This window comes from Terrapene carolina, unplaced genomic scaffold (genome assembly GCF_002925995.2).
Source record: "Terrapene carolina triunguis isolate 2854851 unplaced genomic scaffold, T_m_triunguis-2.0 Scaffold771, whole genome shotgun sequence".
In the NCBI taxonomy this organism is placed as follows: Eukaryota; Metazoa; Chordata; order Testudines; family Emydidae; genus Terrapene; species Terrapene triunguis.
In genome coordinates this window covers 1146382-1218216 of record NW_020665122.1, presented here as the reverse complement: position 1 = coordinate 1218216, position 71835 = coordinate 1146382, and the positions used below count along the sequence as shown (strand labels likewise).

At 48.5% G+C, this 71835-nt stretch overlaps 2 protein-coding genes across 2 annotated transcripts; both read left to right on the top strand.

Moving 5' to 3' along the window:
- The first annotated feature begins 13434 nt into the window (after positions 1-13434).
- Positions 13435-14673, top strand: LOC112125493 (interferon-inducible GTPase 5-like). Its single transcript, XM_024223893.2, has one exon. The coding sequence runs from the start codon at positions 13435-13437 to the stop codon at positions 14671-14673; it is 1239 nt and encodes a 412-aa protein (XP_024079661.1).
- A 12687-nt stretch (positions 14674-27360) lies between these two features.
- On the top strand, positions 27361-57536 carry LOC112125490 (interferon-inducible GTPase 5-like). The gene is made up of 2 exons (XM_024223891.2): positions 27361-28058; positions 56294-57536. The coding sequence occupies exons 1-2, from the start codon at positions 27361-27363 to the stop codon at positions 57534-57536; spliced, it is 1941 nt and encodes a 646-aa protein (XP_024079659.1).
- Positions 57537-71835: the final 14299 nt, after the last annotated feature.

The window sequence follows — 71835 nt, the reverse complement described above, 5'->3', positions numbered from 1 at the left end:
GACCATATCAAAAGCTTTAAGGAAGTCAAGATATACCATGTCATCAAGCACCTCTGCCATTTCCATATTTTCTGTTATTATTTCCCTCCCACCCACCCTCCATTGAGTAACGGGCTTACCCTGTCCTTGGTCTTCCTCCTGCTTCTAATGTATTTGTAGAATGTTTTCTTGGTACCCTTTATGTCTCTAGCTAGTTTGATCTCGTTTTGTGCCTTGGCCTTTCTAATTTTGTCCCTACATACTTGTGTTAGTTGTTTATATTCATCCTTTGTAATTTGACCGAGTTTCCACTTTCTGTAGGACTCTTTTTTGAGTTTTAGATCATTGAAGATCTCCTGGTTAAGCCAGTGTGGTCTCTTGCCAAACTTCCTATCTTTCCTATGCCGTGGGATACTTTGCTCTTGTGCCCTTAATAACGTCTCTTTGAAAAACTGCGAACTCTCTTCTATTGTTTTTCCTCTTAGACTTGCTTCCCATGGGATCTTACCTTCCAACTCCCTGAGTTTGCTAAAGTCTGCCTTCTTGAAATCCATTGTCTTTATTTTGCTCTTTTCCTTCCTACCATTCCCTAGAATCATGAACTATATCATGTTGTCATCACTTTCACCCAAGCTGCCTTCCACTTTCAAATTCTCAACCAGTTCCTCCCTCTTTGTCAAAATCAAATCTAGAACAGCCTCTCCCCTACTAGCTGTCTCCACCTTCTGAAATAAAAAAAATGGTCTCCAATACATTCCAAGAACTTGTTGGATAATCTGTGCCCGGCTGTTTTATTTTCCCAACAGATGTCTGGGTAGTCAAAGTCCCTCATCACCACCAAGTCCTGTGCTTTGGATGATTTTGTTAGTTGTTAAAAAAAGCCTCATCCACCTCTTCTTTCTGGTTAGGTGGCCTGTAGATGACCCCTACCATGGCATCACCTTTGTTTTTTTACGCCTTTTATCCTGATCCAGAGACTTTCAACAAGTCTGTCTCCTATTTCCATCTCATCCTCAGACCAGGTGTATACATTCTTAATATATAAGGCAACACCTTCTCCCTTTTTTCCCTGCCTGCCCTTCCTGAGCAAGCTGTACCCTTCTATACCAATATTCCAGTCATGCGTATTATCCACCAAGTCTCTGTGATGCCAACTATGTCATAGTTGTGTTTATTTACTAGCAGTTTGAGTTCTTCCTGCTTATTCCCCATACTTCTCGCATTAGTATACAGACATCTAAGATACTGATTTGATCCCCCCCCCCCAGTTCTGTCTTGTCTCTCCTTTATCCCTGCTATATCAGCCCATTCTCCCCCTAAATTCTGACTTTTCTCCCAGGTCTCCATGTTTTTCACATTAACATATGTTAAATGTCTGGGATATTTAGATACTGGTCTCCAGCTTACAATGTGCTGGTGGAGCCTGCGTGGGAAACAGGACTAACCATGACCATTTCTTTTCCCAGGGAGATGGCTGATCTCAATCCTACCTGGGATGACCTATATGCAGAATGTAGAAATATTCTTCCTGGTATGTCTGTGGAACAAACTAAACAGATCGAGGCTGCTATCAAAGCAGGAAACTTCTTAGAAGCAGCTTCTGTGGTGCAGACATTTAAGAATTTGTCAGGCATTGAGTTCAATATCGCCGTCACGGGGGAGCCGGGATCTGGCAAATCATCTTTGGTCCATGCCATCCGGGGGTTGGGAGATAAAGACAAAGATGAAGATGCTCCTGAAACGGGTGTGCTGAAAAAGACCAAAAAACCAGTACCATATTGGCATCCTATGTGTCCCATAATGGTTGTCTGGGACCTGCCCTCGATCGGGACCACATATTTTCGGCCCGACGCTTATTTGAGAGAAGTGAAGTTCAGCCGCTACGATGTCTTCATCATCATCGCTTCAGAGAGGAGCAGATTCTGCCTCACTGAGCTGGCCCGGGAGCTCACCGGGATGGGAAAGAAGTCTTACTTTGTGCGCTCCAAAGTGGACTTGGACCTGTTAAATGAGAAACACAAAAAAAGCTTCAACGAGGAGACAACCCTGGATAAAATCAGAAACGACTGCGTCAGCAACCTGTCCAGAATAGGGATGAGCTCCCCACAGGTTTTCCTTGTCTCGAATAGGGAATTTCAGAAATACGATTCTCCACAGCTGCAGAAGACTTTGCTAAAGGAACTCTACAACCACAAGACAGAGACGATCAGGGCCACTGAAGCCCCCAGCAGCAGTGGGTAAGAAATCCCTTTTTGGTCTGTTCTTTGTTCAGTTCTTTAGCGGGTGTTATACATTTATTCCTTGTTTTAAAATAATATCAAGTGGGGGGAAAAAACAGCAAAAATAAAGACCCTGTCCCGTATTGTCTGAGGGGCCAAATCCTGGAACCCGAAGGCAGACAGAATTCCTGTTGGCTGTGAAAGCAGCAGGGCTGAGCCCCTGTGCTCCTTATACAGGCCATCTAATAAACCCTTCTGAAATAACTCCCAGTTTTCATTCACATCCCAGACTCCTTATCCATGGCAGGATTTAGTTTGTAGACAGAGAACATTCACTCGATATTGTTGCCCCTTTCTGACCCAAGCGGATAGTCAGAGTTCAAGGCCCCGGGATGTCCCAGTTTGGCGCAGAAAGTGAGGATGGGGTCTGGTATCTTGTTTCTTTACAAGGAAAGCACAAAGTCCTTCTTCTCCAAATGCAGGAGAAACAGCCCCAATCCTCTTTAGACAACACCAGATGCAAAAACTCTCTCTCAAGACCAGACTGCTGCTCGACTTTATTGCTTTTTGCTGGCTCTGAGACCTTGTCTACACTACAGAGTTATGTCATCACACAAAAAACATTATAATAAAAATTGGTATTGCATGTTCATGCTACGCTCCCTCTGTCGGCAGAGCGCATCCACACTTTGGGCACTATCATCGATAGTGCGAGCAGTGCATTGTGGGGTACCTATCCAACAGTCCAGCTAGACAACTTCTGCTGCTAACTCTTGCAGGAAGGTGGAGCAAATCGTGGCTCATCTCAGGACTGGACTCAATGTCCTATGATGCATTGTTTTCCATCCCAGCATTGCATGGGTTGCTGGCTTTCTTTCACAGCGTTGTTTAATGACCCTTGTTTGCTGTGCACCCCAGTATCTCTGTGTGAAGGGATGGATCCCGCACTACTCTCCTATGCTCTGATAACTGTCATTAATACATCATGAATGGCAGTGCAGTTAATCATGTAGTTCCTAATTGAATAGGACTCCCAGTTGCCTGACCTGTTGTGTGATATGAATAGGAGCCACTTTTGATTTCTTTTGGCATTCATAGAACAGTTGAACATGGTGGACCATTGCTTTTGGGCTTGAGAAACAAGCATTGAGTGGTGGGATCATATTGTCATGCCAGTCTGGGATGATGAGCAGTGGCTACAGCACTTTTGGATGTGGAAAGCCACCTTCCTGGAACTGTTTAAGCTTGCCCCAGACTTGTGGCACAAGGACACAAGAATGAAAGCGGCCCTCTCGGTAGAGAAACATGTAGCAATTGCTGTGTAGAAGCTGGCGACTCCAGACTGCTACTCGTCAGTCACAAATCAATTTGAAGTGGGGAAGTCGACAGTTGGGGCCGCGTTATCACAAGTGTGCAGGACCATTAATTGCATCCTGCTACTAAGGACTGTGACTCTGGGAAATGTGTGTGAAATAGTGGACAGCTTTGCAAAAATGGGTTTCCCTAACTGCAGAGGGGTGATAGATGGCACAAGTATTCCAATTTTGGCAGCAGACTGCCTTGCAACAGAGTATTTCAATAGGAAGGGGTACTTCTCCGTGGTGTTGCAGACACTTGTGGATCTCTGTGGGTGTTTCACTGACATCAACATGGGGTGGTCTAGGAAGGTGCATAATGCACATATCTTCAGGAACACCAGCCTGTACAGAAAACTGCACGCAGGAGACTTTCTTTTCAGACCAGAAGGTTACAGTGGGGTGATGCTGAAATGCCCACAGTGATCCTGGGACACCTGGCATACCCCTTACAGCCATGGCTCATGAAACCTTACACGGGACACCTGGACAGCAGTAAGAAGCAGTTCAACAACAGGCTGAGTAGGTGCTGGATCACAGTGGAATGTGCCTTTGGCAGATTAAAGGCACACTGGTGATGCTTTTATGACAGGTTAGACCTCAATGAGAATGATTTATGAGGGAAGATTAAAAAACGTGGGTTTGTTTAGTCTGGAGAAGAGAAGACTGAGAGGGGACATGATAACAGTTTTCAAGTACATAAAAGGTTGTTACAAGGAGGAGGGAGAAAAATTGTTCTCATTAGCCTCTGACCTGCCTTTCAGTTTCCCTCCACTCCCTGCATTCCCTTTTCTCTGCATTGGAGATCTGCAGTACCTCCCGGAACATGTCGTCTTTGCTCCCTCTTGGTCGCTCTCTTATCTGGCAGAGACACTCCACCGATATGTAGGGAGTGCCCCTGAAGGCCACATCTGCAGAAGCACAAGAAGCAATACACAGAAGCATGATTGTTAAATTCACGCACAGCCCTGAAACGTTTCAGTTAAATACACCTTTGGTAACATAACAATCACTTTCTCACTGGCCCTTGGCAAGCACATATCTCAGAAAACACCTCAACTATTCTGAGTGTTGGCTGGGGGGCGCTCTACAGAGGGAAAAGAGCACTCTGGAAGGGTCGTGGTACAGCTGACTTGGGACAAAATTCTCCCACACTTTTCCACAGGTGGGGGTCTGTAGCGGGGTGGTCACCCCACTCCTGCCCTGAAGGGCTTAAAACAGCCCTGGAAGAGTGATGGGGTGGGGGGAAAAGCTAGGCTGATTGGGGGAAAGCAGCCACAGGTGGGGCCATGCCCCAATCAGGCCATGGCTGGCCCTGTAAGAGGGCTGAGGGCCAGAGACTGAAACAGATTCTCTCTAGCTTTTTTGAGAGCGAAGGACCTGGCTGCCTGGGAGCTGAGGAGGGTACCTAGGGTGGAGCAGTGCTGGGGAAGGGCAGAGGGATCTGGGGAGCTCCAGCCTAGCAAAACCCCAGGCTGAGGCCTAGTTAAAGGCCTACAAAAGGGTACTGGGGCTGCAGAGAGGTAGCCCAGAGATAGGCAAAAGCAGCAGGTCCTAACCCCCTTGCCAATGATGAGTGGTTTCCAGAGTGCAGTCTGCCCCAGTGAGCGGGGGCTAGATGGTGACTGGCAGTAGCCACTGAGGCAAGGTGGGGATAGAGGGTTGCGGGTTCCCCTGGGTGGGGAGACCCAGATTGTGGGTTGCTGCTGGGGACAGAACCCTGAAGTAGAGGGGCAACGGGGTCCGGCAGGGACGCGGGGGCCAGTGGCGGGCAAGCCACCCGCCTGCAGAGGGCGCTCTGGGCTGGAAGAGCTAATTCCTGAGACGACCAGCAGGAGGCACCGTGCCGGTGAGTCGTCACCCTGCCACGGGGTCATTGAAGCCGATATCTCACCCCTTAGGGTAAGCAGAAAAGCAAGGGTTCATCTACTATACGCTTGTGGCTTCCACCCTAGAACCTATATTGCTCGGCTGTGTGCCGCTTCGGTCCCTGCACACGTGATTGCGGATTTCCTACAGTGGAGGAAGGAACAAAGCATCTCTGCCAAGGAACCTTCAGCAGAGGATTACCGAGTACCTCCAAGAAAGTTTCCTAGAGCTCTCTCTGGAGGATTCCCATGAGATCTCAGTGTGCATTGACACCCTGTTCTACTGTACGGATTAGCTGCACAGAGAAATGTCCAGCACATAGAAACACAGCCAGCCTTGTACAAGTCTATGCCCTCAACCCACCTCCACACCTCACAAAGCAAAGCACCAGGCAGCTCCTCTCCTACTTCTTGCTCACTGGAGAGCAAATGCTGAGACTGTCTAGACAGCTCCGGAGTGGTGAACCGTTCCTGGCTGCCTGCCCCACTGGGTGACACCACCAGGAGCTCCACATTGTCATCTAATGCCACTTCTTCATCAACGACTTCGTCCTCCAGGTTAGGCCCTCTTTCCACTGCCTCCAGGCCCGCCGAAGTATCCACAGGGCTCTTGGTGGTGGAGGTGGGGGCACTGCCAAAAATATCCAACTCCCTATAGAACCGACTGGTGTTGGGTGCGTGACTGGAGTGACGGTTTGCCTCCCTGGACTTCTGGTATGCCTTTCCCAGCCTTCTGGTATGCCTTGCCCAGTATCTTTATCTTTGCTGTGCACTGCATTGTGTTCTAGTCATACCCCTTTTCACACAAGCCTCGAGAAATTTTCCCATTAGTGTCAAAATTCCTATGGCTGAAGTGCACCTGGGACTGCCCAGCCTCCTCTCCCCAAATACTGAGCAGATCCAGCAGCTCTGCAATGGTCCGATCTGGACAGCGTTTGGTGCATCCGACTGCCATGGTCACCTGGGAAGATGCAATGAGACCTCTCCATGCGGAGCAAACAGGAAATGGAATTTCAAAAATTCCCGGGACTTTAAAGGGGAAGGAGTGTATGGCTGTTTACCAGGCTGCAGGGCAGTGGAGTTCAAACTGGTGACCAGAATGGTCAGGATGGGCATGGTGGGACACCTCCTGGAAGCCAATTAAAGTAATAAAATGAAGCATCGTGTCTACACTGGCACTTTCTCAACAAAACGTTGGCACAAAAAGCCTTATGTCTCTCATCAGGGTGGTTTCATTTTGTCACCAAAACAGGGCACTTTTGCCACCAAAGTCTCATTGTGGAGTGCATGCATCCACTGTTTTGTCAACAAAAGCTGCCTTTTGTTGATAAAACTCTGTAGCGTAGACAAAGCCTGAGTCTGTCTCCATTCTTGTTTGCAACCCTGCTTGTCTTTTTCACACACCCACCTAGTCACAATACCCAGTGGAACCCTCCACCCACATGGTGTTAGTTTCTAGGCCTTGTGTTAGAGGTGGACTCTTGACTATCTAACAACTATCGTAAGAAAAGAGCACATTCACACATTATTTTTAATGAGGTTTTAACTTAACACATAGCAAGATTTCACCCAGCTCAGAACTTACCCCCTCCCACCTCAGATTTGGCTCATCGTCCTGATGAAGCTTCAAATGGGGACACCCAATAATCTATCCCAGTGGGAATCTCAACCTATGGCTCACCGGCCACTTGCGGCCCAATCAGCACAGAGCTGCAGTCCATGTGACATCCTCAGGGCCATACAGGTAGTATTGGATGCAGCCCACAGTGGTAAATAGGTTGAGATCCACTGCAATCCCAAACAGAAAGAAAAGGAATAATTTAACAACTTACACAGATGATACAAACTTAACCATTTACATACATGCAGGGCCCTTCTGTCAGGACAGTTTCCCATCACCAACACACAGGAATTTTATTTCTACCCTGATCTTTTGGGGCTTTTCTCTCCCTGAATTTCCTTTCAGTCTGCTCCTAATTTAAGGACTATGTATTATTTCTGTGGAACTTGATGGCTGTGACAGTCCCCATCCATTCTGTTGGAAGGGGGGACACATTACTGTAGTAACTTTCTCAGCCTCAACTTTGACAGTTACATTCTCAGTTTTGGGGGCAGCCAACCTGAAATTCTGTCTCCATGGTATCTTCTGAGATGGTGTTTCCTAATATCCAACCTAGACCTCCCCCACTGCAACTTGAGACCATTGCTCCTTGTTCTGTCATCTGCCACCACTGAGAACAGCTGAGCTCCATCCTCTTTGGAACCCCCCCCTTCTTGGAACATTTCCAAGAAGGATGTGGAAATATTGGAAAGAGTCCAGTGGAGGGCAACAAAAATGATTAGGGTTCTGGAGCACATGACTTATGAGGAGAGGCTGAGGGAACTGGGATTGTTTAGTCTCCAGAAGAGAAGAATGAGGGGGGATTTGATAGCTGCTTTCAACTACCTGAAGGGGGGTTCCAAAGAGGATGGAGCTCGGCTGTTCTCAGTGGTGGCAGATGACAGAACAAGGAGCAATGGTCTCAAGTTGCAGTGGGGGAGGTCTAGGTTGGATATTAGGAAACACTATTTCACTAGGAGGGTGGTGAAGCACTGGAATGGGTTACCTAGGGAGGTGGTGGAATCTCCTTCCTTGGAGGTTTTTAAGGCCCGGCTTGACAAAGCCCTGGCTGGGATGATTTAGTTGGGGATTGGTCCTGCTTTGAGCAGGGGGTTGGACTAGATGACCTCCTGAGGTCCCTTCCAACCCTGATATTCTATGATTCTATGGTCCTTTTGGATAACTGGGTTTAGTCCTGGGACCCAACTGTACCCTGTACACCACTTTGTTTATTCTGTGCAGTACTGTACAACAGTGGTTCTCAACCTTTTTCTCATTTGCAGATCCCTAAAAAATTTCAAATGGAGGTTGTAGCGGGGTGGTTACCCCGCTCTTGCCTGAGGGGTTTAAAACAGCCCTGGCAGAGGGCTGGAGCAAAGGGAAAAGCTACTGGGCTGATTGGGGAAGTAGCCACAGCTGGGCCACGCCCCATCAGGCCACAGCTGGCCTGTAGAAAAAGGCTGGGAGCCAGAGGCCAAACAGAGTCTCTCTCTGCCTTCAGAGAGAGAGAGAGAGAGAAGGGCTTGGCTTGGCTTGGCTTGGCTGCAGGGAGCAGAGACAGGGTACTTGAATGGAGCAGGGCTGGGGACAGGCTGGGGAGCTCCAGCCTGGATAGCCCCAGGCTGCGGCCCAGCAGAAGGCCAAGGGGTACCGGGGGTTGCAGAGGGTAGCCCAGGGCTAGGCCAAGGCAGCAGGTCCAAACCCAACCTTACCTGTGATGAGTGGCCTATACTGCAGTCTGCCCCAGGGAGTGGGGGCTAGTTGGTGACTGGCAGTGGCCTTATTCTGAGGTGAGGTAGGGATAGTGGGGGGGTTCCCCAGGGAGGGGAGACCCTAGTACTGAGGGGTGTACTGCCAGGGGGCAGCACCCCAGATAAAAGGGAACCGGGGTCCAGGAGGGACACAGGGGCCAGAGGACAGGTGGATCACCGGCCTGCAGGGGGTGCTCCAGGATGCCTGAAGAGCTCATTCCCTGATGTGACCAGCAGGAGGTGCCGCGGTGGTGAGTCTGCTCCTCTACACAGGTGCAGACCTCTTTGGAAATCTATTGTCAGTACTGTATCTATAGTTGAATTCTGTTCAGTAAGTAAGTTTTTCACGGACCCCCTAGACATAGTCTGCAGACCCACAGGGGTTCACAGGTTGAGAACCACTACTGGATAAGGTCCCTCCCCGGTTTTATCCAGTTTATCCTATTTTTCTTCTAGGACTGTGGTAGCAGACCAGCTCTCCTCTTTTCAAAGATTCCCTATATGAACTTACATTATCAAGGCTTTTCACTTTATCAGATGCTAGCCCCAAATTTTCTATGGCAAAGGTGTGAGCTTTTTTCCCCTCTTGGATTGTAGGGTTTCTACATGGTTCAAATGCTTCAAAGCCCTTCGTCCCTCTTCAGGAGCTCCGCTCAAGAGATTTGCTGGGGTCTTTAGCTTATTCCCAAATATGAGGCGTGCTGGGGATGGTCCAGCTGCAAGTAGAAATTGATGAAGTCTGATATTTACTTTGATGTAATCTTGTTTACTTACAGTGAATGTACAAAGTCCTGCTTCTGAGAACCCAGAGGGAACCCAAACCAAATTTCTATCTTACAGCCCCAAGCTTCTTTTCAGCCAGCACCCTTGGATGCTCTTTCAGGGTTAGTCCTATGCCTCTGCAAGAGAGTCTTAACCTTGCCTTGCAGGTAACCCTCAGTGGACTTCAGCTCCCAAACTCCCCAGAGGCGTCTCTTTGCAATGTCCAGAAACGTCTACAGAAATTGCCAAGAGACAGAACACACCACAGTCTGCTAGCGCAGCTGAGGATACACATTTCCCTTTAGCACCCAACACTTGAGATGATTTATTGTACAACTGAGAATAAGCTGATTAATAGAGAATGTGAATGTAAATGCTATTAAGCAAGAGTAATAGGAACAGAATATAGTTACAACTCAAACAAAACCAGAACCCCAACAGATTCTCCCTTTTCTTGTCTCTGGTTGTTGACGTATGCCTGGTTCCACTCATGATCCAAACCAGAGACCACCATGGGGCACCCTTGACAGAGGCATGTTCCCTGTGGTACTATGTGTCAGTCCTTCAAACCCCTCCTGGGCTTTGCTTTGGAGCAGCAGGCCAAGGAAATCCAGCTTGGCAGCCTCACCCCAGCCATTTACTTGGGCAGCTCACACAGGCAGATTGCTTCAGCCGGCCCAGCCCTGGCCATCCCCAATATGAGCTCCGGGCATGAAGCCGGGCGGCCACATCTCTCCACCTGCACTGCCCTATTTCTGCTCTCGGAGCTCAGGGGAACACTTTGATTGTCAGGATTGGTCATTTCCGCCCACCAAGCAGCCCTCGCACCTGTGGTACCTGCCCCTTAAGCCTTGCCAGCCAAATCTGCCAGCCGGCATCCCACCTTGGACACCAGTGTAATTACTGTGGTTGCCCAAGTACATCAAACCCCTAGGGCGCCTGTCACGTGCCAGGTTACCGTGACTTGGACACAAGCACTGTAGGTGTTTTGCAGCTAGGCCTTGTCGATGCGAGTCCTGGTCGGTCCCAGTAACCACTCAGAAACATGGCTGAGGGAAATGTTTTTCCTAGGGCTGACCGGAAAGGCTGTAGAGACCCTAGGTACAGATGGTGAAACAGTTACAGTGCAGAGTGAGATGTAGTGATTGCAGGCCGATTCCTGTCTGGATCCCTGGGGCAGTCCTGCTGACAGCCAGGGCTCTTCAGGCGCAGAGCCTGGGGTACCCTCACCAGTCCAGTCTCTAGTCCAGCAAACAGGAGCTTACGGGTTTCCAGGCCAGGCTCAGTTAGTGTCTCTCTGCCCAGCTGCTGCTGCTCGCACTCAGACCAGCCCACAGCACGGATGTCTCACACTCAGCCTGTTCCAAATGCAGCTCTGCCCACAGTTCCTGGGGCTTCTCTGCAGCTCCCTCCTGCCCTGCGGCTCCCACTGCCCAGCCAGTCCCTGGGTCAGAACCTTTCCCCTTCCTGGCCCGGGGAAGGGGAAGTGCAGTGGGGAGGAGGCTGATGGGGTGTGCAGTCCCTGCTTTGCAGATCCAGTAAAGAGCTCAACTGAACGGGAGGAAGGAGAGGAGTGAGGCCATAGGTGCCGACTCCATCGGTGCTCTGGGGCTCAAGCACCCACAGAAAAAAACACCAGCCACAGCTGTTAGGTGGGGCTGCCGATGAGCTATTCAGTGGCTGGGGGAGGCACTTGGAGGAGGGTGGTTGATTCAGGGGAGGGGAACGGAGTTGGAACGGGATGGGGCCTCAGGGGAAGGAGCAGAGGGAAGCAGGGACTTGGGGTGGAGTGGGGGTGGAGCACACCCAGGGGAAAATCAAAGTCAGTGCCCATGAGTGAGGGCAAAAGTTTCCTCCATGGTGTTCTCCTAACCCACAGACTACAGGAAATTAACAGTTAAGTGACTTGAAATTAGGGTGACCAGACAGCAAGTGTGAAAAATCGGGATGGGGGTGAGGGGTAATAGGAGCCTATGTAAGAAAAAGCCCCAAATATCAGGACTGTCCCTATAAAATCGGGACATCTGGTCACCCTATTTGACATCACATGGTCAGATCCAATTCAGTTACTTGGAGGAAGGGTTTTGTTACAACTGCATGCAGATGTGGTTGCCCTCCAGCACAGCACCCCCTAGTGGCACATGTACACTGAAATGAAGCTCTCTCCTTTGAGCATTCTAAAAAGTTTATTTAAACTTGTGGCGGGGTGATGACTCACCGGTGCGGCGCCTCCTGATGGTCGTCCTGGAAATTAACCCTTCCAGCCGGGAGCGCCCTATGCAGGCCTGTGTCTCACCCACCGCTGGCCCCCATGTCCCTCCCGGACCCCGGTGCCCCCTACATCAGGGTTCTGTCCCAGCAGTAACCCATAATCTGGGTCTCCCCACCCAGGGGAATCCCCAACCCTCTACCCCCACCTTGCCTCAGTGGCTACTGCCAGTCGTCATCTAGCCCCCATTCACTGGGGCAGACTCAAGTCTGTAAACCACTCATCATCAGCAAGGGGGTTAGGACCAGCTGCCTCTGCCTATCTCTGGGCTGCCCCTCTGCAGCCCCAGTACCCTTTTTGGCCTTTTAGCAAGGCCTCAGCCTGGGGTTTTGCTAGGCTGGAGCTTCCCAGCTCCCTCTGCCCTTCCCCAGCACTGCTCCACCTCAGGTACCCTTCTCAACTCCTAGGCAGTCCGGTCCTTCTCTCTCAGAAGCTAGAGAGAGTCTCCTTTAGCTTCTGGCCCACAGCCCTCTTATAAGAGCCAGCTGGGCCCTGATTAAGCTGGCCACAGCTGTGGTCAGCTACCCAGTTAGCTTCCCCCAGCTGTTGTTCATCCCTTCCCCTGCTGCAACCCTCTCCAGGGCTGCTTTTAACCCCTTTTATGCAGGAGTGGGGCAGCCGCCCCTCTAGAAAACTCTAGATTATTTTATTTACTCGTTGCAAGTTGTAACCAATATCTCCTTTCCTGCCAGCCCTGTGACTCTGTTACATGGATACAAGGACATCTCTTTTTGCTGGGTCTCTCTCACTTAATCAGTTCCTTGCTACTGTAGGGGTCTCGGGCACTGGTCACCTCGGTGCCTCCTGTTCCCTTCCTGTGGTATAATTTGGTCTCCTGAGGGCGGTAATGCTTTGGTCTCATTTTGGTTGTTGGATTTAGTGTGCGGGTGCTGAGAGCTGTTAGTGGCCTGGACATACATTGGGTCAGACTAGGTGATATGGTGCATCTCTTCTGGCCTTAAACACTATGTCTCAATGGAAAATCATGGAAGACAGGAGGGATTGCAGAGGATTAGAAATGGGCAAATATAATGCCAATTTATAAAAAGGGAAATAAGGACAACCCGGGGAATTACAGACCAGTCAGCTTAACTTCAGTACTTGGAAGGATAATGTAGCAAATAATCAAGCAGTCAATTTGCAGACATCTGAAAATAACGAGATAATAATTCAGTCAGCAAAAACAAATTGTATCAAACCAAGCTAATAGCTGTCTTTGACATGGTAACAGTTTTCAAGTACATAAAAGGTTATTACAAGGCGGAGAGAGGTAAATTGTTCTTGAAGCAATGGGCTTAAATTGCAGCAAGGGCGGTTTAGGTTGGACATTGGGAAAAATTTCCTAACTGTCAGAGTGGTGAAGCACTGGAATAAATTGCCTAGGGAGGTGGTGGAATCTCCATCATTGGAGATTTTTAAGAGCAGGTTACACAAAGATCTGTCAGGGATGGTCTTGATGGTGCTGGTCCTGCCATGAGTGCAGGGGACTGGACTAGATGACCTCTTGTGGTCCCTTCCAGTTCTGTGATTCTATGACTCTAACTCTACTGACCGTGATTTAGTAAATAGCCCGAGGGGGGGGGGGGGAGAACCCCCTAACCCTCACTGGAATTTATGTTTCTTTTCCCAGGATGATGGATGATTCAAAAACTCACTGGGCAGATTTGATTTCAAAATGGGGCAGGAAACTGCCCGGTCTGTCTGAGGAGGAAATTAAAGAATTCCAGACCGCTGCCAAAGCCGGAAACCTCTCAAAAGCCATTTCTGTGGTAAAGAAGTCTGATGAGTTGCTGAGAAATACCAAGCTCAACATCGCCATCACAGGGAACTCAGGCTCTGGGAAGTCGTCTTTCATCAATGCCATAAGGAGCTTGAATGATGATGACAGTGGCGCAGCTGAGACTTGGGTGAAAGAAACAACAGACAAGCCAACTGCTTATCCCCATCACATGCACCCAAATGTCACTATGTGGGACCTTCCTGGGATCGGAACAATGAAGTGTCCAGCAGAAAAATACATAAAAGATATGAAATTTGATCGTTATGATTTCTTCATCATCATCTCAGCCGGGCGCTTCACAGAGGCTGATACCAAACTTGCCAAAGAAATCAAGAGGATGGGGAAGAAGTTTTACTTTGTCCGCAGCAAGGTAGATGTGGACTTGGATAATGAACAAAGAAAAAGAGATTTCAATGAGAAGAAAACTCTACACATAATCAGAAGTGACTGCATGGAGCAGCTGGAAGAAGCAGGCATCGTCTTCCCACAGGTTTTCCTGCTGTCGAGATGGCACTTTGACAAGTACGATTCTCCCCAACTGCAGGAGACTTTGGCGAATGAAATCGACACTCACAGGAGACACGTTCTCATCTGTGCCCTGCCCAGTACGTCTGAAAAAATCTTGAAAAAGAAACAGAAGGCCCTTCACGAACAGATCTGGAAACAAGCCCTGAAGTCGTGCGCTGTCGCTGCTGTTCCTCTCCCATTTCTCTCGGTTAAGTGCGATGTCGACATCTTGGTGGAGAACATGAGGGAGTATTGCCAGTGCTTTGGCCTGGATGATGATTCCCTCAAATCACTTGCTAGGCAGGTTGGGAAGTCTGTTGATGAGCTGAAGTCTGTGATAAAGTGCCCTCTGGTCAAAGATATAACAAGAGATGAGGCTTTGAAGCGGCTCAGAGAGGCTACAGGGGAAGGTATGATGACCGCTAAATATTTTATCAGTGTGGTACCACTGATTGGTTCTGGGATAGCGGCAAAGAGATCTTACAGTGTCACCTATGAAATGCTACATAGGTTTGTGGATGAAGTTGCAGAAGATGCTCAACGAGTCCTGAAAAAGGCTTTGGAGGGAGCAGAGTATAACTAATAACAGTGTCGCAAGGCAGAGCTTCTCCCCAGCTTCCCGGGATAAACTGCCACAGCCACGGTCTCGTTTCTTCAATTTTATAGTCCCAAACTTAAACAAAAACCATTCTCAGCTCACCCCTGCATTGCAGACTTTCATGGCTTCCCCTTCCAGGGGTCTCGGACAGTCCTGCTGCTCCTGCTTCCTGCAGCTTCCTGACTCTCTCTCAGCCAGTCCCCCCTCAGCGGTTCTCTCTACGGTCTGTCCACACTGCGCACTAAGCCTAGGCTCTGACTCAGGTTTGAGCCTTAGCCCCACCTACTTCCACAGCCAATCAGCCTGACCTGGGTCAGTGAGCACTCAGGAGCGGGTCCTAGGATGCTGCTGGGGGGGGTGGTCAGAGCCCGAGTCCCAATAAACTCAGGTCCAAGCTCTGTCGTTCTGCAGTGTGGATGCAGCTCATGCTGCAGACCCCAACCAGAAGCTCTGCGTAGTGCAGTGTGGACGTGTTAGCATCAATGGAAAAAAACCTTTTTGTTGACGTAGGAAAGGGCTACAGCTGCAGTACTGGAACACCCGGACGGTGGACATGGCCTACGGGTCTGTCTGCACTACGGAGACTGTATATCAGTGTAGCTACATCACTGTAGCTATGTCGGCATAGAAACCTAGATGCAGCCCAAGCCCAGGGAAAGGGTTTTTCCGTCGCTGTAGGACGCCACTTCCCTGAGTGATGGTTCCTTCCGTCGTCATAGCTGCGTCTACACTGGGGCTCAGTCGGCAGAGCCATGTTGATCAGGGTGTGCTAGATCTGGGACGAGTCTGCCAGTTTCTATCTCTGGGGGCTTGGCTACACTTGCAGATGTAGAGCGCTGGGCGTTAAACCAGCCTTCGGAGACAGCAGCAGGAAAAACACTGCCATGTGTTTACGCTGTCAGCTGCAAGCGCAGTGGTGTGGCCACATTAGCAGCTCTTGCAACACCACAGAGAGCAATGCATTGTGGTAGCTATCCCAGTGTGCAAGTAGCTGCAGCATGCTTTTCAAATGGGGGGGGGGGGGCGGGGAGTGTGGCAGGGAGTGTGTTGTGTGTATGTGGGGGGAGAGACAATGTGTTTTGGGGGGCAGAGAGTGTCAGCATGCTGTCTTGTAAGTTCAGACCCCCCCCCGCCGCTCTCTCTCTCTCACACACACACACACAAATGCCTGCCTCAGCAGGAGCAGCATTCCACAGTAATGGTTTGCTTTGCCCCAGAGCAGATAAGCATGTCGGCTGTCAGAAATGGAGCTTTGAAAGGGGATATCCGCATGCCTGCAGTTGAGTTCAAAACAATGACCAGAGTGGCCACTTGACTTCAGGGGATTATGGGACGTTTCTGGAGGCCAATCACAGCGCAGTAATGCAACATGTTGTCCACACTGACACCCGGGCGTTTCAGCCGGGGTGCAGCAATCTTTATGCGTCTCGTGGAGGTGGATTACCAGGAGCGCTCCAGCTGCAGAGTCCGGGGGCTCTATGTGCCTTGCCAGTGTGGACACCTCAGGAGTTAGGGCACCCAGGGCTGCTTTAATGTGTTCTAACTTGCAAGTGTAGCTAAGCTCTGGGGGCTTCTAAACCACTCCTGGGGCCAGAACTCTTGTTTGGCCACCTTCCTTGGGAGGTGGGACGCTGCTGGCCACCTGCCCTAGACTCCAGAACCAGTGTTGTGATCTCCAGAGCACCCCAAGCAGCTTGGCGGCAACCTCAGAATTACCATTTACCCAGCCTCTCCCCAGGGGTTGGCTAAAGTTTCTGTTCTCTGGCTGTGGTGCTGAAACTCAAGGCTGTTATTAACCCTGTAATGAAGTTGTACCCTGAGCAGGGTTTGGAAGCATCCGGCTGCTAAACCTGCATCAGAGGCTTAATAGTCAATGAGAATCTCACCTCTGCAATTGACAACCCTGAGCTGTGGTTTGAGCTACTGCTGATGCGTTTAATCCCTGATTTGCTTGAGTGATGCTGAGTTTAGATTTGACTGGGTGTCTGGGAACCACCGACCCCGCTCAGACTGAGCTGAGGTGCTGGGTTTGTAATCACAGGGTGTTTCGGGCTCTCATGAGAATTAGTTTGTGTGATGCTACGTATCAACCTGTCGCTGTGTACAGGGAGACTTTGGCAAACCAGTAAAGTGCCTAAAACCACTATGGCTTATTGTTAAAAGCAACCTAGTCAGCAAGCTGTAAATTGGCCATTCAGCAGTCTCAGCTTGACCAAGGCAGGAGTGGAGGGGGTTTTGGGGTGTCACAGAAAGGGCAGCTTGACCCCGCATCCTTCCTGATAAGAATTGTGTTGAAGTTGCTGATACATGCATTTTAAAAGAGCAGGAATGTCTATTGGGGTCTCAGGGCTGCAGGCTCTGGAAAGACCCATACCTGGTTAATCAATAATCAGAAGGAACCTCTTGCTTGAAACTGCTTACTTAACATGGTTTCTTTAAGGGACATGTCATTCTATTACTAATGTATAAATAAGGGGACTCCTTTGGGGGACTCTTCAGGACTGGTCTCTCCCTCTGGATGCATCTTGTGTTCCCCACCGGCAGACAGGCTGCCACTGTGCCACTCGAGAGCCACTCTCAGCTTCGGTAATGATCGAGGGTTGGGAGTGTTTTACTAACCTGTTGCGGACGTGTGTAAGTGCTTGAGACTAGTAAAGTTTAGCTTTAAGTGAAAGCACTCTTGTGTTGTCCTGTTTATGCCAGCTATCTATCGGTTTGATGGCCATGTCTCCCCTGATTTATTTCCTGACACCTCCTCGCACAGAGTAAAGTTACCAAGAGCTTTGGGTTGAAAGAACCCCGGGTAACAGCTGTTGATTTACTCAATGTTCACTACTTGGTAACCAATGTGGATTCAATCTCACCGCTCCATGTACTCCTTGCTTGTGATCTGATCATCATTCCAAACCTTGTAGAAGTGCATTTATCCTTCAATAAACTGATGTAGAATTTAATCTGACACTTTGTGCATCTGAGCTTTATTGCTCTTAGGAAAACAGGAATTAAGGGGCATAAACTGGATCCGTGCTTGGACTCCAGCCCGGCAGGTTGGATATTTGGACTGGATATTTATATCTCGGGAAGGGGGTCGGATGATTGGTTGGATTTCATGAACAGCCAGAGTTGTCATAATGAATCATAATGAAAAATGTTGGTGGGGACACTAAACTTCCAGCTTCAGGGCTTAAGCTGATCTCTAACTACTAGAGACCAAGGCAGGGATGGGTTGAGGGGGACAGGTTGTCCCACATCTGCTACTGTGGGGTTCTTACCCTTCCTCTGGATCATCTGGTCCTGACCATGGTCAGAGACAGGAGACTGTACTCAATGGACCTTGGGTCTGATCCAATCTGGCAATTTCTACATTCAGTGATGAATTTGGATATCCCTGTATTTTATTCATTTATTTGATTCAAAGTGACACAAGAAGCCCCCTCTTCCTGCCTCGGAGCTACCAAATGAAACACAATCCAAATATAAATGCAACAGCATTACCAGCTCTCATGTGTACATCACATGTCTCACAATAGCTGGTGGTTTCCTTAAAACTCAGCTCCAGGAGTCAGGTGATGATGTGAGAATCTCAGGGGAAATTTTTTTCCGAAGTTAATATGAAGACAAGCTGGAAAACATGATCCCTAATGGCTAAGGCTCCCCCCCCCCAATCTTCTCTCTTCCTCTTCCCTGTGTGCCCACTTGCCCTGGAGGAACCCTTCTGGGAGAGAGAAGGGAGTTCAGTCTTTACGGCCTAGTCCGGCCTTGCGCCTCTGTTGATCACATTCCCCTCCTGGAGTTGGGGATAGAACCCAGGAGTCCTGACTCCCAGCCCCCGTCCCACTCTAACCATGGAGACCAGGCCCAGGAGGACTCTAACCACTGAGAGATCCCCACCAAGCAGCACGGCAACCACAGAGACCCTGCCACAGAAGGACTGTAACCATGGAGACACCCACCATCATCACCACAGCAGGGCATTTGCACAGCACCCCCAGCTTTCCAAGCCTGCAGCCTTTCCACGCACAGGCTGCAAACGCAGGCAGCTCCCTGAGCCCCCCACTGCCTTCCTGGTGCCGATCCCACCCTCACTGGGTGCTTCCTCCCGGCCACAAAACCCAGGATCGGTCATTAGGCATCAGGTCATTAGGCGTCTGGCCCAGCTGCTCACACGATTCCTATAGCATTGGAAATGACTGTACATCAGACTACCAAGTGAATGACTAGAGACCGATCTATTTCTATATTAAGACAATGTTTATGTATCCCTAAAACTAAGGAGCCATGATTCATAGTTACATCAAAGTGCTCGATTCTGTTTAGTGGTAGCTGGTAAACATGTCAAATAATTAAAACAAAAAATGAAGGGCAATGAACTAATGAACACAAACAGTGTCTGTGATTTCAAGTACATTCTAATTTAACTATCACTAGTAATCGGTAAATTCAAAAGTCAGAGCTGTACTTACGAAGCCCTCGCCCCCTCCCAAATGCAGAAGTCAAACCCCGCCTATGCCCAGGAGCAGCGTGTGCTGATGCGTTACGTGTGCACTGGGCAGGACCGGCGGTCTGGAGGAAGTTTAGATCCTCAGCTTTGTCCCTGAAAGTGCACCAAATAAAATAATCAGATCCTCATATTCATCACTGGAACGTAGGGATTGCCAGACGGGGTCAGAGCCGAGGTCCGTCTACGTCTGTATCCTGTCTCTGACAGTGGCCAGCACCGGAGATCCAGAGAAAGGTGCAGCAGCAGTTGTGGGAGAACCTCCCACCTCCCACCATATTATATCTCATTCCCCCTCTCTCATTAAGATCAGTTTAAGTCCTGACCTGTTTGACAACTGCTGTTTGGGCAGGGCTGTGTTTGGAACATGTGTTAACAGCACCATCCAGTGGAATTTTATACCTTTGCATGCAATGTTGCCACACACATTTTACCAGGATAATAATGACTAGCAGGTTATGAGTTCTCAAATGATACCTCACAATTCTCGCTTTAATCAAAGATCATTACAGCAGTGTACACAAGGTACATTCTGTCCCAGCATACCAGGATCGCATTAGCTCTGTTGGCCACAGAGTCACACTGGGACCTCGTGTTCAACTGATTATCCACAATCAGAGGCGTAGCGAGCGCCCTCCGTACCCTCCGACCGGAGGGGGCCCCGCAAGGAAGGGGGCCCCTAAAAGTGGGAAAATAAATACCGCATTCCAGTTTCTGCATTGTAAGGGGCCCCGCCCGGACATATGTTCGGAGGGGGCCACCGTTCGGAGGGGGCCACGTTCTTTGTTGCTACGGCCCTGTCCACAATGACCCGCAAACCTTTGTTCCTAGCTGCACACATTGACATTGAGCCATATTGAAACACATATTGTCTGCTTGTGCCCAGCTTGTCATGTGATCCAGATCACTCTGTGTCAGTGACCCATCCTCTTTATTTACCACTGCCCCCATCTGTGTGCCATCTGCAAATTTTATAGTGAGGATTTCATGCTTTCTTCACTGGTAAAAATGGTTTATAGTGTTGGTCCAAGAACCGATCCCAGTGGGGAACCTCGCTAGAAACACACCTGCTTAAAGATGATTCATAGGCAGAGTTGTAGAACAAGCTGGATGAACAAGCATCTCAGAAACAACAAGGAGTCTGGTGGCACCTTAAAGACTAACAGATTTATTTGGGCATAAGCTTTCGTGGGTAAAAACCTCACTGCTTCAGATGCATAAAGCTTAATGAACGGACATGGATTTCAGCGAATTGTTTCAGTCACACCCCAAGCCACCCTACAAATGCCAAAGAAGTTTCAATGTTTCCTTTAGATCTTTTTCTGAGCCATCAGCAAACAGAGCAAACAATTATCCGCACAACGCCAGTCAGCATGAGAGACTGGGGGGGTGGAAGGGTGCGCCCCTGCTCCCTAACCATTGTCAGGCTGTTTGTAGGCATGATGGCAAAGGAGATTGTGAAGGTAGGAGTGAAGGGGGATAATTTGCAGGTGTGCACAAAACACAGTTTCTCTGGACACAGTATAAATACACAACAGTGGGCAGTTTCCTAGTTCAGAAATCGGCCACGCTGTCTTATGTTACATGTATGTTATGTAACTGTGTCTATACCATACAGTGGACGGATTCCAGTAATTTCCAGCATCTGTCCGGTAATTTCTGGTTGGATGCTGACATCTCAGGCACTGCCTCTTTTGGCATAGTAGACAAAACTGATAATCTGCACCACCGAACCGTTTCTGTTTTGCTGGTGATGGCAAACCAGTTTGAAGATCTCCCTCCATTGACTGTGATCTGTAACATTACAGACATTCAGCAGGTCTCATGTTCCGAGTGTTAAATGCTAACACCGCACTGCCAGCCAAGGGCCACAATTTAAATGTGTGAGGGCTGCATGTTTGACTTGCCTGTGTTAAAGTATAATTAAATCAACATTGATTTTTAAACATTTCCTCGAATATCCAGGCTTTTTATACCACCTCACATGACCTCAGAAGCAAATTAGGGAAATACAGCCCAGAGGAACCTATTATAAGGTGGATTTACAACTGGTTTGAATACTGTTCTCAGAGATTAGTTATCAATTGTTCACTGTCAAGCTGGAAGATCATATCAAGTGGGGTCCCATAGGGATCTGTTTTGGATCTGGGTCTATTCAATATCTTCATCAATGATTTAGATAATGGCATAGAGACCATACTTATAAAGTTTGTGAACAATACCAAGCTGGGAAGGGTTGCAAATGCTTTGGAGGATAGGATGAAAATTCAAAATGATCTGGACAAACTGGAGAAATGGTCGGAAATAAACAGGATGAAATTCAATAAGGACAAATGCAAAGTACCACTCTTAGCAAAGAATAATCAATTGCGCATATTCAAAATAGGAAATAACTGCCTAGGAAGAAGCACTGCAGAAGAGGGTCTGGGGTTATAGCAAATCACAAACTAAATATGGGTCAACAATGTCATACTCTTGCAAAAAAAAAAAGCATTAGCAAGAGTGTTGTGTGATTTTTCCACTCTACTCAGAACTGATAAGGCTTCAGCTGGAGGACTGTATCCAGTTCTTGGCACCACACTTTGGGAAAGATGTGGACAAATTGGAGAAAATCTAGAGGAGAGCAACTCAAAATATTAATGGCCTGTGAGGAAAGAATGAAAAAAACTGGGTTTGTTTAGTCTGGAGAAGCGAAGATTGAGGGGGGACCTGATAAGTCTTCAAGTACATAAAAGGCTGTTATAAATACCAGGGTGAGAAATTGTTCTACTGAGCCACCGAGGACAGGACAAGAAGCAATGGCTTAAATTGGAGCAAGGGAAATTTAGACATTAGGAAAAGCTTCCTAACTGTTAGGATAGTTAAGCACTGGAATAAATTGCCTAGGGAGGTTATGGAATCTCCGTCATTGGAGGTTTTTAAGAGCAGGTTAGACAAACACCTGTTAGGGACGGTCTAGATCAGGGGTGGCCAACCTGAGCCTGAGAAGGAGCCAGAATTTACCAATGTACATTGCCAAAGAGCCACAGTAATACGTCAGCAGCCCCCCATCAGTTCCCCCCACTGCTCCCAGCACCTCTCACTCAACGGCAGCCCCACCAATCAGTACCTCCCCCTCCTTCCCTCCCTCCACACACCTCCTGATCAGCTGTTTTGTGGCATGCAGGAGGCTTTGGGGGGGAATGGGGAGGAACGAGAGCACGGCAGGCTCAGGGGAGGGGGCAGGAAGGGGTGGAGTGGGGGCAGGGCCTGCAGCAGAGCCAGGGGTTGAGCAGTGAGCAACCCCTGGCACATTGGAAAGTTGGCACCTGTAGCTCCAACCCCGGAGTTGGTGCCTATACAAGGAGCCGCATATTAACTTCTGAAGAGCCACATGTGGCTCCGGAGCCACAGGTTGGTCACCTCTGGTCTAGATCACGGGTTCTCAAATTGGGGGGGGAGGTTGTGACCCGTCGGGGGGGGTCACAAGCTGCACAGCTCTGAAGGCAGCGCTGCCACCAGCAGCAGCGCAGAAATAAGGGTGGCAATGGAGCGCTATGTCTGCTGTGAAAAGTGACACTGGCAATGCTTCTTCACAACCCCAGTATTAAACAGTAACGACTGGGAAAAAAACAATAATTCTATAAAAATGTGTTTTAGTCTTAACTTAAAAGTGGTGAGAAAAGGTAAATTCATTTTAAACAATAGGGTTCTACATTTAGCATTTAAAATAATGTTAAATATAAAAAAATGTGTTTTTAATTTATAAGGGGGGGGGTCATACTCAGAGGCTGGCTTTGTGAAAGGGGTTGCCAATACAAAAAGTTTGAGAACCACTGGTCTGAAGGAAGGACAGAGTCGCTGGAGCAGGGGGGCTGAGCTGTCGCTGTGAGGTGAGGAGAGGGTTGGACGTACCGTGAGAGATCCAGCACCGAGCTCGGTAGCCTGCGGCAGTAGCCGTGCACGGGGCCTTCTTGCCGCGGGGATTGTCAGCGGTCTGGTGGCGTAGGGACCGGGGTCTCCAGGGCTCACTGAGGGATAAGTGACAGCAACATCTCAACTCCTCAGGGCAGGGCTAAAAGGGTGGAAACTATGTGTAAGTCTGGGGTTAGTTGAGTGGAATAGGCTGATATTAAAGGGCTGTTATGAAGAGGACCGGGATCAGTTGTTCCCCATGGCCACTGAAGGCAGGACAAGACACAATGGGTTTCATCTGCGGGAAAGGAGATATAAGGTTCATATTAGGAAAAACTTTTGTAACTTACTGACTAAGGACAGGTTTCAGAGCGCTAGCCGTGTTAGTCTGTATCAGCAAAAAGAACAAGAAGTACTTCCTCGTTCTTTTGACTAAGGACAGTTCAGCTCTGGAATCTGCTTCTAAAGGAGGTTGTGGGATCCTCATCACTGGAGGTTTTTAAGACCAGGTTGGACAAACCCCTCTCAGGGCTGGTCTAGATTTAGTTGGTCCTGACTCAGCGCGGGGGCTGGACTGGACGACCTCGCGAGGTCCCTTCCAGCCGGACATTGCTGTGGTTCTGTGCCAGTCTCAGCAGGGTGCCTGTGCCCCGCATGGAGCTGCCTGCCCCAGTGCCCAGCCCCGCCCCAGGGCATTGTGGCCAGTCCTGTCCAGCAGCAGTTCAGGAAGCCTGTCCCAGCAGAGACCTGGTTCATCCTGGCTGGGACTCTGGTGCTGCCATTTTCCATGTAGCAGCCAGTCCCCCCCAAAGCACCTTGGCCCCATACCGCAGACATAGCACTGCCCACTCTTCTGTGCCAGGGCAGGGCTTGGCCAGATGGCATTTGTGGGCTGCTGAACTTAGACATGCACATGCTGTCCCCACTGCACCTTGTACCCCCTCTGTGGTGTGCTCCAGGATGCCCTCTTAGGTCTCAGGCCTGCAGCCGACACCTCTCTCTGGGCAGGGACCAAGGCCATCCTTTGCCAGTGACTAGGCAGCTTTCCCAGAGCAAGGCACTGTTATTTTGGGATAAAAGCCTTATAGAGAACACACATTAAATAAACAATACAAGGTCTAAACACACCAGGAGTTTCTACTTTCCACCTGGGGGTTGGTACATCAAAGTCCTTCCAATATGCAGGAGAATTTGTTCTGCCTTGGTCAAAGGACCACATCCATTTGTTGGAGCAAGGCGCCTCTGTCAGTTTAAACTCAGCCTTTTATACCAAGCAAAAAGCCCTCTTGGGACTCTCAGACCCAATCTGAACCAGTTTATGCAATTCTTCCCGGGGGTGGTATTCTCTGGAGCTGTTTGCCTGTCCCTTCCTGGCTGGTTCCTCTGCACATAACTTTTAGTAGAGTGATACAGGATCACAGAGATTCAGATAACAATCATAAACTTAAGACATATTCCCGCTTTGGAGATTCCTTTGGTGTCCTACTCCCATTTGGGACCCTAAAAGGCTAGTCGTGCCCACCCTGTGTTACTTCTATGCATAGAAACATCCCCCCTCTTTCTATTCCACTGAGCACAGAGAAGGGAAATCTGCTTTAATCTCACTGCCCCACTGCAGAGATGGCTGCATTGCAGTGCTGGGCAAACAATCTCGGTACAGCGTTCCTGGTGGCTGTTATCTGGGAGACATGATTTCATGAGAACATAAGAACGGCCATACTGAGTCAGACCAAAGGTCCATCAAGCCCAGTATCCTGTCCTCTGACAGTGGCCAATGGCAGGTGCCCCAAAGGACTGACAACACTCTAGACTTGTGGGGAAAGTCCTGCTTATTCTCCTCCCTGGACTTGACCAGCGGCTACTGGCAAGTAGAAATGGAGGTGCACTCCAATGAAGATGGCATTCAACACCGTGAGAACATAAGAATGGCCATATGGGTTGAGACCAAAAGTGAGGTGGCAAAATTTGCAGAGGATACAAAACTACTCAAGATAGTTAAGTTCCAGGCAGACTGTGAAGAGCTACAAAAGAATGTAGCTTTTTACCCCTTTTTCCAGATCATTTATGAATATGTTAAATAGGAGTGGGCCCAGTGCTGTCTTGGGATGCATTAGGCGAGGTATTTCTAGTAGGGATAAGGAGGTGCTGCTTCCGTTATACAAGGCGCTGGTGAGACCTCATTTGGAGTACTGTGTGCAGTTCTGGTCTCCTATGTTTAAAAAGGATGAACTCAAACTGGAACGGGTACAGAGAAGGGCCACTAGGATGATCCGAGGAATGGAAAACCTGTCGTATGAAAGGAGACTCGAGGAGCTCGGTTTGTTTACCCTAACCAAAAGAAGGCTGAGGGGGGATATGATTGCTCTCTTTAAAAATATCAGAGGGATAAATACCAGGGAGGGAGAGGAATTATTTCAGCTCAGTACTAATGTGGACACGAGAACAAATGGATATAAACTGGCCGTCGGGAAGTTTAGGCTTGAAATCAGACGACGGTTTCTAACCGTCAGAGGGGTGAAGTTCTGGAACAGCCTTCCGAGGGAAACAGTGGGGGGCGAAAGACCTCTCTGGCTTTAAGATTAAGCTTGATAAGTTTATGAAGGGGATGGTGTGATGAGATAACGTGATTTTAGTCAATAGGTCAATAACGTGCCATCGCAGGTAATTAGTATCAATGGTCAATGCGGGTCTGGCTGGAGAATCTTGCCCACATGCTCGGGGTTCTGCTGATCACCATATTTGGGGTCGGGAAGGAATTTTCCTCCAGGGTAGATTGGCAGAGTCCCTGGAGGTTTTTCGCCTTCCTCCGCAGCATGGGGCACGGGTCGCTTGCTGGAGGATTCTCTGCGACTTGAAGTCCTTAAATCATGATTTGGGGACTTCAACAGCTGAGTCAAGGGAGAGAATTATTCCAGGAGTGGGTGGGTCAGCTTTTGTGGCCTGCATCATGCGGGAGGTCAGACTAGATGATCATAATGGTCCCTTCTGACCTTAAAGTCTATGAGTCTATGAGTCAGTACAGATCTCTGGGGGACACCACTGTTTACCTGTCTTCCTTCTGAAAACTGTCCATTTATTCCTACCGTTTGTTTCCTATCTTTTAACCAGTTACCGACCCATGAGAGAACCTTCCCTCTTATCCCAGGACAGCTTACTTTGCTTAAGAGCCTTTGGTGAGGAACCTTGTCAAAGGCTTTCTGAAAATCTAAATACACTATATCCACTGGATCCCTCTTGTCCACATGCTTGTTGACCCCCTCAAAGAATTCTAGTAGATTGATGAGGCGTGATTTCCCTTTACAAAAAACATATTGACTATTTCCCACCAAATTATGTTCATATATGTGTCTGACAATTTTGTTCTTTATGGAATTTCCCTTTACGGAATCTGTGCTGAATAGACCCTGTCACAGCATGACATCCCAAGAGCTATTGGCCATTATCCTTGATAACTCATGAAGGTCCCAGATGATTGGAAAAAGGCAAAGATAGTGCCCATATTTTAAAAAGGGATAACCGGCTCTGTGGATATGGGTAAAGTGGTGGACATGATATATCTTGACTTTAACTAAACTTTTGATACGGTCTCCCACAGTATTCATGCCAGCAAGTTAAAAAGTATGGATTGGATGAATGAACTATAAGGTGGATAGAAAGCTGGCTAGATCGTTGGGCTAAATGGGTAGTGATCAGTGGCTCAGTATCTAGTTGGCTTCCAGTATCAAGCGGAGTGCCTCAGGGTTCGGTCTTGGAGCCGGTTTTGTTCAACATCTTTATTAATGATCTGGATAATGGGATAGATTGCACCCTCAGCAAGTTCACAGATGACACTAAGCTGGGGGGAGAGGCAGGTACGCTGGAGGGTAGGGATAGGGTCCAGAGTGACCTAGACAAATTGGAGGATTGGGCCAAAAGAAATCTGATGAGGTTCAACAAGGACAAGTGCAGAGCCCTGCACTTAGGATGGAAGAATCCCATGCACCACTACAGGCTGGGGATCGACTGGCTAAGCGGCAGTCCAGAAAATTCCTAAATCTCTGCCAGTTATTTTAGTTATTTCAATCTTTGACCAAAGCTCCTCTCCTTGCAGCTTTGCAGGTTTGTGTATGATGAGTTATATGTCTGGGATATTTATATACTGGTCTCCAGCTTACAATGTGCTGGCGGATCCTGTGAGGGAAACAAAATTAACTGTGACCTTCTCTTTTCCCAGGGAGATGGCTGATCTCAAACCTACCGGTGGTGACCTATATACAGAATACAGAAATACTCTTCCTGGTATGTCTGTGGAACAAACTAAACAGATCGAGGCTGCTATCAAAGCAGGAAACTTCTTAGAAGCAGCTTCTGTGGTGCAGACATTCAAGAATTTGTCAGGCATTGATTTCAATATCGCCGTCACGGGGGAGTCGGGATCTGGAAAATCATCTTTGGTCAATGCCATCCGGGGCCTGGGAAATGAAGACAAAGGCGCTGCTGAGACCCGTGTGGCGGAAATGACCAAAGAACCAGTACCATATTGGCATCTTATGTGTCCCATGATGATTGTTTGGGACCTGCCAGCGATTGGGACCCCAGATTTTCAGCCAGACGCTTATCTGAAACAAGTGAAGTTCAGCCGCTATGATGTCTTCATCATTATCGCTTCAGAAAGAAGCAGATTCTGCCACACCAAGCTAGCTCGGGAGATCCAGAAGATGGGAAAGAAGTTTTTCTTTGTACGCTCCAAAGTGGACTTGGACCTGTATAATGAGGAAAGCAAAGGGAGCACCAATGAAGAGAGAATCCTGGAGAAAATCAGAAATGTCTGCGTCAACAACCTGTCCAGAATAGGAATGAGCTCCCCACAGGTTTTCCTTGTGTCGAGTTGGGAATTTCAGAAATACGATTCTCCACAGCTACAGAAGACTTTGCTAAAGGAACTCTACCACCACAAGATGGAGACGTTCAAGGCCACTGAGGCCCCTAGCAGCAGTAGGTAAGAAACCCTCCTTTGGTGTGTTCCTTGGTCACTATTTAGAAGGTGTTATATATTTATTCATTGTTTTAAAATAATATCAAGTGGGAAAAAACAGCAAAAATAAAGACCCTGTCCCGTATCGTCTGAGGGGCCAAATCCTGGAACCTGAAGGCAGACAGAATTCCTGTTGGCTGTGATTGCAGCAGGGCTGAGCACCATACTCCTTACACAGGACATCTAATAACCCTTCTTAAATAACTCCCGGTTTTCATTCACAGCCCAGACTCCTTATCCACGGCAGGATTTGGTTTCTAGACAGAGAACATTCACTCAATACTGTTGCCCCTTTGTCACCCAAGTGGATAGTCAGAGTTCAAGGCCCCGGGATGTCCCAGTTGGGTGCAGAAAATGAGGTATTTTCTTGTATTGTCTTTGATGCAATCTTGTTTATTTACAAAGAAAGCCCAAAGTCCCGCTTCTCCAAATGCAGGAGAAACCAGAAACAAAAGAATAGTTTCTTACCTTACAGCCCCAATCCTCTTTAGCCGACACCAGACCCAAAAACTCTCTCTCTCTCGAGCTTCTTCCAGGGCCATACACCCACCACACAAATCACAGCTCGGTTTTCCTGCGTTTTGTCTCTGGCTCTGAGTCTATCTCTGTTCTTCTTTGCAGCCCAGCTTGTCTTTTTCACACACCCACACTCAGGTGGTCACAACATCCAGTGGAACCCTCCCCCACATGGTGTTAGTTTCTAGGCCAACTCTGTTTAGACTTGTGTTAGTGGTGCCCCTTGACTATCCAACAACTATCTTAAGAGAAGGGCGCATTCACACATCATGTTCATAACACCCACGACCACCTCTGGTTTGGCTCATCCTCCTGAGGAGGCCTCGCATGGTGGCACCCAACACCCTATCCCAGACAGAGAGAAAAGGAACAATTTTACAGATTACAGAGCATACAAACTTAGCTATTTACATATGTGCCGGGCCCTTCTATCAGGACAGTTTCCCATCACCAACACACAAGAATTTTATATCTACCCAGATCTCTTCAGGGCTTTTCTCTCCTTTGATTTCCTTTCAGTCTGCTCCTAACTTAAGGGGTGTCTATTATTTCTGCAGAACTTGATGGCTGTGACAGTCTCTGCCCATTCTGTTGGAAGGGGGGGTTCATTACTGTCACAACTTTCTCAACCTCAACTTCCACAGCTACATTCTCAGTTTTGGAGGCAGCCAGTTGAGTTGCTTATTCTTTGTGGTTCAGATCCCCTGTTCTCCCCTTAGGGTCTCTGAACCTTGATTGTCTGGCCTCCTTGGGGCCACACTGTGCTTGCAGGCTCCTTGCTATGCCCCTGAATCTCTCTGTCTCTTGCCTGCACTCCATCTAGTCTTTCTCACATGCACAAACAATACCCAGTGGAACATTACACAACATTTTCAGAAAGCTGCTGAGAGTAGGATTTGGGTTGTGCCTGAGATCAATGGCCCCACCGTGTCATCTTGAGCCCCCTCCCCCCAGTTACTGTTACATCAGGCAGCCTGCAAACATGCTGGCTTGCAACTGAGCCCCAATCCTGCTCCGTCCCCTGAGATCACACGTCTCAGGTAATTTACTGTGTCATAGGAAAAATTGCATCTTGCTGATTTCACCTTTAAGTTGGCTTGGCATAGCCTCTCCAGCACAGCTCCCAGCTTCTGCAAGTGCTCCATAAACAGCCTCCCAATGACAACGGTGCCATCAACATACACCAGGCAAGATGTTTTCCATGGGTCTGCCAGCACAACATCCGTCAGCCTTTGAAACATTCATGGGGTACTACAGAATCCAAAAGGCACGACAGGAAATTTTAAAAGGCTCTGTTTGCTGGCTCATAAAATTTAAAAGGTTGTAGAGCAGATTTTTACCTAAGGGCTGGGGTAAAGTAGACAGGTGCAGAGGAGCATGTGGTTCGGACAGAGACATCCCTAAGTGGAGGATCTGTTAATGGAGATTCTCTATGTTTGAGTAAGGAGGAGAGGATGGAAGATGATAAAATATGGGTAGGATCCGATAAGAAAAAGTCAAATGAAAACAAGACCCATTCAATTACATCATTTAATGGCAGACAGCTAAAAAGCGACAATTTTAAAGTGCTTATATACAAATGCTAGAAGTCTAAATAATAAGATGGGTGAACTAGAGTGCCTCGTATTAAATTAGGATATCCATGTAACAGGCATCACAGAAACTTGGTGGAATGAGGATAATCGATGGGACACAGTAATACCAGGGTACAATATATATCAAAAGGACAGAACAAGTCGTTCTGCTGGTGAAGTGGCACAATATATGAAAGAAAGCATAGAATAAAATGAAGTAAAAATCTTAAATGAACCAAACTGAACCATAGAATCTCTATGGATAGTAATTCCATGTTCTAATAATAAAAATATTGCGGTAGAGATATATTACCGACCACCTGACCAGGATGGTGATAGTGACTGTGAAATTCTCAGGGATGTTAGAAAGGCTATAAAAATGAAAAACTCAATAATAATGTGGGATTTCAACTCTTCCTATACTGACTGGGTACATATCACCTCAGGAAGAGATGCAGAGAGAAAGTTTCTTGATATCTTAAATGACTGCTTCTTGGAGAAGCTAGTCCTGGAACCCACAAGAGCAGAGGCAATTCTTGATTTAGTCCTAAGTGGAGCACAGGATCTGGTCCAAGAGGTGAATATAGCTGGACCACTTGGAAATAGTGACCATAATATGATTAGATGTAATATCCCTGTGGCAGGGAAAACACCACAGTAACATTTAATTTCAGAAAGGGGAACTGCACAAAAATGAGAAAGTTAGTTAAACAGAAATTGAAAGGTACAATGTCAAAATTGAAATCCCTGTAAGCTGCATGGAAAATTTTAAAGACACTTTAATAGAGGCTCAACTTGAATGTATACCCCAAATTAAAAAACATAGTAAAAGGATCAAAAAAGTGCCACCGTGGCTAAGCAACAAAGTAAAAGAAGCAGCGAGAGGCAAAAAGGCATCCTTTAAAAAGTGGAAGTTAAATCTTATTGAGGAAAATAGAAAAGACAAACTCTGGCAAGTGAAGTGTAAAAATATAATTAGGAAGGAAAAAATTTGAAGAACAGCTAGCCAAAGACATAAAAAGTAAAATAAAAAAAAAATTAAGTAGATCAGAAGCAGGAATAAACAACCAGTTGGGCCACTGGATGATAGATGCTAAAGAAGCACTCAAGAATGATAAGGCCATTGCGAAGAAACTAAATTAATTCTTTACATCAGTCTTCATGGCTGAGGATGTGAAGTAGATTTCCAAACCAGAGCCATTCTTTTTAGGTGACAAATCTGAGGAACTGTCCCAGATTGAGGTGTCAATACAAGAGGTTTTGGACCAGGACCGGGAACAGATGGTATTCACCCAAGAGTTCTAAAGGAACATGAATGTGAAATTCTACTAACTGTGATATATAACCTATAATTTAAATCAGCTTCTGTACCAGATGACAGGAGGATCGCTAAAGTGATGCCATTTTTTTTTAAAAGGCCCAAGAGGTGATACTAACAATTACAGGCTGGTAAGCCTGACTTCAGTACTGGGCAAACTGGATGAAACTATAGTAAAGAATAGAATTATAAGACACATAGATGAACACGCTTTGTTGGGGAAGAGTCAACATGGTTTTTGTAAAGGGAAATCATGCCTCACCAATCTAAGAGAACTCATTGAAGGGGTCAACAAGCATGTAGACAAGGGGGATCCAGTGGATATAGTGCACTTAGATTTTCAGAAAGCCTTTGACAAGGTCCCTCACCAAAGGCTCTTAAGCAAAGTAAGCTGTCATGGGATAAGAGAGAAGGCCCTGTCATGGAAAAGTAACTGCTTAAAAGATAGGAAACGAAGGGTAGGTATAAATGGTCAGTTTTCAGAAGGGAGACAGGAAAATAGTGGTGTCCCCCAGGGATCTGAACTGGGACCCATCCTATTCAACATTTTCATAAATGATCTGGATAAGGAGGCAACCAGAAAGGTGGTGAAGTTTGCAGATGATACAAAAGGACTCTAGATAGTTAAGTCCCAGGTAGACTGTGAAGAGCTCCAAAGGGATCTCACAAACTGGGTGACTAGGAAACAAAATGGCGGATGAAATTCTGTGTTGATAGATGCAAAGTAATGAACATTGGAAAACATAATCCGAACTATACATATACAATGATGGGGTCTAAATTAGCTGTTGCCATTCTAGAAAGAGATCTTGGAGTCATTGTGGATAGTTCACTGAAAACATTCAGTCAATGTGCAGCGGCCATCAAAAAAGCAAACAGAATGATGGGAATCATTAAGAAAGAGATAGATAAGAAGACAAAAATATCATATTTCCTCTATGTAAATCCATGGTATGCCCACATCTTGAATACTGCATGCAGATCTGGTCACCCCATATCAAAAAAGATATATTAGAATTGGAAATGGTTCAGAAAAGGGCAACAAAAATTATTAAGGGTATTGAATAGCTGCCATATGAGGAGAGATTAATAACACTGGGACTTTCATCTTGGAAAGGAGATATGGGGATATGATAGAGGTCTATAAAATCATGACTAGTGTGGAGAAAGTACATAAAGAAGTGTTATTTATTCCTTCTCATAACACAAGAACTAGGGGATCAGCAGATGAAATTATTGGGCAGCAGGTTTAAAACAAACAAAAGGAAGTATTTCTTCACACAATGCACAGTCAACTTGTGGAACTCTTTGCCAGAGGATGTTGTGAAGGCCAAAACTATAACAGGGTTCAAACAAGAACTAGATAAGTTCATAGAGGATAGGTCCATCAAAGGCTATTAGCCAGGATGGGCAGGGATGGTGTCCCTAGCCTCTGTTTCCCAGAAGCTGGGCAGGCGGGACAGGGCATGTATCACTTGATGATTACCTGTTCTGTTCATTCCCTCTGAAGCATTGGCCACTGTCGGAAGACAGGATACAGGGCTAGATGGACTTTTGGTCTCAACCCATATCGCTGTTCTTATATTCTTACGGTGTTGAATGCCAACTTCAGTCCATCATTGGAGTGCACCTCCACTTCTACTTGCCAGTAGCCACTGGTCAAGTCCAGAAAGGAGAATAAGCAGGACTTTCCCCACAAGTCTAGAGTGTTGTCAGTCCTAGGAAAGGGATATGCATCCCTCATGGTAATGTCATTCAACACAAACAGGGTCTCTCCCTACCATTTGTTTCAGTTGTTTGCGTAACTCTGTCATGTGGCAGAAGGGGATCCACCATGGTTCCAGTGCCACAGATCACTCATCTCCAGTCTTGAACCAGTGCTCTGTGAACCCTGTGCTCCTCAGGTCATGGTCCGAAGAGAAGAGGACATCAAGGTAATTTCCCAACAGGTTCCAGGCTGCCTGCCGTTTCCAGGTAACAGATTCCTCCTCCGCAGCCCCAGCTCCTGCCCAAGAGCTTTTCTCTCCCACGTGTGTTTCAGTCCCATGTTCAGTCTGTCACGGTGAATCCCTCTTTTCTCCGAGCCTTGCAGCACTGCTGGTACTTCGGTCATCACCTCTGGGTACACAGTCACCTCTGGGGGGACGTACCAAACACCATGCCCTGGTACATGACTTGGGCTTCTGCTGTCACATTGGAAACTTTCACTGGGACACTATCACCTGTGTCCTGGGCCCTCTTCTCCTATAGTCATATGTGCCGACTCTATGGGTACTCCAGGGCCGGAGCACACATGGGGAAAAAATGAGTGGGTGCTCAGCACCCACTGGCAGCCAGCTCCTCCTCTCCTACCCCAGCGCCTCCCACTTACTCGCTGCCCTGCTAATCAACTCCTCCCCCTACCTCCTCCCCCGCGCCTCCCACCCACCACGATCCGCTGTTCCCCAGCATACAGGAGGCACTGGGAGGTACGGGGAGGAGCGGGGACAGGGCATGCTCAGGAGAGAGGCAGAACTGGGCAGGAAGAGGCAGGGTGGGGGTGGGGGCTTTGGGGAAGGGGTGGGTGGGGTGGGGTGGGGGGTAGAGGCAGGAAGAGGAGGGACGGGGTGAGAGTTGGATGAAGGGGTTGTGTGGGGGCAGGGCCTGGGGTGGAGCAGGGGGTTCAGCACTGCAGGGGTCTTTGGCTGGGGCAGCCGTGGGCTAGGCCGGGAAGGCTGGGGCCACCCAGTGGTCCAGGGTTGGGTGGGAGCTGGGGCTGCACGGGTGCCTGGCTCGGGTGGGGCAGGGGACGGTGCGTTAGCCTTGGGCAAGGACCAGAGGCCACAATGGGGGGGCAACTGGGGGTGTGGGGCAGGGACCAGCAGCCACAATTGGGACTGGGTTCCAGTGGGTATGGAAAGGGTGGGGTCTTGGGCAGAAGGGGCGGGGCTGGAGGGCTAGCCTCCCCAAGCCAGCCATTCACCCACCGCCCGTGCCAGCAGGGCTTGCATCGACAAGGCCTAGCTGATAAAGCACCTACTGTGCTGGCATCCGAGTCGTGGTAACGTGGTACGCTACCAGTGCCCTAGGGGTCTGATGTACTTGGGGAACCACAGTAATTACACTGGTGTCCAAGGTGGGATGCCGGCTGGTAGATTTGACTGGCAAGGCTTAAGGGGCAGGAACCACAGGTGCGAGGGCTGCTTGGTGGGTGGAAATGACCAACCCTGACAATCAAAGTGTTCCCCTGAGCTCCGAGAGCAGAAATAGGGCAGTGCAGGTGGAGAGATGTGGCCACTTGGCTTCATGCCCGGAGCTCATATTGGGGATGGCCAGGGCTGGGCCGGCTGAAGCAATCTGTCTGTGTGAGTTGTCCAAGTAAATGGCTCGGGTGAGGCCGCCAAGCTGGATTTCCTTGGCCTGCCGCTCCAAGACAAAGTCCAGGAGGTTTTTGAAGGACGGACACATGGTACCACAGGGAACATGCCTCTGTCAGGGGTGCCCCACGGCGACCTCTGGATTGGATCCTGAGTGGAATCAAGCAGACAAGGAAAGGGAGAATCTGTCAGTGATTTGGGGTGTGCCCTTTGGCACCTGGACACCAAAGCATTCCTGGACTATGATGTGGGATTTACTGGGCAGAGTCCAGTTTGGGAGTCACACAGCTGGGAGAGAGATCCGGACAGCTCGCTGTAAAGAGAGACTGAAAGCATGGAAAAGACCCCCTCTCTGCAGGATTGGTGTGGAGCTAGAACTAGCCTCATAGATGCTACACGCATAGCCACTGGCTTCCTCCGGGTCAACCCACGGCTGCCCCACCCAAAACCCCCTGCAGCCACCAACCCCCCAGCCGAGCCACCAGCCGCAGCACCCCGCCAAGCCGCCTCGATCCCCCCCCCGGAGCACGTCTCAGTACGGTCCCAACCCCAGAGCCCCCCGAGCGCTGGGCGACACCAGCCCCAGCAGGCTCTATGCAGGTAGGAGGGGGTCTAGCCTGGGATGAGCAGGGTGAACGGGGCCACCCCTGGCTATTTGGGAAGGCAATGCCTTTCCTTGCCTTCATTACACACCGCCCATGCCTGCTGGGTCCCAGTAACCACTCAGATACATGGCTGAGGGAAACATTTTTACTAGAGCTGACCGGAAAGGCTGCAGAGACCCTAGGGACAGAGGGTGAAACGGTTACAGTGCAGAGTGAGATGCAGTGGTTGCAGGCCGGTTCCTGTCTGAGTCCCTGGGGCAGTCCCAACGACAGCCAGGGCTCTTCAGGTTCAGTGCCTGGGGTGCCCTCGCCACTCCAGTCTCTAGTCCAGCAAACAGGAACTTGGCCAGGCTCAGTCAGTGTCTCTGTGCCCTGGCTCCCTGCCCAGCTGCTGCTGCTCCCTGATAAGTCCCTCAGGAACCTGCACCCAGCACTGATGTCGCACTCCCAGCCTGTTCCAAATGCAGCTCTGCCCACAGTTCCTGGGGCTTCTCTGCAGCTCCCTCCTGCCCTGCGGCTCCCACTGCCCAGCCACTTCCTGGGCCAGGCCCTTTCCCCTACTGGCCAGGGGAAGGGGCAGTGCAGTGGGGAAAGGGCCGAGGGGGTGTGCAGTCCCTGCTTTGCAGATCCAGCAAAGAATTCAGCTGAGATCGTCACCCCATCTCGAAAGAAGATATATTGGAATTGGAAAAGGTTCAGAAAAGGTCAACAAAAATGTTTAGGGGCATGGAATGGCTTCCGTATGAGGAGAGATTAATAAGACTGGGACTTTTCAGCTTGGAAAAGAGACGGCTAAGAGGGGATATGAGAGAGGTTTATAAACTCATGACTGGTGTGGAGAAAGTAGATAAGGAAGTGTTATTTACTCCTTCTCATAACACAAGAACTAGGAGTCACCCAATAAAATTAATAGGCAGCAGGTTTAAAACATAAGAATATAAGAACGGCCGTACTGGGTCAGACCAAAGGTCCATCCAGCCCAGTATCCTGACTACCGACAGTGGCCAGTGCCAGGTGCCCCAGAGAGAGTGATCCTACAGGTAATGATCAAGTGATCTCTCTCCTGCCATCCATCTCCACGCTCTGACAAACAGAGGCTAGGGACACCATTCCTTACCCATCCTGGCTAATAGCCATTAATGGACTTAACTTCCATGAATTTATCCAGGTCTCTTTTAAACCTTGTTATAGTTCTAATCTTCACAACCTCTTCAGGCAAGGAGTTTCCCAGGTTGACTCTGCGCTGTGTGAAGAAGAAATTCCTTTTATTTGTTTTAAACCTGCTGCCCATTAATTTCATTTGGTGGCTCCTAGTTCTTATATTATGGGAATAAGTAAATAACTTTTCCTTATTCACTTTATCCACACCACTCATGATTTTATATACCTCTAGCATATCCCCCCTTACTCTCCTCTTTTCCAAGCTGAAAAGTCCTAGCCTCTTTAATCTCTCCTCATATGGGACCCGATCCAAACCCCTAAGCATTTTAGTTGTCCTTCTCTGAACCTTTTCTAATGCCAGTATATCTTTTTTGAGATGAGGAGACCAAATCTGTATGCCATTTTGTTGCCCAATCACTTAGTTTTGTGAGATCTTTTTGAAGTTCTTCACAGTCTGCTTTGGTCTTAACTATCTTGAGCAGTTTCGTATCATCTGCAAACTTTGCCACCTCACTGTTTACCCCTTTCTCCAGATCATTTATGAATAAGTTGACTAGGATTGGTCCTAGGACTGACCCTTGGGGAATACCAGCAGTTACCCCTCTCCATTCTGAAAATTTACCATTATTCCTACCCTTTTGTTCCCTCTCTTTTAACCAGTTCTCAGTCCATGAAAGGATCTTCCCTCTTATCCCATGACAACTTAATTTACGTAAGAGCCTTTGGTAAGGGACCTTGCCAAAGGCTTTCTGGAAATCCAATACACTATGTCCACTGGATCCCCCTTGTCCACATGTTTGTTGACCCCTTCAAAGAACTCTAATAGATTAGTAAGACGTGATTTCCCTTTACAGAAACCATGTTGACTTTTGCTCAACAATTTATGTTCTTCTATGTGTCTGACAATTTTATTCTTTACTATTGTTTCAAATAATTTGCCCGGTACTGATGTTAGACTTACCGGTCTGTAATTGCCGGGATCACCTCTAAAGTCTTTTTTAAATATTGGTATTACATTAGTTATCTTCCAGTCATTGGGTACAGAAGCCGATTTAAAGGACAGGTTACAAACCATAGTTAATAGTTCTGCAATTTCACATTTGAGTTCTTTCAGAAATCTTGGGTGAATGCCATCTGGTCCCGGTGACTTCTTACGTTAAGTTTATCAATTAATTCCAAAACCTCCTCTAATGACACTTCAATCTGTGACAATTCCTCAGATTTGTCACCTAAAAAGGACGGCTCAGGTTTGGGAATCTCCCTAACATCCTCAGCCATGAAGACTGAAGCAATGACTTTATCATCTTTAAGTGCTCCTTTTTTATCTCGATCGTCCAGACGCCCCACTGGTTGTTTAGCAGGCTTCCTCCTTCTGGTGTACTTAATAAACAAAAGGAAGTATTTCTTCACACAATACACAGTCAACTTGTGTAACTCTTTGCCACGGGATGTTGTGAAGGCCAAGACTATAACAGGGTTCAAACAACAACTACATAAGTTCATGGAGGATAGGTCCGTCAATGGCAATTAGCCAGGATGGGCAGGGATGGTGTCCCTAGCCTCTGTTTGGCAGAAGCTGGAAATGGGCGACAGGGAATTTATCACTTGCTGATTACCTGTTCTGTTCATTCCCTCTGGGGCACCTGGTACTGGCCAATGTAGGAAGACAGGATACTGGGCTAGATGGACCTTTGGTCTGACCCAGTCTGGCCGTTCTTATGTAAGGAAGGAGGGAGAGGAGTGAGGGCAAAGGTTTCCCCATGCTAGGGTGACCACATGTCCCAGTTTGGCCAGGACAGTCCCTTTTAAAGCTCTGTCCCACTCTCCTGATTTTTCTTCCTAAACTGGAAATTTGTCCCATTTCCTCTTCCCAACTGCTCATTTCCCCACCAGCCCACGTGGGGTTGGAGGAACATGGGGGAGTGAGCAAGCAGCAACACCAGCCCGCAGACCGGGGCTCAGGCAAGATGTGATGTCAGGCGGCTCAGGCCATCCCCTGCATGGGGGGTGGAGGTGTCCTGAGTCCAGCCCCACAGGGGGGTGTCTCAGGTGAGCATGGTGGTAGGGCTTGGGTGAGTGGCTCAGGCTAGTTCCATGCATAGTGGCTCAACTTAAATGTATACCCCAAATTAAAAAACATAGTAAAAGGATCAAAAAAGTGCCACTGTGGCTAAGCAACAAAGTAAAAGAAGCAGCGAGAGGCAAAAAGGCATCCTTTAAAAAGTGGACGTTAAATCTTAGTGAGGAAAATAGAAAATACTTGTGGCACCTTAGAGACTAACAAATTTATTTGGGCATAAGCTTTTGTGGGCTAAAACCCACTTCATCGGAAGCATGGAGTGGAAAATACAGTAGGACAAGATATATATATATATATATATACAGAGAACATGAAAAGATGGGGGTTGCCATACCAACTCTAACGAGACTAATCAATTAAGGTGGGGTATTATCAGCAGGAGAAAAAAACTTTTGTAGTGATAATCAGGATGGCCCATTTCAAACAGTTGACAAGAAGGTGTGAGTAACAGTAGGGGGGAAATTAGCATGGGGAAATAGTTTTTAGTTTGTGTAATGACCCATCCACTCCCAGTCTTTATTCAAGCATAATTTGATGGTGTGTAGTTTGCAAATTAATTCCAGTTCTGCAGTTTCTCATTGGAGTCTGTTTCTGAAATTTTTTTGTTGAAGAATTGTGACTTTTAGGTCTGTAATTGGGTGTCCAGGGAGGTTGAAGTGTTCTCCGACTGGTTTTTGAATGTTATAATTCTTGACGTCTGATTTGTGTCCATTTATTCGTTTCCATAGAGACTGTCCGGTTTGGCCAATGTACATGGCAGAGGGGCATTGCTGGCACATGATGGCATATATCACATTGGTAGATGTGCAGGTGAACGAGCCCCTGATGGTGTGGCAGAGGTGATTAGGTCCTAGGATGGTGTCCCTTGAATTGATATGTGGACAGAGTTGGCACCGGGGTTTGTTGCAGGGATTGGTTCCTGGGTTAGTGTTTTTGTTGTGTGGTGTGTAGTTGCTGGTGAGTATTTGCTTCAGGTTGGGGGGCTGTCTGTAAGCAAGGACTGGCCTGTCTCCCAAGGTCTGTGAGAGTGAGGGATTGTCCTTCAGGATAGGTTGTAGATTCTTGATGATGTGCTGGAGAGGTTTTAGTTGGGGGCTGAAGCTGACAGCTAGTGGCGTTCTGTTACTTTCTTTGTTGGGCCTGTCCTGTAGTAGGTGACTTCTGGGTACTCTTCCGGCTCTGTCAATCTGTTTCTTCACTTCAGCAGGTGGATATTGTAGTTTTAAGAACGCTTTATAGAGATCCTGTAAGTGTTTGTCTCTGTCTGAGGGACTGGAGAAAATGCAGTTGTATCTTAGAGCTTGGCTGTAGACAATGGATCGTGTGATGTGGTCTGGATGGAACCTGGAGGCATGTAGGTACGTATAGCGGTCAGTAGATTTCCGGTATAGGATGGTGTTTATGTGACCATCACTTATTAGCACTGTCGTGTCCAGGAAGAGGATCTCTTGTGGGGCTGGTGCAGGCTGAGGTTGATGGAGCACTCAAGGACGATAAGGCCATTGAGAAGAAACTAAATGAATTCTATACATTGGTCTTCACGGCTGAGGATGTGAGGTAGATTTCCAAACCTGAACCATTCTTCTTAGGTGACAAATCTGAGCTACTGTCCCAGATTGAGGTGTCAATAGAGGAGGTTTTGGATCAGGACCGAGAACAGATAGTATTCACCCAAGAGTTCTGAAGGTACATGAATGTGAAATTGCAGAACTACTAACTCTGATATATAACTTGTAATTTAAATCAGCTTCCGTACCAGATGTCTGGAGGATAGCTAATGCAATGCCAATTTTTGTAAAAGGCCCAAGAGGAGATACTAGCAATTACAGGCCGGTAAGCCTGACTTCAGTACTGGGCAAACTGGTTGAAACTATAGTAAAGAACAGAATTATCAGACACAGAGATGAACATGATTTGTTGGGGAAGAGTCAACATGCCTCACCAATATAAGAGAACTCACTGAGGGGTCAACAAGCATGTAGAAAAGGGGGATCCAGTGGATATAGTGCACTTAGATTTTCAGAAAGCCTTTGACAAGGTCCCTCACCAAAGGCTATTAAGCAAAGTAAGCTGTCATGGGATAAGAGAGAAGGCCCTGTCATGGAAAAGTAAGTACCTAAAGCTAGGAAACAAAGGGTAGGTATAAATGGACAGTTTTCAGAAGGGAGACAGGAAAATAGTGGTGTCCCCCAGGGATCTGTACTGGGACAAGTCCTATTCAACATATTCATAAATGATCTAGATAAGGGGGCAACCAGAGAGGTGGTGAAGTTTGCAGATGATACAAAAGTACTCTAGATAGTTAAGTCCCAGGCAGACTGCGAAGAGCTACAAGGGGATCTCACAAAACTGGGTGACTAGGAAACAAAATGGTGGATGAAATTCTGTGTTGATAGATGCAAAGTAATGCACATTGGAAAACATAATCCTAACTATACATATACAATGATGGGGTCTAAATTAGCTGTTGCCACCCTAGAAAGAGATCTGGGAGTCACTGTGGATAGTTCACTGAAAACATCCACTCAATGTGCAGTGGCCGTCAAAAAAGCAAACAGAATGATGGGAATCATTAATAATGGGATAGATAATAAGAAAGAAAATATCATATTGCCTGTATGTAAATCCATGGTACGCCCACATCTTGAATACTACATGGAGATCTGGTCACCTCATCTCAAAAAAAATATATTAGAACTGGAAAAGGTTCAGAAAAGGGCAACATAATTTATTAGGGGTACGGAATATCTCCCATATGAGGAGAGATTAATAACGCTGAGACTTTTCAGCTTGGAAAAGAGATATGAGGATATGATAGAAGTCTGTAAAATCATGACTGGTGTGGAGAAAGTAAATAAGGAAGTGTTATTTACTCCTCCTCATAACACAAGAACAAGTGGGTGACCAAATGAAATTAATGGGCAGCAGGTTTAAAACAAACAACAGGAAGTATTTCTTCACACAACACACTGTCAACCCGTTCAACTCCTTGCCAGAGGATGTTGTGAAAGCCAAGACTATAACAGGGTTAAAAAAAGAACTAGATTAGTTCATGGAGGATAGGTGCATAAATGGCAATTAGCCAGGATGGACAGGGATGGTGTCCCTAGCCTCTGTTTGCCAGAAGCTGGGCAGGGAGTACAGGGGATGGATCACTTGATGATTGCCTGTTCTGTTCATTCCCTCTGAAGCATTGGACACTGTCGGAAGACAGGATACAGGGCTAGATGGACTTTTGGTCTCAACCCATATGGCCTTTCTTATTTTCTTATGGTGTTAATGCCAACTTCAGTCCATCATTGGAGTGCACCTCCACTTCTACTTGCCAGTAGCCGCTGGTCAAGTCCAGAAAGGAGAATAAGCAGGACTTTCCCCACAAGTCTAGAGTGTTGTCAGTCCTAGGAAAGGGATATGCATCCCTCATGGTAACGTCATTCAACACAAACAGGGCCTCTCCCTACCATTTCTTGCAGCTATTTGCGTAACTCTGCCATGTGGCGGAAGGGGATCCACAATGGTTCCAGTGTCACAGATCACACATCTCTAGTCTCGGGCCAGTGCTCTGTCAACCCTGTGCATGCCAGGTCATCGTCCCAAGAGGAGAAGAAATCAAGGTAATTTCCCAACAGGTTCCAGGCTGCCTACCATTTCCCAGGTAACAGATTCCTCATCATCATCCCTAGCTCCTGCCCAAGAGCTTCTCTCTCCCACGTGTGTTTCAGTCCCATGTTCAGTCTGTCACGGTGATTCCCTCTTTTCTCCGAGCCTTGCAGCACTGCTGGTACTTCGGTCATCACCTCTGGGTACACAGTCACCTCTGGGGGGACGTACCAAACACCATGCCCTGGTACATGACTTGGGCTTCTGCTGTCACATTGGAAACTCTCACTGGGACACTATCACCTGTGTCCTGGGGGCTGGGCCCCCTTCTCCTATAGCCATAGGTGCCGACTCTATGGGTACTCCAGGGCCGGAGCACACATGGGGAAAAAATGAGTGGGTGCTCAGCACCCACTGGCAGCCAGCTCCTCCTCTCCTACCCCAGCGCCTCCCGCCTGCTCGCTGCCCTGCTAATCAACTCCTCCCCCTACCTCCTCCCCCGCGCCTCCCACCCACCACGATCAGCTGTTTTCCAGCATGCAGGAGGCACTGGGAGGTAGGGGGAGGAGCGGGGACAGGGCATGCTCAGGAGAGAGGCAGAACTGGGCAGGAAGAGGCAGGGTGGGGGTGGGGGCTTTTGGGAAGGGGTGGGTGGGGTGGGGTGGGGGGGTAGAGGCAGGAAGAGGAGGGACGGGGTGAGAGTTGGATGAAGGGGTTGTGTGGGGGCAGGGCCTGGGGCGGAGCAGGGGGTTCAGTGCTGCAGGGGACTTTGGGTGGGACAGCCGTGGGCTAGGCCGGGAAGGCTGGGGCCACCTGGTGGTCCAGGGTTGGGGGGGACTGGGGCTCACGGGTGCCTGGCTCGGGAGGGGCAGGGGAGGGTGCGCTAGCCTTGGGCAAAGACCAGAGGCCACAATGGGGGGGGGGCGACTGGGGGTGTGGGGCAGGGACCAGCAGCCACAATTGGGGCTGGGTTCCAGTGGGTATGGAAAGGGTGGGGTCTTGGGCAGAAGGGGCGGGGCTGGAGGGCTAGCCTCCCCAAGCCAGCCATTCACCCACTGCCCATGCCAGCAGGGTTCACATTGACAAGGCCTAGCTGATAAAGCACCTACTGTGCTGGCATCCGAGTCATGGTAACCTGGCATGCTACCAGTGCCCTAGGGGTCTGATGTACTTGGGGAACCACAGTAATTACCCTGGTGTCCAAGGTAGGATGCCGGCTGGTAGATTTGGCTGGCAAGGCTTAAGGGGCAGGTAGTGCAGGTGCGAGGGCTGCTTGGTGGCCGGAAATGACCAACCCTGACAATCAAAGTGTTCCCCTGAGCTCCGAGAGCAGAAATAGGGCAGTGCAGGTGGAGAGATGTGGCCACCCGGCTTCATGCCCGGAGCTCATATTGGGGATGGCCAGGGCTGGGCCGGCTGAAGCAATCTGTCTGTGTGAGTTGTCCAAGTAAATGGCTGGGGTGAGGCTGCCAAGCTGGATTTCCTTAGCCTGCTGCTCCAAGGCAAAGCCAAGGAGGGGTTTGAAGGACGGAAACATGGTACCACAGGTAATATGCCTCTGTCAGGGGTGCCCCACGGCGACCTCTGGATTGGATCCTGAGTGGAACCAAACAGACAAGGAAAGTGAGAATCTGTCAGTGATTTGGGGTGTGCCCTTTGGCACCTAGACACCAAGGCATTCCTGGACTATGATGTGGGATTTACTGGGCAGAGAGATCCGGACAGCTCGCTGTAAAGAGAGACTGAAAGCATGGAAAAGACCCCCTCTCTGCAGGATTGGTGTGGAGCTAGAACTAGCCTCATAGATGCTACAGGCATAGCCACTGGCTTCCTCCAGGTCAACCCACGGTTGGCCCACCCAAAACCCCCTGCGGCCACCCCCCCAGCCGAGCCACCAGCCCCAGCACCCCGCCAAGCCACCTCACTCCCCCCCGGAGCACGCCGCAGTACGGCCCCAACCCCAGAGCCCCCTGAGCGCTGGGCGACACCAGCCCCAGCAGGCTCTATGCAGGTAGGAGGGGGCCTGGCCTGGGATGAGCAGGGGTAAGCGGGGCCCTAGCCTCTGTTTCCCAGAAGCTGGGCAGGTGGGACAGGGCATGTATCAGTTGATGATTACCTGTTCTGTTCATTCTCTCTGAAGCATTGGCCACTGTCGGAAGACAGGATACAGGGCTAGATGGACTTTTGGTCTCAACTCGTATGGCCGTTCTTATATTCTCACGGTGTTAATGCCATCGTCAGTCCATCATTGGAGTGCACCTCCACTTCTACTTGCAGGAGCCGCTGGTCAAGTCCAGGGAGGAGAATAAGCAGGCTTTCCCCACAAGTCTAGAGTGTCGTCAATCCTAGGAAAGGGATATGCATCCCTCATGGTAATGTCATTCAACACCAAACGGGGCCTCTCTCTACCATTTGTTGCAGTTATTTGCGTAACTCTGCCATTTCATGGAAGGGGAGCCAAGATGGTTCCAGTGCCACTGATCACGCATCACCATTCTCGAGCCGGTGCTCTGTCAACCCTGTGCATGCCAGGTCATCGTTCCAAGAGGAGAAGAAATCAAGGTAATTTCCCGACAGGTTCCAGGCTGCCTACCATTTCCCAGGTAACAGATTCCTGCTCCTCAGCCCAGCTCCTGCCCAAGAGCTTCTCTCTCCCAAGGGTGTTTCAGTCCCATGTTCAGTCTGTCATGGTGATTCACTCTTTTCTCAGTGCCTTGCAGCACTGCTGGTACTTCGGTCACCGCCTCTGGGTACACAGTCACCTCTGGGGGGATGCACCGAACCCCATGCCCTGGTACATGACTTGGGCTTCTGCTGTCCTATTGGAAACTCTCACTGGGACACTATCTCCTGTGTCCTGGGGGCTGGGCCCTCTTCTCCTGTAGCCATAGGTGCCGACTCCGTGGATGTTCCAGGGTCGGAGCACACATGGAAAAAAAATGAGTGGGTGCTCAGCACCCACCGGCAGCCAGCTCCTCCTCTCCTACCCAAGTGCCTCCCACCTGCTTGCTGCCCCGCTGAACAACTCCTCCCCCTCCCACCTCCCCAGCGCCTCCCACCCACCATGATCAGCTGTTCCCCAGCATACAGGAGGCACTGAAGGGTAGGGGGAGGAGCGGGAACAGGGCATGCTCAGGAGAAGGGCAGAACTGGGCAGGAAGAGGTAGGGTGAGGGTGGGGGCTTCGGAGAAGGGGTTGTGTGGGGGCGGGGCCTGGGGCAGAGACGGGGCCTTATCACCACAGGGGGCTTATCGTGGGGCAGCCATGGGTTAGGCCAGGAAGGCTCGGGCCACCCGATGCTCCTGGGCTGGGGGGGAGCTGGGGCTGCAAGGGTGCCTGGCTCGAGAGGGGCACAAGATTGCACGCTAGCCTTGGGCAAGGACCAGAGGCCACAGTGTGGGGGGGCAACTGGGGGTGTGAGGCTGGGTCCAGCGGCCACAATGGGGACTGGGTTCCGGTGGGTATGGAAAGGGCGGGGTCTTGGGCAGAAGGAGTCACCAAATGAAATTAATAGGCAGCAGGTTTAAAACAAACAAAGGAAGTATTTCTTCACACAACACACACTCAACCTGTGGAACTCCTTGCCAGAGGATGTTGTGAAGGCCAAGACTATAACAGGGTTCAAAAAAGAACTAGATACATTCATGGCGGTTAAGTCCATCAAAGGCTGTTAGCCAGGATGGGCAGGGATGGTGTCCCTAGCCTCTGTTTCCCAGAAGCTGGGAAAGAGGGGACAGGGGATGGATCACTTGATGATTACCTGTTCAGTTCATTCCCTCTGAAGCATTGGCCACTGTCGGAAGACAGGATACAGGGCTAGATGGACTTTTGGTCTCAAACCGTATGGCCATACTTTTATTCTCACACTGTTAATGTCATCTTCAGTCCATCATTGGAGTGCACCTCCACTTCTACTTGCAGGAGCCACTGGTCAAGTTCAGAGAGGAGAATAAGCAGGACGTTCCCCACAAGTCTAGAGTGTTGTCAGTCCTAGGAAAGGAATATGCATCCCTTGTGGTAACGTCATTCAATGCAAACGGGACCTCTCCCTACCATTTGTTGCAGTTATTTGCGTAACTCTGCCATGTGGCGGAAGGGAATCCAAGATGGTTCCAGTGCCACAGATCACGCATCTCCAGTCTCGAGCCGGTGCTCTGTCAATCCTGTGCACACCAGGTCATGGTCCCAAGAGAAGAGGACATCAAGGTAATTTCCCGACAGGTTCCAGGCTGCCTACTATTCCCCAGGGAACAGATTCCTCCTCCTCAGCCCAGCTCCTGCCCAAGAGTTTCTCTTTCCCATAAAAAGCAACAGAGGGTCTTGTGGCACCTTTAAGACTAACAGAAGTATTGGGAGCATAAGCTCCCAATCTATCAAAGAAACTGAGAACCACCTGATCAGCATCCTATACAGCAAACAGAAAAACATCAAGAAAGAGCTCTCCAACCTGGAGACTTTCATAGATAACCAACCCTCCACACAAATGGACTTTACTAAAATAAGACAGGAGATCTACATTACACACTTCACCGCTCTACAAAGGAAAAAGGACCGTAAGCTGTCTAAAATCCTACCTGCCACATGGGGCCACAACAGGGGTACCCTTAACTCACCCAGCAATATCGTCAATTTATCCAGCTACACACTCAACGCAGCAGAAGAGTCTGTCCTATCTTGGGGACTCTCTTTTTGCCCCAGCACCCCCACGAACATGATACAGTTCTGCGGTGATCTGGAAGCCTACTTTTGCCGCCTCCGACTCAAAGAATACTTTCAAGATAACACTGAACAGCGCACTGATACACAGATACCCTCCCACCAACAACACAGGAAGAAGAACTCCACATGGCCTCCTCCTGGGGGTCGAAATGATAGTCTGGACCTATACATAGAATGCTTCCGCTGACGTGCACAGGCAGAAATTGTGGAAAAACAACATCGCTTGCCTCATAACCTAAGTCGTGCAGAATGCAATGCCATCCACAGCCTCAGAAACCACCCTGACATTATCATCAAAGAGGCTGATAAAGGAGGTGCTGTTGTCATCATGAACAGGTCTGACTATCAGAAGGAGGCTGCCAGACAACTCTCCAATACCAAATTCTACAGGCCACTTTCCTCAGATCCCACTGAGGAATACACTAGGAAACTGCACCATCTACTCAGGACACTCCCTACACTAACACAGGAACAAATCAACATACCCTTAGAGCCCCGACCGGGGTTATTCTATCTACTACCCAAGATCCACAAACCTGGAAATCCTGGATGCCCCATCATCTCGGGCATTGGCACTCTCACTGAAGGACTGTCTGGATATGTGGACTCTCTACTCAGACCCTACGCCACCAGCACTCCCAGCTATCTCCGTGACACCACTGATTTCCTGAGAAAACTACAATGCATTGGTGACCTCCCAGAAAACACCATCCTAGCCACCATGGATGTAGAGGCTCTCTACACAAACATCACACACACAGATGGAATACAAGCTGTCAGGAACAGTATCCCTGATGATGACACAGCACAGCTTGTTGCTGAGCTCTGTGACTTTATCCTCACGCACAATTATTTCAAATTTGGTGACAATATATACCTCCAGACCAGTGGCACCGCTATGGGCACCCGCATGGCCCCACAATATGCCAACATTTTTATGGCTGACCTGGAACAACGCTTCCTCAGCTCTCGTCCACTCACGCCCCTTCTCTACCTACGCTACATTGATGACATCTTCATCATCTGGACCCATGGGAAGGAGACCCTGGAAGAATTCCACCATGATTTCAACAGCTTCCACCCCACCATCAACCTCAGCCTGGACAAATCTACATGGGAGGTCCACTTCCTAGACACCACAGTACAAATAAGCGATGGCCACGTTAACACCACCCTATACCGAAAACCCACCGACCGCTACGCCTACCTTCATGCCTCCAGCTTCCACCCAGACACACCACACGATCCATCGTCTACAGCCAAGCGCTGAGGTACAACCGCATCTGCTCCAACCCCTCAGACAGAGACCAACACCTACAAGATCTTCACCAAGCATTCTCAAAACTACAATACCCACACAAGGAAATAGAGAAACAAATCAACAGAGCCAGACATGTACCCAGAAGCCTCCTGCTACAAGACAGGCCCAAAAAAGAAACCAACAGAACTCCACTGGCCATCACCTACAGTCCTCAGCTTAAACCTCTCCAACGCATCATCAGTGATCTACAACCCATCCTGGACAATGATCCCTCACTTTCACAGACCTTGGGAGGCAGGCCAGTCCTTGCCCACAGACAACCCGCCAACCTTAAGCATATTCTCACCAGCAACCACGCACCGCACCATAACAACTCTAACTCAGGAACCAACCCATGCAACAAACCTCGATGCCAACTCTGCCCACATATCTACACCAGCAACACTATCACAGGACCTAACCAGATCAGCTACAACATCACCGGCTCATTCACCTGCATGTCCACCAATGTTATATATGCCATCATATGCCAGCAATGCCCCTCTGCTATGTACATTGGCCAGACTGGACAGTCACTACGCAAGAGGATAAATGGACACAAGTCAGATATCAGGAATGGCAATATACAAAAACCTGTAGGAGAACACTTCAACCTCCCTGGCCACACAATAGCAGATGTAAAGGTAGCCATCTTACAGCAAAAAAACTTCAGGACCAGACTCCAAAGAGAAACTGCTGAGCTCCAGTTCATTTGCAAATTTGACACCATCAGATCAGGATTAAACAAAGACTGTGAATGGCTATCCAACGACAGAAGCAGTTTCTCCTCCCTTGGTGTTCACACCTCAACTACTAGCAGAGCACCTCACCCTCCCTGATTGAACTAACCTCGTTATCTCCACACTGATTTATACCTGCCTCTGGAAATTTCCATTACTTGCATCTGAAGAAGTGCGGTTCTTACCCACGGAAGCTTATGCTCCAATACTTCTGTTAGTCTTAAAGGTGCCACAGGACCCTTTGTTGCTTTTTACAGATTCAGACTAACACGGCTACCCCTCTGATATCTCTTTCCCATGCGTGTTTCAGTCCCATGTTCAGTCTGTCATGGCGATTCCCTCTTTTCTCAGTGCCTTGCAGCACTGCTTGTGCTTCGGTCATCGCCTCTGGGTACAGTCACCTCTGGGGGGATGCACCAAACCCCATGCCCTGGTACATGACTTGGGCTTCTGCTGTCACATTGGAAACTCTCACTGGGACACAGCCAGGGGTACTTTTGCCCGAGGCCTGGGCCAGCAGGAAATCACTTCAGCCTAGTGGTCGGGGTTCCAGCATGCCTTCCAGCCCTTCTGTCGGGTCCCCTTTCACCCATCTTGCTCCTAGGGGGCAGCATCACGTTCTCCTCTCGCACCTCTATTTCCCCCCAACAGGTGTCATGGCAAACTGTTTCTGCTTGACAGTACAGATGCCTTTCTTGAAACTGAGGTCGGCCTTATACTGTCTGAGGAAATCAGGCCTGATTAGGGCTTCTGGGGAGGCGTCTTCTGCTACCAGGAATTCACAGGCTAGATGGAGGGTGTCCAGAGTAATAGCTGTTTGCCATGACCGTGTGCAGAGCTTTGTTTGCCACTTGGGTTCCGTGGGTATGGAAGGGGCGGTGTCTTGGGCAGCAGGGGCGGGGCTGGGGGACTAGCCTCCCCAAGCCAGCCATTCACCCACCACCCATGCCAGCAGGGCTCGCATTGACAAGGCCTAGCTGGTAAAGCACCTACAGTGCTGGCATCTGAGTTGTGGTAACGTGGTATGCTACCAGCGCCCTAGGGGTCTGATGTACTTGGGGAACCACAGTAATTACCCTGGTGTCCAAGGTGGGATGCTGGATGCAAATTTGGCTGGCAAGGCTTAAGGGGCAGTTACTGCAGGTGCGAGGGCTGCTTGGTGGACCGAAATGACCAACCCTGACAATCAAAGTGTTCCTCTGAGCTCTGAGAGCAGAAATAGGGCAGTGCAGGTGGAGAGATGTGGCCACCCGGCTTCATGCCCGGAGCTCATACTGGGGATGGCCAGGGCTGGGCCGGCTGAATCAGCCTGTCTGTGTGAGCTGCCCAAGTAAATGGCTGGGGTGAGGCTGCCAAGCTGGATTTCTTTGGCCTGCTGCTCCCAGACAAAGCCCAGGAGGGGATTGAAGGACTGACAAATGGCACCACAGGGAACATGCCTCTGTCAGGGGTGCCCCATGGCGATCTCTGGATTGCATCCTGAGTGGAACCAAGCAGACAAGGAAAGGGCCAATCTGTCAGTGATTTGGGGTGTGCCCTTTGGCACCTGGACACCAAGGCATTCCTGGACTATGATGTGGGATTTACTGGGCAGACACCAGTTTGGGAGTCACACTGCTGGGAGAGAGATCCGGACAGCTGGCTGTAAGGAGAGACCCAAAGCATGGAAGAGACACCCCCCCGCCCCGCCGCAGGATTGGTGTGGAGCTAGAACCCCCCCCCCCAAGCGGCCTCCCCCCCCCCCCCCCGGAACACAGCGCAGTACGGCTCCAGTGCCAGAGCCCCCCCAGCACTGGGCGACACCAGCCCCAGTAGGCTGTATGCAGGTAGGAGGGGGCTATGATAAGGTTATTGTGAAGAAACTAAATGAATTCTTTACATCAGTCTTCACGGCTGAGGATGTGAAGTAGTTTTCCAAACCTAAGCCATTCTTTTAAGGTGACAAATCTGAGGAACTGTCCCAGATTGAGGTGTCAATAGAGGAGGTTTTCAACCAGGACCGGAAACAGATGGTATTCACCCAAGTGTTCTGAAGGAACATGAATGTGAAATTGCAGAACTACTAACTGTGATATATAACCTATAATTTAAATCAGCTTCTGTACCAGATGTCTGGAGGATAGCTAATGTGATGCCAATTTTTTTTAAAAAGGCCCAAGAGGTGATACTAGCAATTACAGGCTGGTAAGCCTGACTTCAGTACTGGGAAAACTGGTTGAAACCAAAGGGAAATTATGCCTCACCAATCTAAGAGAACTCCTTGAAGGGGTCAAAAAGCATGTAAACAAGGGGGATCCAGTGGATATAGTGTACTTAGATTTTCAGAAAGCATTTGACAAGGTCCCTCACCAAAGGCTATTAAGCAAAGTAAGCTGTCATGGGATAAGAGAGAAGGCCCTTTCATGGAAAAGTAACTACCTAAAAGATAAGAAACGAAGGGTAGGTATAAATGGTCAGTTTTCAGAAGGGAGACAGGTAAATAGTGGTGTCCCCCAGGGATCTGTATTGGGACCAGTCCTATTCAACATATTCATAAATGATCTGGATAAGGGGTGTAGCCTGATTTAGGGTGTACTGATAATATTAATTTAATACATTAATTTAATTCATAATTAATTTTAATTTAATTTAATTTAATATGTTAATAAAAGTAATCATAATTAATTATTAATATTACTTAGTATGGGTCTTAGGCTCGCCAATCTGTTTGATCAGAAGCTATTTTCTTCTCCATTTTAGCCTTTCTTTTTTTCTGCTTCATTTCTACATCAAATACATCGCTCATAGAACCCTATGGGTTACAATGCTTAGATATCATCTCGCTATTCCTTAGCTGTCCTAAGCCTCCTCCATGTTTCTGAATGTATTTTCTGGCAAAGTTATCTAAAGCCAGACTGCTGGTAACTCCAACAGATTCTTCACTTGCCCTTGCTCCACTCACCTTAACACGAACATAGAACTCATTTGAATTATAACAATTCACTAGCTTATGTAATAAACTATAATGAACACACTGCTGTTTTACTCTGTAACTGAAGGCATCCCTTCAGAGAAACAACAGGAAATAATACCCCAAACTGGTTTTACAGCTAGTTCAATAACTCCCAAGAAAATGATAGAGGGGTGGGGGCGCCATTTATTACAACTTCAACCTTTGGCAAAGCCCCTTAAACGTGTGTATCACATTAAATAATATCACTTTTTAAATAATAACACTATTACTTTAAATATTACTTTTTATCTTGCAAGATTAAATTCAAAACTTCTAAAGTAAAACTTAAAGTCAAACCACAATACAGAACAGGAAATACTGGGCTTGCTGCCAAGCCGCAGCCACAGGAAATCAGGTTCCTGTGTTCTTAAGAGTGAGTAAGACACACAATCTTGCTCTCTAACTCTTTTAACCTTAACTCTTTACTTATGTCTCAGGTGAGATTCTCAGGGGTCTAAGGATGCCTGGAATCCCTGAAAATTCCTGTCACACACTCCTCGAAACTCCTGCTTGGCTCGCCAGTCTGTAGCCTGATTTAGGGTGTAATGATAATATTAATTTATTTCATTAATTTAATTCTTATATAATTTTAATTTAATTTAATTTATTAATAACATTAATCACAATTAATTATTAATATTAATTACTATGGGTCTTAGGCTCGCCAATCTGTTTGATCAGAAGATAAATGTTCTTGTCCTGAATCAGGCTCCACAGAATTTATAAAGGACCCTCGGGGGTATGACAGGAAGCTCACACTGAGACAGATATAGTCATAAAGACTTTTTATTAAAATCAATAATAGTAAGTAAATGGTAAAATACCCAGAGTTACAAAGTTACAATTGCATTACTGCTATTCAAAAGATACATATGCTAATATAGTATTATATGCAACAAAGCTTTGGTTAATATACTCACACCCTTCCTTGATAACCTGGTGGTAAGAGACAGAGGACCAGCCTTGCAGTTCAGGTTTCTCAATTTTTGAGTGAGGGATGCAGTGCTTAGAAAAATCTAATGCTAAGAGCTATCAAAACTAAATTAGGGTTTACTTGACTAACTTAAACTTAAAATCAAAACCTAATAAACAAAACTAAGAATAAAACTTAGGGAAACCAAGCTTAGCCTAGTTCCCTTGAAACTTAAAGTTTAAGAAGAACAAGTACAGCCTACTAATAGTAGTAGAATAGAGAGAGAGAGAGAGTAGAAATAGAATGTAAGTCAGAACGATAGAGCGGAGTAAATGAGAATGGAGTACTCTATCGAGGTGGGTCATCTCTTTTATAGGGCAAAGTGCCGGAAATCCTTCTTCCTATGCCCAAATTTAATTCCTCACCCATAAACTGTTAGGGTACGCTTACTCCATAGGCTAGTATGTTTGTGCGTATTGAAGACATGTACATATGCACATATATTGTTTCTCTTCTTTAGTTATTTCAGTTCTTTACTTGTAGTGTACCTGTTAAGTCTGTGGGTTTAAAAATTGAAAAAAAAAACCTATCCCATTCTCCATTGTCTATTGGTCTAGATAAAAGGTCATAGACATAGGCGTGGGTACTCATCTATTTAGGTAACAAGATATAGGCCAACCTTGCTTTCTGAATAAAAGGTCTTAATATAGATATGCTAACTTTGCCTTAGCTTAACATACAGGATATGGCCTGTAGGTCTCTTGCATTACAGCCAAACTTACTTTAATATAAATCTATAAATCCATTACAATAAACCAAATACTTAAAATATAAGAAAAAAAAATATATATATACACAACCAAGCAGGTTAGTCCTATAGGCTACAGGGGGCAACCAGAGAGGAGGTGAAGTTTGCAGATGATACAAAAGTACTCTAGATAGTTAAGTCCGAGGCAGACTGCGAAGAGCTACAAAGGGATCTCACAAAACTGGGTGACTAGGAAACAAAATGGTGGATGAAATTCTGTGTTGATAGATGCAAAGTAATGCACATTGGAAAACATAATCCTAACTATACATATACAATGATGGGGTCTAAATTAGCTGTTGCCATTCTAGAAAGAGATCTGGGAGTCACTGTGGATAGTTCACTGAAAACATTCAGTCAATGTGCAGCGGCCATCAAAAAAGCAAACAGAATGATGGGAATCATTAAGAAAGAGATAGATAATAAGACAGAAAATATCATATTGCCTCTATGTAAATCCATGATATGCCCACATCTTGAATATTGCATGCAGATCTGGTCACCCCATCTCAAAAAAGACATATCAGAATTGGAAAAGGTTCAGAAAAGGGCAACAAAAATTATTAGGGGTACGGAATAGCTGCCATATGAGGAGAGATTAATAACACTGAGACTTTTCAGCTTGGAAAAGAGATATGAGGATATGATAGAAGTCTATAAAATCATGACTGGTGTGGTGAAAGTAAATAAGGAAGTGTTATTTACTCCTTCTCATAACACAAGAACTAGGGGATCAGCAGATGAAATTATTGGGCAGTAGGTTTAAAACAAACAAAAGGAAGTATTTCTTCACACAACGCACAATCAACTTGTGGAACTTTGCCACAGGATGTTGTGAAGGCCAAGACTATAACATGGTTCAAAAAAGAACTAGATAAGTTCATGGAGGATAGGTCCATAAATGGCATCCCTAGCCTCTGTTTGCCAAAGCTGGGAAAGGGTGACAGGGGATGGATTGCTTAAATATGGAGATATACACCTATCTCATAGAACTGGAAGGGACCCTGAAAGTCCAGCCTCCTGTCTTTACTAGCAGGACCAAGTACTGATTTTGCCCCAAATCCTTAAGTGGCCCCTTCAAGGATTGAACTCACAACCCTGGGTTTAGCAGGCTAATGCTCAAACCACTGAGCTATGAGGGCCCTACAAAGCGTGAGTCTGTGCATTGGCCAGGAATCAAACCCAGGCCTCCCGTGTGGTAGGCAAGAATTCTACCACTGACCCACCAATGCTACTTGCTAAGTACCTGTTCTGTTCATTCCCTCTGGGGCACCTGGCACTGGCCACTGTTGGAAGACAGGACACTGGGCTAGATGGACCTTTGGTCTGACCCAGTCTGTCCATTCTTACATAAGGGAGGAGGGAGAGGAGTGAGGGCAAAGGTTTCTCCATGCTTGGGTGACCATATGTCCCAGTTTAGCCAGGACAGTCCCCTTTTAAAGCCCTGTCCCTCTCTCCTGATTTTTTTTCCAAAACTGTGTATTTGTCCCATTTGCCCTTTCCAACTGCTCAGTCCCCCCACCAGCCCACATGGTTTGGGGAAACATGGGGGTGGGTGCAGGGAGCAACACCAGCCCTCAGGGCGGGGCTCAGACAAGCTGTGATGTCAGGCGGCTCAGGCCATCCCCTGTGTCTGTGCGGGGGTGTCCTGAGGCCAGCCCCGCAGAGGGGTGTTTTGGGTGAGCGTGGTTGTGGGGCTTGGGTGAGCGGCTCAGGTCAGCTCCATGCAGAGTGGGCTTGGGTGAGCCCCCACGGTATCCGGTTTTCCTTTTGGGAAATATGGTCACCCTACTCCAGGCTGTTCTCCGAGTCCAAATGCACAGACTCAAGAAAATTAACATTTAAGGGATGTGAAATCACGTGTTCAGTTACTGGGAGGGAAGGCAGATTTCCTGTGATTTCAGAAACTTAAAAGTGAACTGTTGCAGTTTTTTCTCAGGCTTTTCCTGGCACCACAGGACCCCTTAACGATGTGCTGGGGCATCGGGGCCAGCCCTGCCTGCCAGGGGACAGCCTCCACCCTGCTCCATCCAGCACAGCACCCACTAGTGGCACATGTATGCAGAAATGAATCTTTCTCCTTTGGGCATTCTAAACACTTTATTTTAACTCTAGATTATTTTATTTATTTATTGCAAGTTGTGAGCAATAGCTCCTTTCCTGCCAGCCCTGTGACTCTGTTACATGGATACAAGGACATCTCTTTTTGCTGGGTCTCTCTCATTGAATCAGTTCCTTGCTACTCCAGTGGCCCCGGGCACTGGTGCAGCTCGGTGCCCCCTGTTCCCTTCCTGTGGAATGCAATAATTCAGGCTTCTGAGGGCGGCAATGCTTTGGTCTCACTTTGGTTGTTGGGTTTAGTGTGGGTGCTGGGGGCTGTGAGTGGCCTGTGACATACAGCAGGTCAGACTAGGTGATCTGGGGGGTCTCTTCTGGCCTTCAACTCTGTTTCTATGGCTCTGACTGTTGGGAGGGAAAACCCCTAACCCTGACTGGAATTTGTGTTTCTTTTCTGAGGATAACGGAAGATTCAAAAACTCACTCAGATGGTTTCTTTTCAAAATGGAGCAGTAAACTGCCCGGTTTGTCTGAGGAGGAAACTGAAAAATTCCAGACTGCTGTCAAAGCTGGGAACTTCTCAGAAGCCATTTCTGTGGTGAACATGTCTGTTGACACGTTAAGAAATACCAAGCTCGACATCGCCATCACAGGGAACTCAGGCTCTGGGAAGTCGTCTTTCATCAATGCCATAAGAAGCCTGAATGATGATGACAGTGGTGCAGCTAAGACTGGGGTGATAGAAACAACCAGTTTGCCAACTGCTTATCCCCATCACATGCACCCAAATGTCACTATGTGGGACCTTCCTGGGATCGGAACAATGAAGTGTCCAGCAGAAAAATACATAAAAGATATGAAATTTGATCGTTATGATTTCTTCATCATCATCTCAGCTGAGCGCTTCACAGAGGCTGATACCAACCTTGCCAAAGAAATCAACAGCATGGAGAAGAAGTTTTACTTTGTTCGCTCCAAGGTGGATATGGACTTGTCTAATGAACGAAGAAAAAGAGATTTCAAAGAGGAGAAAACTCTAGCGACAATCAGAAGTGACTGCATGGAGCAGCTACAAAAAGCAGGGATCATCTCCCCACAGGTTTTCCTAGTGTCAAGATGGGACTTTCACAAGTACGATTATCCCCAACTGCAGGAGACTTTGGCGAAAGACCTCAAAACTCACAAGAGACATGTTCTCATCTGTGCCCTGCCCCGTACGTCTGAAAAAATCTTGAAAGAGAAACAGAAGGCCCTGCAGGAACAGATCTGGAAACAAGCCCTGAAGTCGTGTAGTATCGCTGCTGTTCCTCTCCCATTTCTCTCGGTTAAGTGCGATGTCAAGATCTTGGTGGAAAACATGAGAGAGTATTGCAAGTCCTTTGGCCTGGATGATGATTCCCTCGAATCACTTGCTAAACAAGTTCGGATGTCTGCTGATGAGCTGAAGTGTGTAATAAAGTCCCCTCTGGCCAAAGATATAACAAGAGAAGAGGCTTTGAAGCGGCTCAGAGAGGCTACAGGGGAACGTATGATGACAGTTAAATATTTTATCAGCGTGATACCACTGATTGGCACTGGGATAGCGGCAAAGAGATCGTACAGTGTCACCTATGAAGTGCTACATACATTTTTGGATGAAGTTGCAGAAGATGCTCTACGAGTCCTGAAAAAGGCTTTGGAGGGAGCAGAGAATAACCAATAAGAGTGTCCCAAGGCAGAGCTTCTCCCCAGCTTCCCAGGATAAACTGCCACAGCCCTGGTCTCCTTTCTGCAGTTTGATTGTCCCAAATGTAAACAAACCAAGAGACAAAACCATTTTTCAGCTCAGCCTTCCACTGCCGACTTTCACAGCCTCTCCTCCCAGGGGTCTCTGGCAGTTCTGCTGCTCCTGCTTCCTGGCTCTCTCTCAGCCAGTCCCTCCTCAGTGGGTCTCTCTAGGGTCTGTCTGCACTGCACACTAAGCGTGGACTCCGACTCGGGTTTGATCCTCAGACCCACTTCCTTCCACAGCCAAATCAGTTAGACTCGGGTCAGTGAGCACGCAGGAACAGGTTCTAGGAGTCTGCTGGGAGGGTGGATCATAGCCTGAGTCCCACTGAGACTCATGTCCAAGCCCTGTCATTCGGCAGTGTGGACGCAACTCAAGCTTCAGACCCAAATCAGAAGCTCTGTGTGCTGCAGTGCGGACGTGCTAGTAGAGCCCCAATATCTGGGTCCAACACTTGTAAACCCAGGTTTCCAGTGAAATGTAGACACTCACGCGCAGGCTTGGAAACACCGAGTCCACAAGCTCGGGACTTACAGACTTACAATGCAGTGTAGACGTGTATCGCCCCAGGTGAGAAACCAGAAAGGAGCAACAGGTCTGACACCAACCCCAGGTCTAGTGGAGACTGGATCTGAGTAGAGAGGAGGTGATGTTTCCTTCCTTCTCACATATAATGTGACAGACGAGAGAAAGACTGACTAAGATTTAAGATCATTTTTAACCAGGCTGGAACCAGACACAACTGGGGTAAAATTCTCAGCTTCTGCCATGTCTGTTAATCATCCCATAGGATGGAAAAGCTTAAGGGGACACTGTCTGATGAAATACTTTATTAAACACACGCTCCTCTCCTGTGTCACTAATAGCACCGGGCAGAGGTGTGAATTCTCAGCACCACTATGGCCTGACCTACACTTAACAATTAGATCAACCTAGCCACGTTGCACAGGGCTGTGAAAAATGTCACACACAGACCCTGAGCACCATAGATAGGTCACCTAGCCCCTGGCGTAGATGTGGCTAGATCAATGGAAGAATTCTTCTGTCCACCTAGCTCCTGTCTCTTGGAAAGGAGGATTAACAACATCAATGGAAAATCCCCTTTCGTTGATGTAGGAAGTGTCTATACTATGTCACTACAGCTGCAGTACGGGACTACCCAGAGTGCAGACATGGCCTACGGGGCTGTCTGCACTATGGAAACTGTCTATCAGCGTAGCTACATTGCCGTAGCTATGTCAGCATAGAAACGTAGTTGCAGCCTATGCACAAGGAAAGGGTTTTTCCATCGCTGTAGGAACCCCACTTCCCTGAGTGATGGTTTCTTCCATCATCATAGCTGTGTCTACACTGGGGTTATGTCGGCATAGCCAAGTTGATCAGGGGGGTGCCAGATCTGGGACTAGTCCACTAGTTTCATAGAATCATAGAATATCAGGGTTGGAAGGGACCTCAGGAGGTCATTTAGTCCAACCCCCTGCTCAAAGCAGGACCAATTCCCAACTAAATCATCCCAACCAGGGCTTTGTCAAGCCGGGCCTTAAAAACCTCCAAAGAAGGAGACTCCACCACCTCCATAGGGAACCCAGTCCAGTGCTTCACCACCCTCCTAGTGAAAAAGTTTTTCCTAATATCCAACCTAAACCTCCCCCACTGCAACTTGAGACCATTACTCCTTGTTTTCATCTGGTACCACTGAGAACAGTCTAGATCCATCCTCTTTGGAACCCCCTTTCAGGTAGTTGAAAGCAGCTATCAAATCCCTCCTCATTCCTCTCTTCTGCAGACTAAACAATCCCAGTTCCCTCAGCCTCTCCTCATAACTCATGTGCTCCAGCCCCCTAATCATTTTTGTTGCCCTCCCCTGGACTCTTTCCAATTTTTCCACATCCTTCTTGTAATGTGGGGCCCAAAACTGGACACAGTACTCCAGATAAGGCCTCACTAATGTCGAATAGAGGGGAATGATCACGTCTCTCGATCTGCTAGCAATGCCCCTACTTATACAGCCCAAAATGCCATTAGCCTTCTTGGCCACAAGGGCACACTGTCAACTCATATCCAGCTTCTCGTCCACTGTCACCCCTAGGTCCTTTTCTGCAGAACTGCTTCCTAGCCATTTGGTCCCTAGTCTGTAGCAGTTCCTGGGATTCTTCCATCCTAAGTGCAAGACTCTGCACTTGTCCTTGTTGAACCTCATCAGATTTCTTTTGGCCCAATCCTCTAATTTGTCTAGGTCCCTCTGTATGCTATCCCTACCCTCCAGCGTATCTACCACTCCTCCCAGTTTAGTGTCATCTGCAAACTTGCTGAGGGTGCAGTCCATGCAGATCCTCCAGATCATTAATGAAGATATTAAACAAATCTGGCCCCAGAACTGACCCTTGGCATGACTTGCCCTTGGTGAATCGATGCTGACTGTTCCTGATCACTTTCCTCTCCTCTAAGTGCTTCAAAATTGATTCCTTGAAGACCTGCTCCATTATTTTTCCAGGGACTGAGGTGAGACTGACTGTCCTGTAGTTCCCCGGATCCTCTTTCTTCCCTTTTTTAAAGCTGGGCACTACATTAGCCTTTTCCCAGTCATCCGGGATCTCCTCCGATCGCCATGAGTTTTCAAAGATAATGGCCAATGGCTCTGCAATCACATCTGCCAACTCCAGTGCATCCGGCTCCATGGATTTGTGCTCATCCAGCTTTTCTAAATACTCCCGAACCACTTCTTTCTCCACAGAGGGCTGGTCACCTCCTCCCCATGCTGTGCTGCCCAGTGCAGCAGTCTGGGAGCTGACCTTGTTCGTGAATACAGAGGCAAAAAAAGCATTGAGTACATTAGCTTTTTCCACATTCTCTGTCACTAGGTTGCCTCCCTCATTCAGTAAGGGGCCCACACTTTCCTTGACTTTCTTCTTGTTGTTAACATACCTGAAGAAACCCTTCTTGTTACTCTTAACATCCCTTGCTAGCTGCAACTCCAAGTGTGATTTGGCCTTCCTGATTTCACTCCTGCATGCTTGAGCAATATTTTTATACTCCTCCCTGGTCATTTGTCCAAACTTCCACTTCTTGTAAGCTTCTTTTTTGTGTTTATATCAGCAAGGATTTCACTGTTAAGCCAAGCTGGTCACCTACCTTATTTACTATTCTTTTTATAGATCGGGATGATTTGTTCCTGAACCTCAATAGGGATTCTTCAAAATACAGCCAACTCTCCTGGACTCTTTTCCCCCTCATGTTATTCTCCCAGGGGATCCTGCCCATCAGTTCCTGAGGGAATCAAAGTCTGCTTTTCTGAAGTCCAGGGTCCATATTCTGCTGCTCTCCTTTCTTTCTTGTGTCAGGATCCTGAACTCGACCATCTCATGGTCACTGCCTCCCAGGTTCCCATCCACTTTTGCTTATCCTACTAATTCTTCCCGGTTTGTAAGCAGCAGGTCAAGAAGAGCTCTGCCCCTAGTTGGTTCCTCCAGCACTTGTACCAGGAAATTGTCTCCTACACTTTCCAAAAACTTCCTAGATTGTCTGTGCACCACTGTATTGCTCTCCCAGCAGATATCAGGGTGATTGAAGTCTCCCATGAGAACCAGGACCTGTGATCCAGTAACTTCTGTTAGTTGCCGGAAGAAAACCTCGTCCACCTCACCCCCGTGGTCTGGTGGTCTATGTCAGACTCCCACCACAACATCACTCTTGTTTCTAACTCTGGGGCTCCTAAACCACTCCTGGGGCCAGACCTCTTATCTGGGATCCTCCCTTGGGAGGTGAGACGCTGCTGGCCACATGTCCTAGGGCCAGTGCTGGGACCTCCTGAGCTTAGGGTTACTGTATTTCAGGTTCCCAAAAGGAGCACGCTGCCAGAGGGATGAGGGAGCTGGGGGGAGGGAGAAGGGAAGGAGAGGGGGAGCTAGAGGGAGGGTACAGTTCGGGGAGCTGGAGGGGTATGTGCAGCAGAGGTACTCACTGGAGATGGGGGGCAGTGTCACTCCATGTCATGGTGGTACAGCAGCTGGCAAAAGCCCAGGACACAGCAAGACCTGACATTCAGCTCCTCTCCGCGGGGTCCCCTCCCCAGGGCTGGGAGCCAGGGCCTGGGTGAGCCAGATCCAGCCGCTCTGGCTTGCAGGGGAATGAATTGATCAGCTGTGGATGCAGTGAGGGAGCAATTGGGGCTGTTGCTTAATGGCAGCTTATCTGCTCTGCAAAAACCTAGGACATTTCCTGTTATTTTTTAAATCGCCCCCCACCCCCTCCAGGCTGAGAAAGGGGCTCAGAACCCCACGTTGTTTGATGGCAACCTCACAATTCCAACACGACTGTGGAAACTCTGATCTTGTATTTTAACCTCTTGGGGAATATGTGGCAGGGAAGCAAAACACACAGGCTTTGGCAAAGGAAATTCTTAACCACAGACACCAACCAGCAAACGTGCTCTGGCTGCAAAACTCGATCCCCCAGCCCGCAGGGATCCATATGACCCCCACAGGGTTTGGAAACTTCCAACTGCTAAACGTGTATCAGAGGCTTACTAGTTAATGAGACTCTCACCTCTGCAATTGATAACCCTGAGCTGCGGTTTGAGCTACTGCTGATGCGTTTAACCCCTGATTTGCTTGATTGATGCTGAGTTTAGATTTGCCTGAGTGTCTGGGAACCACCCACCCTGCTCAGACTGAGCTGAGGTGCTGGGTTTGTAATCACAGGGTGTTTCAGGCTCTCATGACAATTAGTTCATGTGATGCTACATATCAACCTGTCACTGTTGATTTGCTCAATGTTCCACACTCGGTAACCAATGTGGATTCAATCTCACCACTCCGTGTACTCGCTGCTTGTGGTTTGAGCATCATTCCAAACCTTGTAGAAGTGCATTTATCCTTCAATAAACTGCTGTAGAATTTAATCTGACACTTGTGCATCTGAGCTTTATTGCTCTTAGGAAAACAGGGATTAAGGGGCATACACTGGATCCGGGCTTGGACTCCAGCCCAGCAGGTTGGGTATTTGGATTTGATATTTATATCTCGGGAAGGGGGTCGGATAATTGGCTGGGTATCAAGAACAGCCAGAGTTGTCATAATGAATCATAATCAAAAATATTGGTGTGGCTATTAAACCTCCAGCTTCAGGATTTAAGCCCATCTCTAACTCTTAGGCCTGGTCTACACTATGAGTTTAGGTCAAATTTAGCAGCATTAAATCGAATTAAGCCTGGACACGTCCACACGACGAAGCCCTTTTTTTTTACTTAAAGGGCCCTTTAAACTGGTTTCTTTACTCCACCTCCGATGAGGGGATTAGCACTAAAATCGGCCTTTGCAGGTCGGATTTGGGGTAGTGTGGATGGAATTCGACGGTATTGGCCTCCGGGAGCTATCCCACAGTGCTTCATTGTGACCGCTCTGGACAGCACTCTCAACTCAGATGCACTGACCAGGTAGACAGGAAAAGCCCCACGAACTTTTGAATTTCATTTCCTGTTTGCCCAGTGTGGAGAGCACAGGTGACCACGCAGAGCTCATCAGCACAGGTAACCATGATGGAGTCCCAGGATCGCAAAAGAGCTCCAGCATGGACAGAACAGGAGGTACGGGATCTGCTCACCGTATGGGGAGACTAATCAGTGCTAGCTGAACTCCGTAGCAGTAAACGAAATGGCAAAATATTAGAAAAAGTCTCAAAGGCCATGAAGGACAGAGGCCATAACAGGGACGCACAGCAGTGCCGCATGAAAATTAAGGAACTAAGACAAGCCTACCACAAAGCCAGAGAGGTAAACAGAAGGTCCGGGGCAGAGCCGCAAACATGCCGCTTCTACGCGGAGCTGCATGCGATCCTAGGGGGTGCAGCCACCACTACCCCAACCGTGTGCTATGACTTCGTCAATGGAGAAACATGCAACAGGGAAGCGGGTTCGGGGTAAGAGGAAGATGAGGATGAAGATAATGTAGATAGCTCACAGCAGCAAGGAAGCGGAGAAACCGGTTTCCCCAACAGCCAGGATATGTTTATCACCCTGGACCTGGAACCAGTAATCCCCGAACTCACCCAAGGCGTGCTTCCAGACCCTGAGGGCACACAGGGGACCTCTGGTGAGTGTACCTTTGTAAATATTACACATGGTTTAAAAGCAAGCGTGTTTAATGATTAATTTGCCCTGGCAATCGTGGCCAGTACAGCTACTGGAAAAGTCTGTTAACGTGTATGGGGATGGAGCAGAAATCCTCCAGGGACATCTCCAGAAAGCTCTCCTTCATGTACTCCCAAAGCCTTTGCAAAAGGTTTCTGGGGAGGGCTGCCTTATCCCGTCCGCCATGGTAGGACACTTTACCACGCCAGGCCAGTAGCACGTAGTCTGGAATCATTGCATAACAAAGCATGGCAGCGTATGGTCCCGGTGTTTGCTGGCATGCAGACAACATCCATTCCTTATCGCTCTTTGTTATCCTCAGGAGAGTGATATCATTCACGGTCACCTGGTTGAAATGGGGTGATTTTATTAAGGGGACATTCAGAGGTGCCCGTTCCTGCTAGGTTGAACAGAAATGTTCCCCGCTGTTAGCCACGCAGTAGGGGGGAGGGGTGAAGTGATCATCCCAGAGAATTGGGTGTGTGTGGGGGGGGTTAGTTGGGTTTGTGCTGCATGTTAACCCAGAAACCGCAGCCCCTCCTTTTACATTGCAAACCCATTTTAAATGGCCAACCCAAGGGGTGCTTTGTATGGGAAATGAAGGCGCTACTGTTTGAAACCATTCCCACATGTTAAGAAGGTTAAAAAAGCCAAAAGACTGTGGCTTACCATGGCTGCCTGCAAGCCGAAATCTGTTGCCTGGCACTGCGTGAGTGATTTCTCACACCAAACCGGCAGGCCCTCAATATAAGAGGAAAAATGCGACCTTGTAACGAAAGCACATGTGCTGTGTAATGTGAACAGCAAAATTTAACATGAAAGAGTGTACCCATTGTTCTCTAAAATGTGTCTTTTTTAACCATCTCTCCCTTCTCCTCCACCAGCTGCAAATGTTTCTCCTTCACAGAGGCTAGCGAAGATTAGAAGGAGAAAACGGCGGACTCGGGATGATATGTTATCAGAGCTCCAGATGTCCTCCCACGCTGACAGAGCACAGCAGAATGCGTGGAGGCAGTCAATGTCAGACTACAGAAAAGCACAATATGAACGAGAGGAGAGGTGGCGGGCTGAATCGCGGGATGAACAGAGCAAGTGGCGGGCTGAAGATGATAGGTGGCGTCAGCTTGCAGACAGAAGGCAAGAGTCGATGCTCCGGCTGCTGGAGCATCAAACTGATATGCTCCAGCGTATGGTTAAGCTGTAGGAAAGGCAGCAGGAGCAGAGACCGCCGCTACAGCCCCTGTGTAACCAACAGCCCTCCTCCCCAAGTTCCATTGCCTCCTCACCCAGACGCCCAAGAACACGGTGGGGGGGCCTCCGGCCACCCAGTCACTCCACCCCAGATGATTGCCCGAGCATCAGAAGGCTGGCCTTCAATAAGAGTTAAAGTTTTAAACTGCAGTGTGTCCTTTTCCTTCCCTCCTCCCCCACCCATCCCGGGCTACCTTGGCAATTATCCCCCTAGTTGTGTGATGAATTAATAAAGAATGCATGAATGTGAAGTAACAATGACTTTATTGCCTCTGCAAGCGGTGCTCGAAGGGGGGAGGGAAGGGTGGGGTGGTTGGTTTACAGGGAAGTAGAGTGAACCGGGTGGTGTGGGCGGAGGGTTCATCAAGGAGAAACAAACAGAAGTTTCACACCGTAGCCTGGCCAGTCACAAAACTCGTTTTCAAAGCTTCTCTGATGCGCACCGCGCCCTGCTGTGCTCTTCTAACCACCCTGGTGTCTGGCTGCGCGTAATCAGCAGCCAGTCGATTTGCCTCAACCTCCCACCCCGCCATAAATGTCTCCCCCTTACTCTCACAGATATTGTGAAGCGCACAGCAAGCAGCAATAACAATGGGGATATTCTTTTTGCTGAGGTCTGAGCGAGTCAGTAAGCTGCGCCAGCGCGCTTTTAAATGTCCAAATACACATTCCACCACCATTCAGCACTTGCTCAGCCTGTAGTTGAACAGCTCCTGACTACTGTCCAGGCAGCCTGTGTATGCCTTCATGAGCCATGGCATTAAGGGGTAGGCTGGGTCCCCAAGGATCATGATAGGCATTTCAACATCCCCAACGGTTACTTTCTGGTCCGGGAAGAAAGTCCCTTCCTCCAGCTTTCGAAACAGACCAGAGTGCCTGAAGACGCGAGCATCATGTACCTTTCCCGGCCATCCCACGTTGATGTTGGTGAAACATCCCTTGTGATCCACCAGGGCTTGCAGCAGCATTGAAAAGTACCCCTTGCGGTTTATGTACTCGGTGGCTTGGTGCTCCGGTGCCAAGATAGGGATATGGGTTCCGTCTATGGCCCCACCACAGTTAGGGAATCCCATTGCAGCAAAGCCATCCACTATGGCCTGCACGTTTCCCAGAGTCATTACCCTTGATATCACCAGGTCTTTGATTGCCCTGGCAACTTGGATCACAGCAGCCCCCACAGTAGATTTGCCCACTCCAAATTGACTCCCGACTGACCAGTAGCTGTCTGGCGTTGCAAGCTTCCACAGGGCTATCGCCAATCGCTTCTCAACTGTGAAGGCTGCTCTCATCCTGGTATTCTGGCGCTTCAGGGCAGGGGAAAGCAAGTCACAAAGTTCCATGAAAGTGCCCTTATGCATGCAAAAGTTTCTCAGCCACTGGGAATCGTCCCAGACCTGCAACATGATACGGTCCCACCAGTCTGTGCTTGTTTCCCGGGCCCAGAATCGGCTTTGGCATGTCCTGGCTCTGCATATACTCCAGGACAATGCGTGTGGTGTTCATAGTGCTCATAATTGCCGCGGTGATCTGAGCGGGCTCCATGATCCCAGTGCTAGCTATGGCGTCTGGTCTGAAAAAAGGCGCGAAACTATTGTCTGATGGAGGGAGGGAGGGAGGGGCGAGTGACGACATGGCGTACAGGTACAGGGAATTAAAATCAACAAAGGTGGCTGAGCATCAGGGAGAAACACAAACAACTGTCACACAGAATGGCCCCCCCAAAGATTGAACTCAAAACCCAGGGTTTAGCAGGCCGTTGATTTCACGGAGGGAGGGGGAAGCAAATGAATACAGAACAAATCTATTTTTTACATCTTAAGCTGGCAGCCGACGGTGCAGCATGACTGATAGCCCTTGGCATCTTCTGGGTGCTTGGCAGAAAATACTGGGCGCTTGGCAGAAAATAGTGTACTACGACTGATAGCCGCCATCATCATTGGGAAGGCAGCAGAATATGACTGGGGGACATACGGAGTTTCAGCCATCATCTGATGATACCAGTCATAACACACCATCTACTGCCAAAAGGCAAGGGGCTGCTGCTGTGTAGCAATGCAGCCCCACGTCTGCCAGCACCCAGATCACCGATGAAGGCTACCAGTCATACTGCACCGTCTACTGCCAAAAGGCAATTAGCTGCTGCTGTGTAGCAATGCAGTCCCACGTCTGCCAGCACCCAGATGACATATGGTGACGGTGAGCTGAGCTGAGCAGGCTCCATGCTTGCTGTGGTATGTTGTCTGCACAGGTAACCCAGGTAAAAAGGCGTGAATCTATTGTCTGCCGTTGCTCTGATGGAGGGGGAGGGGCCTGACGACATGTACCCAGAACCCCCCGAGACACTGTTTTGCATCATTCAGGCATTGGGATCTCAATCCAGAATTCCAATGGGTGGCAGAGACTGCGGGAACTGTGGGATAGCTACCCATAGTGCAACACTCCGGAAGTCGACGCTAGCCTCGGTACTGTGGACGCGGTCCGCCGACTTAATGCACTTAGAGCATTTTATGTGGGGACACACACAATCGACTGTATACAACCGATTTCTATAAAACCGGCTTCTATAAATTTGACCTAATTTCCTAGTGTAGACATACCCGCAGTTGGGTGGGAGTGGGACCAGGAGTGGGGCCAGGAGCAGAGCCGAGGTGGAGCACCGAGGCCAGCAAGCTGGTGCCGGATCAGAGCTGGCAGCCGGGTCTCAGGGCCCCAGGCAGGCAGGTAAGGCCGGGGATGGAGCTGTGTGGTGCTCCCTCCATGCCCCCTCTGGGGGCTGGCCTAGGCCCCAGCTGTGCTCCCAAATGTTCTTCCATGCCCACCTAGGGGAGCATGTCACACAGTTTGGGGACCTCTGCTCTACATCCTTACCTCACCAGACTCTGGAGTATCACAGCCCCAAAGATACAATGGGTTTGAGGACCCAGACTGAAGGGAACAAAACCCCAGTAACTGAACACATTCTAAGGTAGGAAGGAGTTGAAAGACACAAAGGGTATTGAACAAACCAGACTGTCTAAACAGAAGGTACGGTGTGATAGAAATATGTATAAATAATACCTACCTGTGATAAAGGATTTGGTGCTACAGTTAAACCTCATGATAAAAAGTTTGATGCTAATGTTTAATCTGATAACATAAAAATTCATACTGATGGTAAATCCTATGGAAGGGTGCAATATGCATAAATGTTTGGAAAACAGATGACTAAAGGGGGATATGATAGAGGTCTATGAAATCATGACTGGTGTGGAGAAAGTAAATAAGGAAGTGTTATTTACATAACCAAAGAACTAGGGGTCACCAAATGAAATTAATAGGCAGCAGGTTTAAAACAAACAAAGGGAAGTATTTCTTCACACAACACACGGTCAACCTGTGGAACTCCTTGCCAGAGGATGTTGTGAAGGCCAAGACTATAACAGGGTTAAAAAAAGAACTAGATAAATTCATGTAGGATAGGTCCATCAATGGCTGTTAGCTAAGATGGCCAGGGAAGCAAACCCGTGCTCTGATGACTTGGCATCTGGGACTGGTCAACAGAGGAAGGATTATGTGAAATTGCCCAGTTCTGTTCATTCCCTGTGAAGAAACTGCCACTGGCCACTGTTTGAAAACAGGATACTGGGCTAGATGGTATGGCCCACTGTGGCCATTCCACCCATGAAGGAATCCCTCCCACCCTAGACTTTACTGCACCAAACCCTATTTCAACCCTTCCTTGGGTGTGCCACATCCCTCTGTCCCCTGCACAGGGTCCTCACCACACTACAGGAAATGAATCACCATTTGCTATTTTCTGGACATCAGCACTTTGTGTGGAAAGGCCTGAGAGGGGTCAAGGATCCATCACAGGTGGGAACAGATGTGTAACCCTTCTGCCCATCTAAGTTGGCAGCAACAAGGGCCGGGTTCTGTATCTAGGGGTTCCGTTTCAATAACACAATGCAAAACCGGCTCGAGCCCCCACCCAGTGACCTGGAACAATTACATACCACCCCCCTGGGTACCTCTAAGAGGCAATACTTCCCCTCTCGCAAGCACGGAGTCTGAGTGTAGCAGAAAATTTTTAATAACATGAGGTAAACGACATCAGCATAAAATTGGAAAAACACCACAAACAGGATTCATAACACAAACCATGAGCAACACCCACCCCAGCAAATTGGGCTGTGTCCTTTCCCTTTGGTTCTTGAATCCAGCAACCCAAAAATCACCCAGAGTCCTCAAAGTCCAACATCCCCAAAGTCTCTTGGGTCCAGCAACCACCCAAAGTCCCAAAAGTCCAACAACCCCCAAAGTCTCTGTCCCTGGTCAGTGCAGCCCCAGAGTAAAGGGGGGGGCACGCAGGGTGTTAAGAGGCACCTTACGTGATCCGAGGCTGGCCAGCCGTCTGTTTCTCCGTGGGGGTTCCGCCGCAGCCTTTACCACAAGCCAGTCCACTTTCCTGCCATCCCACGAACTGCTCCGCTCTACAAGTTGCTCCGCTCCACTCCGCTCCGCTCACCGACCTGTGAGCCGTTCCAGCCGTCCCCGCAAACAGCTCCGCTCGCCGTTCCTTGGGCCACTCCAACCGGCCCCGCAAGGCTCCACGCTGCTCGCTGCTCCTCCAGTCGTCCCCACAAATTGCTCCGCCAGCTGCTGAGCAATATAGCTTCAGGCTCCCCCACTAGTTAACATAGCCTCAGTGATCTCAGCTCTTAATAACATCAGCTCTTTTGTGATCTCAGCTCTTAGCGATTCCAGCTCATAGTATAGTAGGGGAGCCCCAGTGCTGGTGCACCATTGGCCCAAAGTGAATTCAGCTCAGCAGCCTGTAACTAGACTCCTAAGGGAATCAAAGTTAGCTCTGACATTCCACAGTGGAGAGAGGAGGCGGTGCAATTGGTGTTTCAAACCCTCAGAGGGGGCCCATACCATCAGGTACAAATACCTGTCCCCATCCTCTCTCAATTCACTGGGTTTTGTAACCCATGCCCCTTGTCAAGCAAGTGCTACTTAGGTAATGGTGAAGGACTCACTCAGTCCTTCTGTCATACAACAGTTCCACTGGCCTTGATTCACAGAATCAGGGTAACAAAACTTTATTCTTCCTGCCCCAATAATAGAGAAACTGGGGATCCCACATCAGCCAAAGTAACCACTTTCAGTTGCTGTGTTTCATGCCAGGCGAGTGGGTGTGCCTATGCAAACAAGATCAGCCCCTGGAGTTCTTTTCCACACTCGCCATAATTCACCACCAGATGTCAGGGTAGAGCTTATCCTGACTCTGCTTACATCCTCCCCCCAGCCGAGAATTTGTCGTCCCGACAAATCACACTCCCTATTATACCAACTCACTGGTTCCCTCCAAAGGGCCTCAGATAGCCCACTTTAGCTTCCACAAGCCTGTGTGCTAAACATATTGGTTCCTCACTAGTCACCCCAGGTGCATCATAAGTCAACCGTTTTACTGGTCTTATTACCCTGTCTCGTCTATTGAGACTCTCTGTTACCGTGGTAGAGTGGACAGCCTCTTGAACGACAGATGGGGAGGTTTCCTTTGAGGGCCCCTCGGCTACTGGCATAGGCCCCTGTAGTTCTAGTTCTAACAGTGGAGGGTCCAAGGTGCCCAGGACATCCTCCACCTGTATGTCTCCACTGTCCAATAACCTGTGTGTGTCATCACATGAGGGTCCCACCAGTGGCCCAGGGGTGTCAGGAATGGGCCTAAATACTTCTGCCATGGGGTTTAGGGCGGAAGAGGAGGAGCTCTCTTTTGATGCTGATCGAGACTGAAATCTTGGCTCCATCCCAGGATACACCATGGTTGTGTCTTCCTCCTCAGACTCACTCTCGCATGTGCTGCATAGGGGTAGGTTAGCTGCAGGGGGCTGGCTGTCCACGTTGGAGGGCAGCTTTGGTCCAGCACCTTCGTTCCGCCCGGTTGCCCTGTTGTGGCCCATCTCATACGGGGTGTCTACCAATTCCCCCACAGGGAGCAAAAGGTTTCTATGCACTGTCTTTGTCTGCCCTGGACCATCTTCAGGTTTGATCTTGTAGACGGGCAGGTCTCCCAGCTTTTCCATCACCAAGTAAGGTATTGCCTTCCATCTGTCAGCTATCTTGTGTTTGCCAGCAATACCCAAATTTCGCAGCAGGACTCTGTCCCCCGGCTGGAGTTCTTGCAGACGTACCCTAGCATCATATCGATGTTTGTTCCGGTCTGCGTTTTTCCGAGCCGCAGATGTAGCTAAGTGATAAGCATCCCGCAGCTTTTCTCTTAGTCGGGATACATATTGCTGATGAGTTTCATAGCTATCTCCATCCTCTGATACACCAAAGCACAGGTCTATGGGTAATCTTGGTTCTCGCCCAAACATTAAGAGATATGGGGTGACTCCTGTAGCATCATTCTTTGTGGCATTGTAGGCGTGCACCAGAAATGCGACATGTTGGCTCCAGGTTGCCTTCTGCTCTGGCCGCAAAGTCCCCAACATATCTAATAGGGTTCGGTTGAACCTCTCTGGCTGAGGATCACCTTGAGGGTGATAAGGCGTTGTCCTAGACTTTTTAATTCCCGCTATCCTCAGCACCTCCTTCAGAAGGTGACTCTCAAAGTCCCGCCCCTGATCCGAGTGTATCCGGGCTGGAAATCCATAAACTGAGAAATATTTCTCCCACAGTACTCGAGCAACAGTGGTGGCCCTCTGATCACGTGTGGGATATGCCTGCGCATATCGCGTATAATGGTCAGTCACTACTAGAATGTTCCCAATATTTCTCTTGTCTACTTCTAAAGACAAGAAATCAATGCATACCAGCTCCAGAGGTTTGTTGCTGGTGATGTTCTTCAGATATGCAGCCCTCGTGGGCAGA

Excerpts from the sequence above, each read along its gene's own strand:
- LOC112125493 (XM_024223893.2), top strand. The coding sequence starts at position 13,435 with ATGATGGATGATTCAAAAACTCACTGGGCAGATTTGATTTCAAAATGG.
- LOC112125490 (XM_024223891.2), top strand. The coding sequence starts at position 27,361 with ATGTCTGTGGAACAAACTAAACAGATCGAGGCTGCTATCAAAGCAGGA. Across the intron at positions 28,059-56,293 it reads GAGGCCCCTAGCAGCAGTAG|GATAACGGAAGATTCAAAAA; the intron begins GTAAGAAACCCT and ends TTCTTTTCTGAG.